At 35.0% G+C, this 72089-nt stretch overlaps 1 protein-coding gene across 1 annotated transcript; it reads left to right on the top strand.

Annotated features, from left to right (window-relative positions):
- The first annotated feature begins 43403 nt into the window (after positions 1-43403).
- Positions 43404-52679, top strand: LOC143339319 (G2/M phase-specific E3 ubiquitin-protein ligase-like). The gene is made up of 11 exons (XM_076760489.1): positions 43404-43440; positions 44611-44723; positions 45297-45606; positions 45926-46011; positions 46096-46148; positions 48351-48652; positions 48783-48961; positions 49221-49390; positions 50592-50836; positions 51527-51578; positions 52631-52679. The coding sequence occupies exons 1-11, from the start codon at positions 43404-43406 to the stop codon at positions 52677-52679; spliced, it is 1596 nt and encodes a 531-aa protein (XP_076616604.1).
- Positions 52680-72089: the final 19410 nt, after the last annotated feature.

Here is a 72089-nt window from a genome sequence, read left to right as displayed (position 1 = left end):
GCGAACATTCCATTATAGAATTGTCAAACATGTGATTTAGAATGTTGACGAACATCCCATTCTAGAATGTTGACAAACATTCCATTCTAGAATCGTCAAACATTGTTTTTAGAATGTTGGCGAACATTCCATTCGAGAATTGTCAGACAATGTGATTTAGAATGATCACGAACATTCCATTCTACAATTGTCAAAAATGTGATTTAGAATGTTGGCGAACATTCCATTCTAGAATTGTCAAACATGTGATTTAGAATGTTGACGAACATTCCATTCCAGAATGGTCAGACATTGCTATTAGAATGTTGGCGAACATTCCATTCTAGAATTGTCAAACATGTGATTTAGAATATTGACGAGCATTCCATTCAAGAATTGTCAAAAATGTGATTTAGAATGTTGACGAACATTACATTGTAGAACTGTCAAACGTGTTTTAGAAGGTTGACGAACATTCCTTTCTAGAATTGTCAGACAATGTGATTTAGAATGATCATGAACATTCCATTCTAGAATTGTCAAACATGTGATTTAGAATGTTGACGAGCATTCCATTCAAGAATTGTCAAACGTGATTTAGAATGTTGGCGAACATTACATTCTAGAATTTTCAAACATTCAAACTAAGTTCTGGAATTCTGACGAACATTCCATTCTAGAACTGTCAAGCATTGCTATTAGGATGTTGACGAACATTCCATTCTAGAATTGCCAAACATGTGATTTAGAATGTTGACGAACATTCCATTCCAGAATGGTCAGACATTGCTATTAGAATGTTGGTGAACATTCCATTCTAGAATTATCAAACATGTGATTTAGAATGTTGACGAACATTCCATTCTACAATGGTCAGACATTGCTTTTAGAAGGTTGGCGAACATTCCATTCCAGAATTGTCAAACATGTGATTTAGAATGTTGACGAACATTCCATTCTACAATGGTCAGACATTGCTTTTAGAATGTCGGCGAACATTCCATTCTAGAATTGTCAAACATGTGATTTAGAATGTTTACGAACATTCCATTCCAGAATGGTCAGACATTGCTATTAGAATGTTGGCGAACATTCCATTCTAGATTAGTCAAAAATGTGATTTAGAATGTTGATGAACATTACATTGTAGAACTGTCAAACGTGTTTTAAAAGGTTGACGAACATTCCATTCTAGAATTGTGAGACAATGTGATTTAGAATGATCATGAACATTCCATTCTAGAATTGTCAAACATGTGATTTAGAATGTCGGCGAACATTCCATTCTAGAACTGTCAAACATGTGATTTAGAATGTTGACGAACATTCCATTCCAGAATCGTCAGTCTTTGCTTTTAGAATGTTGACGAACATTCCATTCCAGAATCGTCAAATATTGCTTTTAGAATGTTGGCGAACATTCCATTCTAGAATTTTCAACCATTCAAACAACGTTATGGAATTCTGACTAACATTCCATACTAGAATTGTCAAACATTTGATTTAGAATGTTGACGAAAATTCCATTCCAGAATGGTCAGACATTGCTTTTAGGATGTCGGCGAACGTTCCATTCTAGAATTGTTGGACAATGTGATTTCGAATGTTGACGAACATTCCATTCCAGAATCGTCAGACATTGCTTTTAGAATCTCGGCGAACATTCCATTCTAGAATTGTCAAACATGTGCTTTTAAAATGTTGACGAACATTCCATTCCAGAATCGTCAGACATTGTTTTTAGAATGTTGGCGAACATTCAATTCTAGAATTGTCAGACAATGTCATTCAGAATGTTGACGAACATTCCATTCTAGAATTGTCAAACATGTGCTTTTAAAATGTTGACGAACATTCCATTCCAGAATCATCAGACATTGTTTTTAGAATGTTGGCGAACATTCAATTCTAGAATTGTCAGACAATGTCATTCAGAATGTTGACGAACATTCCATTCTAGAACGTTGACAAACATTCCATTCTAGAATCGTCAGACATTGATTTTAGAATGTTGGCGACCATTCCATTCTAGAATTGTCAAAAATGTGATTTAGAATGTTGGCGAACATTACATTCTAGAATTGTCAAAAATGTGATTTAGAATGCTGGCGAACATTCCATTATAGAATTGTCAAACATGTGATTTAGAATGTTGACGAACATCCCATTCTAGAATGTTGACAAACATTCCATTCTAGAATCGTCAAACATTGTTTTTAGAATGTTGGCGAACATTCCATTCGAGAATTGTCAGACAATGTGATTTAGAATGATCACGAACATTCCATTCTACAATTGTCAAAAATGTGATTTAGAATGTTGGCGAACATTCCATTCTAGAATTGTCAAACATGTGATTTAGAATGTTGACGAACATTCCATTCCAGAATGGTCAGACATTGCTATTAGAATGTTGGCGAACATTCCATTCTAGAATTGTCAAACATGTGATTTAGAATATTGACGAGCATTCCATTCAAGAATTGTCAAAAATGTGATTTAGAATGTTGACGAACATTACATTGTAGAACTGTCAAACGTGTTTTAGAAGGTTGACGAACATTCCTTTCTAGAATTGTCAGACAATGTGATTTAGAATGATCATGAACATTCCATTCTAGAATTGTCAAACATGTGATTTAGAATGTTGACGAGCATTCCATTCAAGAATTGTCAAACGTGATTTAGAATGTTGGCGAACATTACATTCTAGAATTTTCAAACATTCAAACTAAGTTCTGGAATTCTGACGAACATTCCATTCTAGAACTGTCAAGCATTGCTATTAGGATGTTGACGAACATTCCATTCTAGAATTGCCAAACATGTGATTTAGAATGTTGACGAACATTCCATTCCAGAATGGTCAGACATTGCTATTAGAATGTTGGTGAACATTCCATTCTAGAATTATCAAACATGTGATTTAGAATGTTGACGAACATTCCATTCTACAATGGTCAGACATTGCTTTTAGAAGGTTGGCGAACATTCCATTCCAGAATTGTCAAACATGTGATTTAGAATGTTGACGAACATTCCATTCTACAATGGTCAGACATTGCTTTTAGAATGTCGGCGAACATTCCATTCTAGAATTGTCAAACATGTGATTTAGAATGTTTACGAACATTCCATTCCAGAATGGTCAGACATTGCTATTAGAATGTTGGCGAACATTCCATTCTAGATTAGTCAAAAATGTGATTTAGAATGTTGATGAACATTACATTGTAGAACTGTCAAACGTGTTTTAAAAGGTTGACGAACATTCCATTCTAGAATTGTGAGACAATGTGATTTAGAATGATCATGAACATTCCATTCTAGAATTGTCAAACATGTGATTTAGAATGTCGGCGAACATTCCATTCTAGAACTGTCAAACATGTGATTTAGAATGTTGACGAACATTCCATTCCAGAATCGTCAGTCTTTGCTTTTAGAATGTTGACGAACATTCCATTCCAGAATCGTCAAATATTGCTTTTAGAATGTTGGCGAACATTCCATTCTAGAATTTTCAACCATTCAAACAACGTTATGGAATTCTGACTAACATTCCATACTAGAATTGTCAAACATTTGATTTAGAATGTTGACGAAAATTCCATTCCAGAATGGTCAGACATTGCTTTTAGGATGTCGGCGAACGTTCCATTCTAGAATTGTTGGACAATGTGATTTCGAATGTTGACGAACATTCCATTCCAGAATCGTCAGACATTGCTTTTAGAATCTCGGCGAACATTCCATTCTAGAATTGTCAAACATGTGCTTTTAAAATGTTGACGAACATTCCATTCCAGAATCGTCAGACATTGTTTTTAGAATGTTGGCGAACATTCAATTCTAGAATTGTCAGACAATGTCATTCAGAATGTTGACGAACATTCCATTCTAGAATTGTCAAACATGTGCTTTTAAAATGTTGACGAACATTCCATTCCAGAATCATCAGACATTGTTTTTAGAATGTTGGCGAACATTCAATTCTAGAATTGTCAGACAATGTCATTCAGAATGTTGACGAACATTCCATTCTAGAACGTTGACAAACATTCCATTCTAGAATCGTCAGACATTGATTTTAGAATGTTGGCGACCATTCCATTCTAGAATTGTCAAAAATGTGATTTAGAATGTTGGCGAACATTACATTCTAGAATTGTCAAAAATGTGATTTAGAATGCTGGCGAACATTCCATTATAGAATTGTCAAACATGTGATTTAGAATGTTGACGAACATCCCATTCTAGAATGTTGACAAACATTCCATTCTAGAATCGTCAAACATTGTTTTTAGAATGTTGGCGAACATTCCATTCGAGAATTGTCAGACAATGTGATTTAGAATGATCACGAACATTCCATTCTACAATTGTCAAAAATGTGATTTAGAATGTTGGCGAACATTCCATTCTAGAATTGTCAAACATGTGATTTAGAATGTTGACGAACATTCCATTCCAGAATGGTCAGACATTGCTATTAGAATGTTGGCGAACATTCCATTCTAGAATTGTCAAACATGTGATTTAGAATATTGACGAGCATTCCATTCAAGAATTGTCAAAAATGTGATTTAGAATGTTGACGAACATTACATTGTAGAACTGTCAAACGTGTTTTAGAAGGTTGACGAACATTCCTTTCTAGAATTGTCAGACAATGTGATTTAGAATGATCATGAACATTCCATTCTAGAATTGTCAAACATGTGATTTAGAATGTTGACGAGCATTCCATTCAAGAATTGTCAAACGTGATTTAGAATGTTGGCGAACATTACATTCTAGAATTTTCAAACATTCAAACTAAGTTCTGGAATTCTGACGAACATTCCATTCTAGAACTGTCAAGCATTGCTATTAGGATGTTGACGAGCATTCCATTCTAGAATTGTCAAACATGTGATTTAGAATGTCGGCAAACATTCCATTCTAGAATTGTCAAACATGTGATTTAGAATGTTGACGAACATTCCATTCCAGAATGGTCAGACATTGCTATTAGAATGTTGGCGAACATTCCATTCTAGAATTGTCGAACATGTGATTTAGAATGTCGGCGAACATTCCATTCTAGAACTGTCAAACATGTGATTTAGAATGTTGACGAACATTCCATTCTACAATGGTCAGACATTGCTTTTAGAATGTCGGCGAACATTCCATTCTAGAATTGTCAAACATGTGATTTAGAATGTTGACGAACATTCCATTCCAGAATGGTCAGACATTGCTATTAGAATGTTGGCGAACATTCCATTCTAGACTTGTCAAAAATGTGATTTAGAATGTTAGCGAACATTCCATTCTAGAACTGTCAAACATGTGATTTAGAATGTTGACGAACATTCCATTCTACAATGGTCAGACATTGCTTTTAGAATGTCGGCCACCATTCCATTCTAGAATTGTGAGACAATGTGATTTAGAATGTTGACGAACATTCCATTCCAGAATGGTCAGACATTGCTATTAGAATGTTGGCGAACATTCCATTCTAGAATTGTCAAACATGTGATTTAGAATGTCGGCGAACATTCCATTCTAGAATGGTCAGACATTGCTATTAGAATGTTGGCGAACATTCCATTCTAGAATTGTCAAACATGTGATTTAGAATATTGACGAGCATTCCATTCAAGAATTGTCAAAAATGTGATTTAGAATGTTGACGAACATTACATTGTAGAACTGTCAAACGTGTTTTAGAAGGTTGACGAACATTCCTTTCTAGAATTGTCAGACAATGTGATTTAGAATGATCATGAACATTCCATTCTAGAATTGTCAAACATGTGATTTAGAATGTTGACGAGCATTCCATTCAAGAATTGTCAAACGTGATTTAGAATGTTGGCGAACATTACATTCTAGAATTTTCAAACATTCAAACTAAGTTCTGGAATTCTGACGAACATTCCATTCTAGAACTGTCAAGCATTGCTATTAGGATGTTGACGAGCATTCCATTCTAGAATTGTCAAACATGTGATTTAGAATGTCGGCAAACATTCCATTCTAGAATTGTCAAACATGTGATTTAGAATGTTGACGAACATTCCATTCCAGAATGGTCAGACATTGCTATTAGAATGTTGGCGAACATTCCATTCTAGAATTGTCGAACATGTGATTTAGAATGTCGGCGAACATTCCATTCTAGAACTGTCAAACATGTGATTTAGAATGTTGACGAACATTCCATTCTACAATGGTCAGACATTGCTTTTAGAATGTCGGCGAACATTCCATTCTAGAATTGTCAAACATGTGATTTAGAATGTTGACGAACATTCCATTCCAGAATGGTCAGACATTGCTATTAGAATGTTGGCGAACATTCCATTCTAGATTAGTCAAAAATGTGATTTAGAATGTTGATGAACATTACATTGTAGAACTGTCAAACGTGTTTTAAAAGGTTGACGAACATTCCATTCTAGAATTGTGAGACAATGTGATTTAGAATGATCATGAACATTCCATTCTAGAATTGTCAAACATGTGATTTAGAATGTCGGCGAACATTCCATTCTAGAACTGTCAAACATGTGATTTAGAATGTTGACGAACATTCCATTCCAGAATCGTCAGTCTTTGCTTTTAGAATGTTGACGAACATTCCATTCCAGAATCGTCAAATATTGCTTTTAGAATGTTGGCGAACATTCCATTCTAGAATTTTCAAACATTCAAACAACGTTATGGAATTCTGACTAACATTCCATACTAGAATTGTCAAACATTTGATTTAGAATGTTGACGAAAATTCCATTCCAGAATGGTCAGACATTGCTTTTAGGATGTCGGCGAACGTTCCATTCTAGAATTGTTGGACAATGTGATTTCGAATGTTGACGAACATTCCATTCCAGAATCGTCAGACATTGCTTTTAGAATCTCGGCGAACATTCCATTCTAGAATTGTCAAACATGTGCTTTTAAAATGTTGACGAACATTCCATTCCAGAATCGTCAGACATTGTTTTTAGAATGTTGGCGAACATTCAATTCTAGAATTGTCAGACAATGTCATTCAGAATGTTGACGAACATTCCATTCTAGAATTGTCAAACATGTGCTTTTAAAATGTTGACGAACATTCCATTCCAGAATCATCAGACATTGTTTTTAGAATGTTGGCGAACATTCAATTCTAGAATTGTCAGACAATGTCATTCAGAATGTTGACGAACATTCCATTCTAGAACGTTGACAAACATTCCATTCTAGAATCGTCAGACATTGATTTTAGAATGTTGGCGACCATTCCATTCTAGAATTGTCAAAAATGTGATTTAGAATGTTGGCGAACATTACATTCTAGAATTGTCAAAAATGTGATTTAGAATGCTGGCGAACATTCCATTATAGAATTGTCAAACATGTGATTTAGAATGTTGACGAACATCCCATTCTAGAATGTTGACAAACATTCCATTCTAGAATCGTCAAACATTGTTTTTAGAATGTTGGCGAACATTCCATTCGAGAATTGTCAGACAATGTGATTTAGAATGATCACGAACATTCCATTCTACAATTGTCAAAAATGTGATTTAGAATGTTGGCGAACATTCCATTCTAGAATTGTCAAACATGTGATTTAGAATGTTGACGAACATTCCATTCCAGAATGGTCAGACATTGCTATTAGAATGTTGGCGAACATTCCATTCTAGAATTGTCAAACATGTGATTTAGAATATTGACGAGCATTCCATTCAAGAATTGTCAAAAATGTGATTTAGAATGTTGACGAACATTACATTGTAGAACTGTCAAACGTGTTTTAGAAGGTTGACGAACATTCCTTTCTAGAATTGTCAGACAATGTGATTTAGAATGATCATGAACATTCCATTCTAGAATTGTCAAACATGTGATTTAGAATGTTGACGAGCATTCCATTCAAGAATTGTCAAACGTGATTTAGAATGTTGGCGAACATTACATTCTAGAATTTTCAAACATTCAAACTAAGTTCTGGAATTCTGACGAACATTCCATTCTAGAACTGTCAAGCATTGCTATTAGGATGTTGACGAACATTCCATTCTAGAATTGCCAAACATGTGATTTAGAATGTTGACGAACATTCCATTCCAGAATGGTCAGACATTGCTATTAGAATGTTGGTGAACATTCCATTCTAGAATTATCAAACATGTGATTTAGAATGTTGACGAACATTCCATTCTACAATGGTCAGACATTGCTTTTAGAAGGTTGGCGAACATTCCATTCCAGAATTGTCAAACATGTGATTTAGAATGTTGACGAACATTCCATTCTACAATGGTCAGACATTGCTTTTAGAAGGTTGACGAGCATTCCATTCTAGAATTGTCAAACATGTGATTTAGAATGTCGGCAAACATTCCATTCTAGAATTGTCAAACATGTGATTTAGAATGTTGACGAACATTCCATTCCAGAATGGTCAGACATTGCTATTAGAATGTTGGCGAACATTCCATTCTAGAATTGTCGAACATGTGATTTAGAATGTCGGCGAACATTCCATTCTAGAACTGTCAAACATGTGATTTAGAATGTTGACGAACATTCCATTCTACAATGGTCAGACATTGCTTTTAGAATGTCGGCGAACATTCCATTCTAGAATTGTCAAACATGTGATTTAGAATGTTGACGAACATTCCATTCCAGAATGGTCAGACATTGCTATTAGAATGTTGGCGAACATTCCATTCTAGACTTGTCAAAAATGTGATTTAGAATGTTAGCGAACATTCCATTCTAGAACTGTCAAACATGTGATTTAGAATGTTGACGAACATTCCATTCTACAATGGTCAGACATTGCTTTTAGAATGTCGGCCACCATTCCATTCTAGAATTGTGAGACAATGTGATTTAGAATGTTGACGAACATTCCATTCCAGAATGGTCAGACATTGCTATTAGAATGTTGGCGAACATTCCATTCTAGAATTGTCAAACATGTGATTTAGAATGTCGGCGAACATTCCATTCTAGAATGGTCAGACATTGCTATTAGAATGTTGGCGAACATTCCATTCTAGAATTGTCAAACATGTGATTTAGAATATTGACGAGCATTCCATTCAAGAATTGTCAAAAATGTGATTTAGAATGTTGACGAACATTACATTGTAGAACTGTCAAACGTGTTTTAGAAGGTTGACGAACATTCCTTTCTAGAATTGTCAGACAATGTGATTTAGAATGATCATGAACATTCCATTCTAGAATTGTCAAACATGTGATTTAGAATGTTGACGAGCATTCCATTCAAGAATTGTCAAACGTGATTTAGAATGTTGGCGAACATTACATTCTAGAATTTTCAAACATTCAAACTAAGTTCTGGAATTCTGACGAACATTCCATTCTAGAACTGTCAAGCATTGCTATTAGGATGTTGACGAGCATTCCATTCTAGAATTGTCAAACATGTGATTTAGAATGTCGGCAAACATTCCATTCTAGAATTGTCAAACATGTGATTTAGAATGTTGACGAACATTCCATTCCAGAATGGTCAGACATTGCTATTAGAATGTTGGCGAACATTCCATTCTAGAATTGTCGAACATGTGATTTAGAATGTCGGCGAACATTCCATTCTAGAACTGTCAAACATGTGATTTAGAATGTTGACGAACATTCCATTCTACAATGGTCAGACATTGCTTTTAGAATGTCGGCGAACATTCCATTCTAGAATTGTCAAACATGTGATTTAGAATGTTGACGAACATTCCATTCCAGAATGGTCAGACATTGCTATTAGAATGTTGGCGAACATTCCATTCTAGATTAGTCAAAAATGTGATTTAGAATGTTGATGAACATTACATTGTAGAACTGTCAAACGTGTTTTAAAAGGTTGACGAACATTCCATTCTAGAATTGTGAGACAATGTGATTTAGAATGATCATGAACATTCCATTCTAGAATTGTCAAACATGTGATTTAGAATGTCGGCGAACATTCCATTCTAGAACTGTCAAACATGTGATTTAGAATGTTGACGAACATTCCATTCCAGAATCGTCAGTCTTTGCTTTTAGAATGTTGACGAACATTCCATTCCAGAATCGTCAAATATTGCTTTTAGAATGTTGGCGAACATTCCATTCTAGAATTTTCAAACATTCAAACAACGTTATGGAATTCTGACTAACATTCCATACTAGAATTGTCAAACATTTGATTTAGAATGTTGACGAAAATTCCATTCCAGAATGGTCAGACATTGCTTTTAGGATGTCGGCGAACGTTCCATTCTAGAATTGTTGGACAATGTGATTTCGAATGTTGACGAACATTCCATTCCAGAATCGTCAGACATTGCTTTTAGAATCTCGGCGAACATTCCATTCTAGAATTGTCAAACATGCGCTTTTAAAATGTTGACGACCATTCCATTCCAGAATCGTCAGACATTGTTTTTAGAATGTTGGCGAACATTCAATTCTAGAATTGTCAGACAATGTCATTCAGAATGTTGACGAACATTCCATTCTAGAATTGTCAAACATGTGCTTTTAAAATGTTGACGAACATTCCATTCCAGAATCATCAGACATTGTTTTTAGAATGTTGGCGAACATTCAATTCTAGAATTGTCAGACAATGTCATTCAGAATGTTGACGAACATTCCATTCTAGAACGTTGACAAACATTCCATTCTAGAATCGTCAGACATTGATTTTAGAATGTTGGCGACCATTCCATTCTAGAATTGTCAAAAATGTGATTTAGAATGTTGGCGAACATTACATTCTAGAATTGTCAAAAATGTGATTTAGAATGCTGGCGAACATTCCATTATAGAATTGTCAAACATGTGATTTAGAATGTTGACGAACATCCCATTCTAGAATGTTGACAAACATTCCATTCTAGAATCGTCAAACATTGTTTTTAGAATGTTGGCGAACATTCCATTCGAGAATTGTCAGACAATGTGATTTAGAATGATCACGAACATTCCATTCTACAATTGTCAAAAATGTGATTTAGAATGTTGGCGAACATTCCATTCTAGAATTGTCAAACATGTGATTTAGAATGTTGACGAACATTCCATTCCAGAATGGTCAGACATTGCTATTAGAATGTTGGCGAACATTCCATTCTAGAATTGTCAAACATGTGATTTAGAATATTGACGAGCATTCCATTCAAGAATTGTCAAAAATGTGATTTAGAATGTTGACGAACATTACATTGTAGAACTGTCAAACGTGTTTTAGAAGGTTGACGAACATTCCTTTCTAGAATTGTCAGACAATGTGATTTAGAATGATCATGAACATTCCATTCTAGAATTGTCAAACATGTGATTTAGAATGTTGACGAGCATTCCATTCAAGAATTGTCAAACGTGATTTAGAATGTTGGCGAACATTACATTCTAGAATTTTCAAACATTCAAACTAAGTTCTGGAATTCTGACGAACATTCCATTCTAGAACTGTCAAGCATTGCTATTAGGATGTTGACGAACATTCCATTCTAGAATTGCCAAACATGTGATTTAGAATGTTGACGAACATTCCATTCCAGAATGGTCAGACATTGCTATTAGAATGTTGGTGAACATTCCATTCTAGAATTATCAAACATGTGATTTAGAATGTTGACGAACATTCCATTCTACAATGGTCAGACATTGCTTTTAGAAGGTTGGCGAACATTCCATTCCAGAATTGTCAAACATGTGATTTAGAATGTTGACGAACATTCCATTCTACAATGGTCAGACATTGCTTTTAGAATGTCGGCGAACATTCCATTCTAGAATTGTCAAACATGTGATTTAGAATGTTTACGAACATTCCATTCCAGAATGGTCAGACATTGCTATTAGAATGTTGGCGAACATTCCATTCTAGATTAGTCAAAAATGTGATTTAGAATGTTGATGAACATTACATTGTAGAACTGTCAAACGTGTTTTAAAAGGTTGACGAACATTCCATTCTAGAATTGTGAGACAATGTGATTTAGAATGATCATGAACATTCCATTCTAGAATTGTCAAACATGTGATTTAGAATGTCGGCGAACATTCCATTCTAGAACTGTCAAACGTGATTTAGAATGTTGACGAACATTCCATTCCAGAATCGTCAGTCTTTGCTTTTAGAATGTTGACGAACATTCCATTCCAGAATCGTCAAATATTGCTTTTAGAATGTTGGCGAACATTCCATTCTAGAATTTTCAAACATTCAAACAACGTTATGGAATTCTGACTAACATTCCATACTAGAATTGTCAAACATTTGATTTAGAATGTTGACGAAAATTCCATTCCAGAATGGTCAGACATTGCTTTTAGGATGTCGGCGAACATTCCATTCTAGAATTGTTGGACAATGTGATTTCGAATGTTGACGAACATTCCATTCCAGAATCGTCAGACATTGCTTTTAGAATCTCGGCGAACATTCCATTCTAGAATTGTCAAACATGTGCTTTTAAAATGTTGACGAACATTCCATTCCAGAATCGTCAGACATTGTTTTTAGAATGTTGGCGAACATTCAATTCTAGAATTGTCAGACAATGTCATTCAGAATGTTGACGAACATTCCATTCTAGAATTGTCAAACATGTGCTTTTAAAATGTTGACGAACATTCCATTCCAGAATCATCAGACATTGTTTTTAGAATGTTGGCGAACATTCAATTCTAGAATTGTCAGACAATGTCATTCAGAATGTTGACGAACATTCCATTCTAGAACGTTGACAAACATTCCATTCTAGAATCGTCAGACATTGATTTTAGAATGTTGGCGACCATTCCATTCTAGAATTGTCAAAAATGTGATTTAGAATGTTGGCGAACATTACATTCTAGAATTGTCAAAAATGTGATTTAGAATGCTGGCGAACATTCCATTATAGAATTGTCAAACATGTGATTTAGAATGTTGACGAACATCCCATTCTAGAATGTTGACAAACATTCCATTCTAGAATCGTCAAACATTGTTTTTAGAATGTTGGCGAACATTCCATTCGAGAATTGTCAGACAATGTGATTTAGAATGATCACGAACATTCCATTCTACAATTGTCAAAAATGTGATTTAGAATGTTGGCGAACATTCCATTCTAGAATTGTCAAACATGTGATTTAGAATGTTGACGAACATTCCATTCCAGAATGGTCAGACATTGCTATTAGAATGTTGGCGAACATTCCATTCTAGAATTGTCAAACATGTGATTTAGAATATTGACGAGCATTCCATTCAAGAATTGTCAAAAATGTGATTTAGAATGTTGACGAACATTACATTGTAGAACTGTCAAACGTGTTTTAGAAGGTTGACGAACATTCCTTTCTAGAATTGTCAGACAATGTGATTTAGAATGATCATGAACATTCCATTCTAGAATTGTCAAACATGTGATTTAGAATGTTGACGAGCATTCCATTCAAGAATTGTCAAACGTGATTTAGAATGTTGGCGAACATTACATTCTAGAATTTTCAAACATTCAAACTAAGTTCTGGAATTCTGACGAACATTCCATTCTAGAACTGTCAAGCATTGCTATTAGGATGTTGACGAACATTCCATTCTAGAATTGCCAAACATGTGATTTAGAATGTTGACGAACATTCCATTCCAGAATGGTCAGACATTGCTATTAGAATGTTGGTGAACATTCCATTCTAGAATTATCAAACATGTGATTTAGAATGTTGACGAACATTCCATTCTACAATGGTCAGACATTGCTTTTAGAAGGTTGGCGAACATTCCATTCCAGAATTGTCAAACATGTGATTTAGAATGTTGACGAACATTCCATTCTACAATGGTCAGACATTGCTTTTAGAATGTCGGCGAACATTCCATTCTAGAATTGTCAAACATGTGATTTAGAATGTTGACGAACATTCCATTCCAGAATGGTCAGACATTGCTATTAGAATGTTGGCGAACATTCCATTCTAGATTAGTCAAAAATGTGATTTAGAATGTTGATGAACATTACATTGTAGAACTGTCAAACGTGTTTTAAAAGGTTGACGAACATTCCATTCTAGAATTGTGAGACAATGTGATTTAGAATGATCATGAACATTCCATTCTAGAATTGTCAAACATGTGATTTAGAATGTCGGCGAACATTCCATTCTAGAACTGTCAAACATGTGATTTAGAATGTTGACGAACATTCCATTCCAGAATCGTCAGTCTTTGCTTTTAGAATGTTGACGAACATTCCATTCCAGAATCGTCAAATATTGCTTTTAGAATGTTGGCGAACATTCCATTCTAGAATTTTCAAACATTCAAACAACGTTATGGAATTCTGACTAACATTCCATACTAGAATTGTCAAACATTTGATTTAGAATGTTGACGAAAATTCCATTCCAGAATGGTCAGACATTGCTTTTAGGATGTCGGCGAACATTCCATTCTAGAATTGTTGGACAATGTGATTTCGAATGTTGACGAACATTCCATTCCAGAATCGTCAGACATTGCTTTTAGAATCTCGGCGAACATTCCATTCTAGAATTGTCAAACATGTGCTTTTAAAATGTTGACGAACATTCCATTCCAGAATCGTCAGACATTGTTTTTAGAATGTTGGCGAACATTCAATTCTAGAATTGTCAGACAATGTCATTCAGAATGTTGACGAACATTCCATTCTAGAATTGTCAAACATGTGCTTTTAAAATGTTGACGAACATTCCATTCCAGAATCATCAGACGTTGTTTTTAGAATGTTGGCGAACATTCAATTCTAGAATTGTCAGACAATGTCATTCAGAATGTTGACGAACATTCCATTCTAGAACGTTGACAAACATTCCATTCTAGAATCGTCAGACATTGATTTTAGAATGTTGGCGACCATTCCATTCTAGAATTGTCAAAAATGTGATTTAGAATGTTGGCGAACATTACATTCTAGAATTGTCAAAAATGTGATTTAGAATGCTGGCGAACATTCCATTATAGAATTGTCAAACATGTGATTTAGAATGTTGACGAACATTCCATTCCAGAATGGTCAGACATTGCTATTAGAATGTTGGCGAACATTCCATTCTAGAATTGTCAAACATGTGATTTAGAATATTGACGAGCATTCCATTCAAGAATTGTCAAAAATGTGATTTAGAATGTTGACGAACATTACATTGTAGAACTGTCAAACGTGTTTTAGAAGGTTGACGAACATTCCTTTCTAGAATTGTCAGACAATGTGATTTAGAATGATCATGAACATTCCATTCTAGAATTGTCAAACGTGATTTAGAATGTTGACGAGCATTCCATTCAAGAATTGTCAAACGTGATTTAGAATGTTGGCGAACATTACATTCTAGAATTTTCAAACATTCAAACTAAGTTCTGGAATTCTGACGAACATTCCATTCTAGAACTGTCAAGCATTGCTATTAGGATGTTGACGAACATTCCATTCTAGAATTGCCAAACATGTGATTTAGAATGTTGACGAACATTCCATTCCAGAATGGTCAGACATTGCTATTAGAATGTTGGTGAACATTCCATTCTAGAATTATCAAACATGTGATTTAGAATGTTGACGAACATTCCATTCTACAATGGTCAGACATTGCTTTTAGAAGGTTGGCGAACATTCCATTCCAGAATTGTCAAACATGTGATTTAGAATGTTGACGAACATTCCATTCTACAATGGTCAGACATTGCTTTTAGAATGTCGGCGAACATTCCATTCTAGAATTGTCAAACATGTGATTTAGAATGTTGACGAACATTCCATTCCAGAATGGTCAGACATTGCTATTAGAATGTTGGCGAACATTCCATTCTAGATTAGTCAAAAATGTGATTTAGAATGTTGATGAACATTACATTGTAGAACTGTCAAACGTGTTTTAAAAGGTTGACGAACATTCCATTCTAGAATTGTGAGACAATGTGATTTAGAATGATCATGAACATTCCATTCTAGAATTGTCAAACATGTGATTTAGAATGTCGGCGAACATTCCATTCTAGAACTGTCAAACATGTGATTTAGAATGTTGACGAACATTCCATTCCAGAATCGTCAGTCTTTGCTTTTAGAATGTTGACGAACATTCCATTCCAGAATCGTCAAATATTGCTTTTAGAATGTTGGCGAACATTCCATTCTAGAATTTTCAAACATTCAAACAACGTTATGGAATTCTGACTAACATTCCATACTAGAATTGTCAAACATTTGATTTAGAATGTTGACGAAAATTCCATTCCAGAATGGTCAGACATTGCTTTTAGGATGTCGGCGAACATTCCATTCTAGAATTGTTGGACAATGTGATTTCGAATGTTGACGAACATTCCATTCCAGAATCGTCAGACATTGCTTTTAGAATCTCGGCGAACATTCCATTCTAGAATTGTCAAACATGTGCTTTTAAAATGTTGACGAACATTCCATTCCAGAATCGTCAGACATTGTTTTTAGAATGTTGGCGAACATTCAATTCTAGAATTGTCAGACAATGTCATTCAGAATGTTGACGAACATTCCATTCTAGAATTGTCAAACATGTGCTTTTAAAATGTTGACGAACATTCCATTCCAGAATCATCAGACGTTGTTTTTAGAATGTTGGCGAACATTCAATTCTAGAATTGTCAGACAATGTCATTCAGAATGTTGACGAACATTCCATTCTAGAACGTTGACAAACATTCCATTCTAGAATCGTCAGACATTGATTTTAGAATGTTGGCGACCATTCCATTCTAGAATTGTCAAAAATGTGATTTAGAATGTTGGCGAACATTACATTCTAGAATTGTCAAAAATGTGATTTAGAATGCTGGCGAACATTCCATTATAGAATTGTCAAACATGTGATTTAGAATGTTGACGAACATTCCATTCCAGAATGGTCAGACATTGCTATTAGAATGTTGGCGAACATTCCATTCTAGAATTGTCAAACATGTGATTTAGAATATTGACGAGCATTCCATTCAAGAATTGTCAAAAATGTGATTTAGAATGTTGACGAACATTACATTGTAGAACTGTCAAACGTGTTTTAGAAGGTTGACGAACATTCCTTTCTAGAATTGTCAGACAATGTGATTTAGAATGATCATGAACATTCCATTCTAGAATTGTCAAACGTGATTTAGAATGTTGACGAGCATTCCATTCAAGAATTGTCAAACGTGATTTAGAATGTTGGCGAACATTACATTCTAGAATTTTCAAACATTCAAACTAAGTTCTGGAATTCTGACGAACATTCCATTCTAGAACTGTCAAGCATTGCTATTAGGATGTTGACGAACATTCCATTCTAGAATTGCCAAACATGTGATTTAGAATGTTGACGAACATTCCATTCCAGAATGGTCAGACATTGCTATTAGAATGTTGGTGAACATTCCATTCTAGAATTATCAAACATGTGATTTAGAATGTTGACGAACATTCCATTCTACAATGGTCAGACATTGCTTTTAGAAGGTTGGCGAACATTCCATTCCAGAATTGTCAAACATGTGATTTAGAATGTTGACGAACATTCCATTCTACAATGGTCAGACATTGCTTTTAGAATGTCGGCGAACATTCCATTCTAGAATTGTCAAACATGTGATTTAGAATGTTGACGAACATTCCATTCCAGAATGGTCAGACATTGCTATTAGAATGTTGGCGAACATTCCATTCTAGATTAGTCAAAAATGTGATTTAGAATGTTGATGAACATTACATTGTAGAACTGTCAAACGTGTTTTAAAAGGTTGACGAACATTCCATTCTAGAATTGTGAGACAATGTGATTTAGAATGATCATGAACATTCCATTCTAGAATTGTCAAACATGTGATTTAGAATGTCGGCGAACATTCCATTCTAGAACTGTCAAACATGTGATTTAGAATGTTGACGAACATTCCATTCCAGAATCGTCAGTCTTTGCTTTTAGAATGTTGACGAACATTCCATTCCAGAATCGTCAAATATTGCTTTTAGAATGTTGGCGAACATTCCATTCTAGAATTTTCAAACATTCAAACAACGTTATGGAATTCTGACTAACATTCCATACTAGAATTGTCAAACATTTGATTTAGAATGTTGACGAAAATTCCATTCCAGAATGGTCAGACATTGCTTTTAGGATGTCGGCGAACATTCCATTCTAGAATTGTTGGACAATGTGATTTCGAATGTTGACGAACATTCCATTCCAGAATCGTCAGACATTGCTTTTAGAATCTCGGCGAACATTCCATTCTAGAATTGTCAAACATGTGCTTTTAAAATGTTGACGAACATTCCATTCCAGAATCGTCAGACATTGTTTTTAGAATGTTGGCGAACATTCAATTCTAGAATTGTCAGACAATGTCATTCAGAATGTTGACGAACATTCCATTCTAGAATTGTCAAACATGTGCTTTTAAAATGTTGACGAACATTCCATTCCAGAATCATCAGACATTGTTTTTAGAATGTTGGCGAACATTCAATTCTAGAATTGTCAGACAATGTCATTCAGAATGTTGACGAACATTCCATTCTAGAACGTTGACAAACATTCCATTCTAGAATCGTCAGACATTGATTTTAGAATGTTGGCGACCATTCCATTCTAGAATTGTCAAAAATGTGATTTAGAATGTTGGCGAACATTACATTCTAGAATTGTCAAAAATGTGATTTAGAATGCTGGCGAACATTCCATTATAGAATTGTCAAACATGTGATTTAGAATGTTGACGAACATCCCATTCTAGAATGTTGACAAACATTCCATTCTAGAATCGTCAAACATTGTTTTTAGAATGTTGGCGAACATTCCATTCCAGAATGGTCAGACATTGCTATTAGAATGTTGGCGAACATTCCATTCTAGAATTGTCAAACATGTGATTTAGAATATTGACGAGCATTCCATTCAAGAATTGTCAAAAATGTGATTTAGAATGTTGACGAACATTACATTGTAGAACTGTCAAACGTGTTTTAGAAGGTTGACGAACATTCCTTTCTAGAATTGTCAGACAATGTGATTTAGAATGATCATGAACATTCCATTCTAGAATTGTCAAACATGTGATTTAGAATGTTGACGAGCATTCCATTCAAGAATTGTCAAACGTGATTTAGAATGTTGGCGAACATTACATTCTAGAATTTTCAAACATTCAAACTAAGTTCTGGAATTCTGACGAACATTCCATTCTAGAACTGTCAAGCATTGCTATTAGGATGTTGACGAACATTCCATTCTAGAATTGCCAAACATGTGATTTAGAATGTTGACGAACATTCCATTCCAGAATGGTCAGACATTGCTATTAGAATGTTGGTGAACATTCCATTCTAGAATTATCAAACATGTGATTTAGAATGTTGACGAACATTCCATTCTACAATGGTCAGACATTGCTTTTAGAAGGTTGGCGAACATTCCATTCCAGAATTGTCAAACATGTGATTTAGAATGTTGACGAACATTCCATTCCAGAATGGTCAGACATTGCTATTAGAATGTTGGCGAACATTCCATTCTAGAATTGTCAAACATGTGATTTAGAATATTGACGAGCATTCCATTCTAGAATTGTCAAACATGTGATTTAGAATGTCGGCGAACATTCCATTCTAGAATTGTCAAACGTGATTTAGAATGTTGACGAGCATTCCATTCAAGAATTGTCAAACGTGATTTAGAATGTTGACGAGCATTCCATTCTAGAATTGTCAAACATGTGATTTAGAATGTTGACGAACATTCCATTCTAGAATTGTCAGACATTTCGTGTAGAATGTCGGCGAACATTAGTTTCTAGAATTGTCAAAAATGTAATTTAGAATGCTGGCGAACATTCCATTATAGAATTGTCAAACATGTGATTTAGAATGTTGACGAACATCCCATTCTAGAATGTTGACAAACATTCCATTCTAGAATCGTCAAACATTGTTTTTAGAATGTTGGCGAACATTCCATTCGAGAATTGTCAGACATTGCGTGTAGAATGTCGGCGAACATTACATTCTAGAATTGTCAAAAATGTGATTTAGAATGTTGGCGAACATTACATTCTAGAACTGTCAAATATGTGATTTAGAATGTTGACGAACATTCCATTCTAGAATGGTCAGACATTGCTTTTAGAATGTCGGCGAACATTCCAATCTAGAATTGTCAAACATTTGATTTAGAATGTTGACGAAAATTCCAATCCAGAATGGTCAGACATTGCTTTTAGAATGTTGGCGAACATTCCATTCCAGAATCGTCAGACATTGTTTTTAGAATGTTGGCGAACATTCAATTCTAGAATTGTCAGACAATGTCATTCAGAATGTTGACGAACATTCCATTCTAGAATTGTCAAACATGTGCTTTTAAAATGTTGACGAACATTCCATTCCAGAATCGTCAGACATTGTTTTTAGAACGTTGGCGAACATTACATTCTAGAACTGTCAGACATTGCTTTTAGAATGTCGGCGAACATTCCAATCTAGAATTGTCAAACATTTGATTTAGAATGTTGACGAAAATTCCAATCCAGAATGGTCAGACATTGCTTTTAGGATGTCGGCGAACATTCCATTCCAGAATCGTCAGAAATTGCTTTTAGACTCTTGGAGAACATTTCATTCTAGAATTTTCAAACATTCAAACAACGTTATGAAATTCTGACGAACATTCCATTCTAGAACTGTCAAGCATTGCTATTAAGATGTTGACGAATATTCCATTCTAGAATTGTCAAATATATGATTTAGAATGTTGACGAACATTCCATTCTAGAATGGTCAGACATTGCTTTTAGAATGTTGGCGAACATTCCATTCCAGAATCGTCAGACATTGTTTTTAGAATGTTGGCGAACATTCAATTCTAGAATTGTCAGACAATGTCATTCAGAATGTTGACGAACATTCCATTCTAGAATTGTCAAACATGTGCTTTTAAAATGTTGACGAACATTCCATTCCAGAATCGTCAGACATTGTTTTTAGAACGTTGGCGAACATTCAATTCTAGAATTGTCAGACAATGTCATTCAGAATGTTGACGAACATTCCATTCTAGAACGTTGACAAACATTCCATTCTAGAATCGTCAGACATTGATTTTAGAATGTTGGCGAACATTCCATTCTAGAATTGTCAAAAATGTGATTTAGAATGTTGGCGGACATTACATTCTAGAATTGTCAAAAATGTGATTTAGAATGCTGGCGAACATTCCATTCTGGAATTGTCAAACATGTGATTTAGAATGTTTACGAACATTCCATTCTAGAATGTTGACGAACATTCCATTCTAGAATGTTGACAAACATTCCATTCTAGAATTTTCAAACATTCAAACAACGTTATGGAATTCTGACGAACATTCCATTCTAGAATTGTCAAACATGTGATTTAGAATGTTGGCGAACATTCCATTCTAGAATTGTCAAAAATGTGATTTAGAATGTTGGCAAACATTCCATTCTAGAATTGTCAAAAATGTGATTTAGAATGTTGACGAACATTCCATTCCAGAATCGTCAGACATTGTTTTCAGAATGTTGGCGAACATTCCATTCTAGAATTGTCAAAAATGTGATTTAGAATGTTGACGAACATTCAATTCCAGAATCGTCAGACATTGTTTTCAGAATGTTGGCGAACAGTCCATTCTAGAATTTTCAAACATTCAAACAACGTTATGGAATTCTGACTAACATTCCATACTAGAATTGTCAAACATTTGATTTAGAATGTTGACGAAAATTCCATTCCAGAATGGTCAGACATTGCTTTTAGGATGTCGGCGAACATTCCATTCTAGAATTGTTGGACAATGTGATTTGGAATGTTGACGAACATTCCATTCCTGAATCGTCAGACATTGCTTTTAGAATCTCGGCGAACATTCCATTCTAGAATTGTCAAACATGTGCTTTTAAAATGTTGACGAACATTCCATTCCAGAATCGTCAGACATTGTTTTTAGAATGTTGGCGAACATTCAATTCTAGAATTGTCAGACAATGTCATTCAGAATGTTGACGAACATTCCATTCTAGAATTGTCAAACATGTGCTTTTAAAATGTTGACGAACATTCCATTCCAGAATCATCAGACATTGTTTTTAGAATGTTGGCGAACATTCAATTCTAGAATTGTCAGACAATGTCATTCAGAATGTTGACGAACATTCCATTCTAGAATTGTCAAACATGTGCTTTTAAAATGTTGACGAACATTCCATTCCAGAATCGTCAGACATTGTTTTTAGAACGTTGGCGAACATTACATTCTAGAACTGTCAGACATTGCTTTTAGAATGTCGGCGAACATTCCAATCTAGAATTGTCAAACATTTGATTTAGAATGTTGACGAAAATTCCAATCCAGAATGGTCAGACATTGCTTTTAGGATGTCGGCGAACATTCCATTCCAGAATCGTCAGAAATTGCTTTTAGACTCTTGGAGAACATTTCATTCTAGAATTTTCAAACATTCAAACAACGTTATGAAATTCTGACGAACATTCCATTCTAGAACTGTCAAGCATTGCTATTAAGATGTTGACGAATATTCCATTCTAGAATTGTCAAATATGTGATTTAGAATGTTGACGAACATTCCATTCTAGAATGGTCAGACATTGCTTTTAGAATGTTGGCGAACATTCCATTCCAGAATCGTCAGACATTGTTTTTAGAATGTTGGCGAACATTCAATTCTAGAATTGTCAGACAATGTCATTCAGAATGTTGACGAACATTCCATTCTAGAATTGTCAAACATGTGCTTTTAAAATGTTGACGAACATTCCATTCCAGAATCGTCAGACATTGTTTTTAGAACGTTGGCGAACATTCAATTCTAGAATTGTCAGACAATGTCATTCAGAATGTTGACGAACATTCCATTCTAGAACGTTGACAAACATTCCATTCTAGAATCGTCAGACATTGATTTTAGAATGTTGGCGAACATTCCATTCTAGAATTGTCAAAAATGTGATTTAGAATGTTGGCGGACATTACATTCTAGAATTGTCAAAAATGTGATTTAGAATGCTGGCGAACATTCCATTCTGGAATTGTCAAACATGTGATTTAGAATGTTTACGAACATTCCATTCTAGAATGTTGACGAACATTCCATTCTAGAATGTTGACAAACATTCCATTCTAGAATTTTCAAACATTCAAACAACGTTATGGAATTCTGACGAACATTCCATTCTAGAATTGTCAAACATGTGATTTAGAATGTTGGCGAACATTCCATTCTAGAATTGTCAAAAATGTGATTTAGAATGTTGGCGAACATTCCATTCTAGAATTGTCAAAAATGTGATTTAGAATGTTGACGAACATTCCATTCCAGAATCGTCAGACATTGTTTTCAGAATGTTGGCGAACATTCCATTCTAGAATTGTCAAAAATGTGATTTAGAATGTTGACGAACATTCAATTCCAGAATCGTCAGACATTGTTTTCAGAATGTTGGCGAACAGTCCATTCTAGAATTTTCAAACATTCAAACAACGTTATGGAATTCTGACTAACATTCCATACTAGAATTGTCAAACATTTGATTTAGAATGTTGACGAAAATTCCATTCCAGAATGGTCAGACATTGCTTTTAGGATGTCGGCGAACATTCCATTCTAGAATTGTTGGACAATGTGATTTGGAATGTTGACGAACATTCCATTCCTGAATCGTCAGACATTGCTTTTAGAATCTCGGCGAACATTCCATTCTAGAATTGTCAAACATGTGCTTTTAAAATGTTGACGAACATTCCATTCCAGAATCGTCAGACATTGTTTTTAGAATGTTGGCGAACATTCAATTCTAGAATTGTCAGACAATGTCATTCAGAATGTTGACGAACATTCCATTCTAGAACGTTGACAAACATTCCATTCTAGAATCGTCAGACATTGATTTTAGAATGTTGGCGACCATTCCATTCTAGAATTGTCAAAAATGTGATTTAGAATGTTGGCGAACATTACATTCTAGAATTGTCAAAAATGTGATTTAGAATGCTGGCGAACATTCCATTATAGAATTGTCAAACATGTGATTTAGAATGTTGACGAACATCCCATTCTAGAATGTTGACAAACATTCCATTCTAGAATCGTCAAACATTGTTTTTAGAATGTTGGCGAACATTCCATTCGAGAATTGTCAGACAATGTGATTTAGAATGATCACGAACATTCCATTCTACAATTGTCAAAAATGTGATTTAGAATGTTGGCGAACATTCCATTCTAGAATTGTCAAACATGTGATTTAGAATGTTGACGAACATTCCATTCCAGAATGGTCAGACATTGCTATTAGAATGTTGGCGAACATTCCATTCTAGAATTGTCAAACATGTGATTTAGAATATTGACGAGCATTCCATTCAAGAATTGTCAAAAATGTGATTTAGAATGTTGACGAACATTACATTGTAGAACTGTCAAACGTGTTTTAGAAGGTTGACGAACATTCCTTTCTAGAATTGTCAGACAATGTGATTTAGAATGATCATGAACATTCCATTCTAGAATTGTCAAACATGTGATTTAGAATGTTGACGAGCATTCCATTCAAGAATTGTCAAACGTGATTTAGAATGTTGGCGAACATTACATTCTAGAATTTTCAAACATTCAAACTAAGTTCTGGAATTCTGACGAACATTCCATTCTAGAACTGTCAAGCATTGCTATTAGGATGTTGACGAACATTCCATTCTAGAATTGCCAAACATGTGATTTAGAATGTTGACGAACATTCCATTCCAGAATGGTCAGACATTGCTATTAGAATGTTGGTGAACATTCCATTCTAGAATTATCAAACATGTGATTTAGAATGTTGACGAACATTCCATTCTACAATGGTCAGACATTGCTTTTAGAAGGTTGGCGAACATTCCATTCCAGAATTGTCAAACATGTGATTTAGAATGTTGACGAACATTCCATTCCAGAATGGTCAGACATTGCTATTAGAATGTTGGCGAACATTCCATTCTAGAATTGTCAAACATGTGATTTAGAATATTGACGAGCATTCCATTCTAGAATTGTCAAACATGTGATTTAGAATGTCGGCGAACATTCCATTCTAGAATTGTCAAACGTGATTTAGAATGTTGACGAGCATTCCATTCAAGAATTGTCAAACGTGATTTAGAATGTTGACGAGCATTCCATTCTAGAATTGTCAAACATGTGATTTAGAATGTTGACGAACATTCCATTCTAGAATTGTCAGACATTTCGTGTAGAATGTCGGCGAACATTAGTTTCTAGAATTGTCAAAAATGTAATTTAGAATGCTGGCGAACATTCCATTATAGAATTGTCAAACATGTGATTTAGAATGTTGACGAACATCCCATTCTAGAATGTTGACAAACATTCCATTCTAGAATCGTCAAACATTGTTTTTAGAATGTTGGCGAACATTCCATTCGAGAATTGTCAGACATTGCGTGTAGAATGTCGGCGAACATTACATTCTAGAATTGTCAAAAATGTGATTTAGAATGTTGGCGAACATTACATTCTAGAACTGTCAAATATGTGATTTAGAATGTTGACGAACATTCCATTCTAGAATGGTCAGACATTGCTTTTAGAATGTCGGCGAACATTCCAATCTAGAATTGTCAAACATTTGATTTAGAATGTTGACGAAAATTCCAATCCAGAATGGTCAGACATTGCTTTTAGAATGTTGGCGAACATTCCATTCCAGAATCGTCAGACATTGTTTTTAGAATGTTGGCGAACATTCAATTCTAGAATTGTCAGACAATGTCATTCAGAATGTTGACGAACATTCCATTCTAGAATTGTCAAACATGTGCTTTTAAAATGTTGACGAACATTCCATTCCAGAATCGTCAGACATTGTTTTTAGAACGTTGGCGAACATTACATTCTAGAACTGTCAGACATTGCTTTTAGAATGTCGGCGAACATTCCAATCTAGAATTGTCAAACATTTGATTTAGAATGTTGACGAAAATTCCAATCCAGAATGGTCAGACATTGCTTTTAGGATGTCGGCGAACATTCCATTCCAGAATCGTCAGAAATTGCTTTTAGACTCTTGGAGAACATTTCATTCTAGAATTTTCAAACATTCAAACAACGTTATGAAATTCTGACGAACATTCCATTCTAGAACTGTCAAGCATTGCTATTAAGATGTTGACGAATATTCCATTCTAGAATTGTCAAATATGTGATTTAGAATGTTGACGAACATTCCATTCTAGAATGGTCAGACATTGCTTTTAGAATGTTGGCGAACATTCCATTCCAGAATCGTCAGACATTGTTTTTAGAATGTTGGCGAACATTCAATTCTAGAATTGTCAGACAATGTCATTCAGAATGTTGACGAACATTCCATTCTAGAATTGTCAAACATGTGCTTTTAAAATGTTGACGAACATTCCATTCCAGAATCGTCAGACATTGTTTTTAGAACGTTGGCGAACATTCAATTCTAGAATTGTCAGACAATGTCATTCAGAATGTTGACGAACATTCCATTCTAGAACGTTGACAAACATTCCATTCTAGAATCGTCAGACATTGATTTTAGAATGTTGGCGAACATTCCATTCTAGAATTGTCAAAAATGTGATTTAGAATGTTGGCGGACATTACATTCTAGAATTGTCAAAAATGTGATTTAGAATGCTGGCGAACATTCCATTCTGGAATTGTCAAACATGTGATTTAGAATGTTTACGAACATTCCATTCTAGAATGTTGACGAACATTCCATTCTAGAATGTTGACAAACATTCCATTCTAGAATTTTCAAACATTCAAACAACGTTATGGAATTCTGACGAACATTCCATTCTAGAATTGTCAAACATGTGATTTAGAATGTTGGCGAACATTCCATTCTAGAATTGTCAAAAATGTGATTTAGAATGTTGGCAAACATTCCATTCTAGAATTGTCAAAAATGTGATTTAGAATGTTGACGAACATTCCATTCCAGAATCGTCAGACATTGTTTTCAGAATGTTGGCGAACATTCCATTCTAGAATTGTCAAAAATGTGATTTAGAATGTTGACGAACATTCAATTCCAGAATCGTCAGACATTGTTTTCAGAATGTTGGCGAACAGTCCATTCTAGAATTTTCAAACATTCAAACAACGTTATGGAATTCTGACTAACATTCCATACTAGAATTGTCAAACATTTGATTTAGAATGTTGACGAAAATTCCAATCCAGAATGGTCAGACATTGCTTTTAGGATGTCGGCGAACATTCCATTCTAGAATTGTTGGACAATGTGATTTGGAATGTTGACGAACATTCCATTCCTGAATCGTCAGACATTGCTTTTAGAATCTCGGCGAACATTCCATTCTAGAATTGTCAAACATGTGCTTTTAAAATGTTGACGAACATTCCATTCCAGAATCGTCAGACATTGTTTTTAGAATGTTGGCGAACATTCAATTCTAGAATTGTCAGACAATGTCATTCAGAATGTTGACGAACATTCCATTCTAGAACGTTGACAAACATTCCATTCTAGAATCGTCAGACATTGATTTTAGAATGTTGGCGACCATTCCATTCTAGAATTGTCAAAAATGTGATTTAGAATGTTGGCGAACATTACATTCTAGAATTGTCAAAAATGTGATTTAGAATGCTGGCGAACATTCCATTATAGAATTGTCAAACATGTGATTTAGAATGTTGACGAACATCCCATTCTAGAATGTTGACAAACATTCCATTCTAGAATCGTCAAACATTGTTTTTAGAATGTTGGCGAACATTCCATTCGAGAATTGTCAGACAATGTGATTTAGAATGATCACGAACATTCCATTCTACAATTGTCAAAAATGTGATTTAGAATGTTGGCGAACATTCCATTCTAGAATTGTCAAACATGTGATTTAGAATGTTGACGAACATTCCATTCCAGAATGGTCAGACATTGCTATTAGAATGTTGGCGAACATTCCATTCTAGAATTGTCAAACATGTGATTTAGAATATTGACGAGCATTCCATTCAAGAATTGTCAAAAATGTGATTTAGAATGTTGACGAACATTACATTGTAGAACTGTCAAACGTGTTTTAGAAGGTTGACGAACATTCCTTTCTAGAATTGTCAGACAATGTGATTTAGAATGATCATGAACATTCCATTCTAGAATTGTCAAACATGTGATTTAGAATGTTGACGAGCATTCCATTCAAGAATTGTCAAACGTGATTTAGAATGTTGGCGAACATTACATTCTAGAATTTTCAAACATTCAAACTAAGTTCTGGAATTCTGACGAACATTCCATTCTAGAACTGTCAAGCATTGCTATTAGGATGTTGACGAACATTCCATTCTAGAATTGCCAAACATGTGATTTAGAATGTTGACGAACATTCCATTCCAGAATGGTCAGACATTGCTATTAGAATGTTGGTGAACATTCCATTCTAGAATTATCAAACATGTGATTTAGAATGTTGACGAACATTCCATTCTACAATGGTCAGACATTGCTTTTAGAAGGTTGGCGAACATTCCATTCCAGAATTGTCAAACATGTGATTTAGAATGTTGACGAACATTCCATTCCAGAATGGTCAGACATTGCTATTAGAATGTTGGCGAACATTCCATTCTAGAATTGTCAAACATGTGATTTAGAATATTGACGAGCATTCCATTCTAGAATTGTCAAACATGTGATTTAGAATGTCGGCGAACATTCCATTCTAGAATTGTCAAACGTGATTTAGAATGTTGACGAGCATTCCATTCAAGAATTGTCAAACGTGATTTAGAATGTTGACGAGCATTCCATTCTAGAATTGTCAAACATGTGATTTAGAATGTTGACGAACATTCCATTCTAGAATTGTCAGACATTTCGTGTAGAATGTCGGCGAACATTAGTTTCTAGAATTGTCAAAAATGTAATTTAGAATGCTGGCGAACATTCCATTATAGAATTGTCAAACATGTGATTTAGAATGTTGACGAACATCCCATTCTAGAATGTTGACAAACATTCCATTCTAGAATCGTCAAACATTGTTTTTAGAATGTTGGCGAACATTCCATTCGAGAATTGTCAGACATTGCGTGTAGAATGTCGGCGAACATTACATTCTAGAATTGTCAAAAATGTGATTTAGAATGTTGGCGAACATTACATTCTAGAACTGTCAAATATGTGATTTAGAATGTTGACGAACATTCCATTCTAGAATGGTCAGACATTGCTTTTAGAATGTCGGCGAACATTCCAATCTAGAATTGTCAAACATTTGATTTAGAATGTTGACGAAAATTCCAATCCAGAATGGTCAGACATTGCTTTTAGAATGTTGGCGAACATTCCATTCCAGAATCGTCAGACATTGTTTTTAGAATGTTGGCGAACATTCAATTCTAGAATTGTCAGACAATGTCATTCAGAATGTTGACGAACATTCCATTCTAGAATTGTCAAACATGTGCTTTTAAAATGTTGACGAACATTCCATTCCAGAATCGTCAGACATTGTTTTTAGAACGTTGGCGAACATTACATTCTAGAACTGTCAGACATTGCTTTTAGAATGTCGGCGAACATTCCAATCTAGAATTGTCAAACATTTGATTTAGAATGTTGACGAAAATTCCAATCCAGAATGGTCAGACATTGCTTTTAGGATGTCGGCGAACATTCCATTCCAGAATCGTCAGAAATTGCTTTTAGACTCTTGGAGAACATTTCATTCTAGAATTTTCAAACATTCAAACAACGTTATGAAATTCTGACGAACATTCCATTCTAGAACTGTCAAGCATTGCTATTAAGATGTTGACGAATATTCCATTCTAGAATTGTCAAATATGTGATTTAGAATGTTGACGAACATTCCATTCTAGAATGGTCAGACATTGCTTTTAGAATGTTGGCGAACATTCCATTCCAGAATCGTCAGACATTGTTTTTAGAATGTTGGCGAACATTCAATTCTAGAATTGTCAGACAATGTCATTCAGAATGTTGACGAACATTCCATTCTAGAATTGTCAAACATGTGCTTTTAAAATGTTGACGAACATTCCATTCCAGAATCGTCAGACATTGTTTTTAGAACGTTGGCGAACATTCAATTCTAGAATTGTCAGACAATGTCATTCAGAATGTTGACGAACATTCCATTCTAGAACGTTGACAAACATTCCATTCTAGAATCGTCAGACATTGATTTTAGAATGTTGGCGAACATTCCATTCTAGAATTGTCAAAAATGTGATTTAGAATGTTGGCGGACATTACATTCTAGAATTGTCAAAAATGTGATTTAGAATGCTGGCGAACATTCCATTCTGGAATTGTCAAACATGTGATTTAGAATGTTTACGAACATTCCATTCTAGAATGTTGACGAACATTCCATTCTAGAATGTTGACAAACATTCCATTCTAGAATTTTCAAACATTCAAACAACGTTATGGAATTCTGACGAACATTCCATTCTAGAATTGTCAAACATGTGATTTAGAATGTTGGCGAACATTCCATTCTAGAATTGTCAAAAATGTGATTTAGAATGTTGGCAAACATTCCATTCTAGAATTGTCAAAAATGTGATTTAGAATGTTGACGAACATTCCATTCCAGAATCGTCAGACATTGTTTTCAGAATGTTGGCGAACATTCCATTCTAGAATTGTCAAAAATGTGATTTAGAATGTTGACGAACATTCAATTCCAGAATCGTCAGACATTGTTTTCAGAATGTTGGCGAACAGTCCATTCTAGAATTTTCAAACATTCAAACAACGTTATGGAATTCTGACTAACATTCCATACTAGAATTGTCAAACATTTGATTTAGAATGTTGACGAAAATTCCATTCCAGAATGGTCAGACATTGCTTTTAGGATGTCGGCGAACATTCCATTCTAGAATTGTTGGACAATGTGATTTGGAATGTTGACGAACATTCCATTCCTGAATCGTCAGACATTGCTTTTAGAATCTCGGCGAACATTCCATTCTAGAATTGTCAAACATGTGCTTTTAAAATGTTGACGAACATTCCATTCCAGAATCGTCAGACATTGTTTTTAGAATGTTGGCGAACATTCAATTCTAGAATTGTCAGACAATGTCATTCAGAATGTTGACGAACATTCCATTCTAGAATTGTCAAACATGTGCTTTTAAAATGTTGACGAACATTCCATTCCAGAATCATCAGACATTGTTTTTAGAATGTTGGCGAACATTCAATTCTAGAATTGTCAGACAATGTCATTCAGAATGTTGACGAACATTCCATTCTAGAACGTTGACAAACATTCCATTCTAGAATCGTCAGACATTGATTTTAGAATGTTGGCGAACATTCCATTCTAGAATTGTCAAAAATGTGATTTAGAATATTGGCGAACATTACATTCTAGAATTGTCAAAAATGTGATTTAGAATGCTGGCGAACATTCCATTATAGAATTGTCAAACATGTGATTTAGAATGTTGACGAACATCCCATTCTAGAATGTTGACAAACATTCCATTCTAGAATCGTCAAACATTGTTTTTAGAATGTTGGCGAACATTCCATTCGAGAATTGTCAGACAATGTGATTTAGAATGATCACGAACATTCCATTCTACAATTGTCAAAAATGTGATTTAGAATGTTGGCGAACATTCCATTCTAGAATTGTCAAACATGTGATTTAGAATGTTGACGAACATTCCATTCCAGAATGGTCAGACATTGCTATTAGAATGTTGGCGAACATTCCATTCTAGAATTGTCAAACATGTGATTTAGAATATTGACGAGCATTCCATTCAAGAATTGTCAAAAATGTGATTTAGAATGTTGACGAACATTACATTGTAGAACTGTCAAACGTGTTTTAGAAGGTTGACGAACATTCCTTTCTAGAATTGTCAGACAATGTGATTTAGAATGATCATGAACATTCCATTCTAGAATTGTCAAACATGTGATTTAGAATGTTGACGAGCATTCCATTCAAGAATTGTCAAACGTGATTTAGAATGTTGGCGAACATTACATTCTAGAATTTTCAAACATTCAAACTAAGTTCTGGAATTCTGACGAACATTCCATTCTAGAACTGTCAAGCATTGCTATTAGGATGTTGACGAACATTCCATTCTAGAATTGCCAAACATGTGATTTAGAATGTTGACGAACATTCCATTCCAGAATGGTCAGACATTGCTATTAGAATGTTGGTGAACATTCCATTCTAGAATTATCAAACATGTGATTTAGAATGTTGACGAACATTCCATTCTACAATGGTCAGACATTGCTTTTAGAAGGTTGGCGAACATTCCATTCCAGAATTGTCAAACATGTGATTTAGAATGTTGACGAACATTCCATTCCAGAATGGTCAGACATTGCTATTAGAATGTTGGCGAACATTCCATTCTAGAATTGTCAAACATGTGATTTAGAATATTGACGAGCATTCCATTCTAGAATTGTCAAACATGTGATTTAGAATGTCGGCGAACATTCCATTCTAGAATTGTCAAACGTGATTTAGAATGTTGACGAGCATTCCATTCAAGAATTGTCAAACGTGATTTAGAATGTTGACGAGCATTCCATTCTAGAATTGTCAAACATGTGATTTAGAATGTTGACGAACATTCCATTCTAGAATTGTCAGACATTTCGTGTAGAATGTCGGCGAACATTAGTTTCTAGAATTGTCAAAAATGTAATTTAGAATGCTGGCGAACATTCCATTATAGAATTGTCAAACATGTGATTTAGAATGTTGACGAACATCCCATTCTAGAATGTTGACAAACATTCCATTCTAGAATCGTCAAACATTGTTTTTAGAATGTTGGCGAACATTCCATTCGAGAATTGTCAGACATTGCGTGTAGAATGTCGGCGAACATTACATTCTAGAATTGTCAAAAATGTGATTTAGAATGTTGGCGAACATTACATTCTAGAACTGTCAAATATGTGATTTAGAATGTTGACGAACATTCCATTCTAGAATGGTCAGACATTGCTTTTAGAATGTCGGCGAACATTCCAATCTAGAATTGTCAAACATTTGATTTAGAATGTTGACGAAAATTCCAATCCAGAATGGTCAGACATTGCTTTTAGAATGTTGGCGAACATTCCATTCCAGAATCGTCAGACATTGTTTTTAGAATGTTGGCGAACATTCAATTCTAGAATTGTCAGACAATGTCATTCAGAATGTTGACGAACATTCCATTCTAGAATTGTCAAACATGTGCTTTTAAAATGTTGACGAACATTCCATTCCAGAATCGTCAGACATTGTTTTTAGAACGTTGGCGAACATTACATTCTAGAACTGTCAGACATTGCTTTTAGAATGTCGGCGAACATTCCAATCTAGAATTGTCAAACATTTGATTTAGAATGTTGACGAAAATTCCAATCCAGAATGGTCAGACATTGCTTTTAGGATGTCGGCGAACATTCCATTCCAGAATCGTCAGAAATTGCTTTTAGACTCTTGGAGAACATTTCATTCTAGAATTTTCAAACATTCAAACAACGTTATGAAATTCTGACGAACATTCCATTCTAGAACTGTCAAGCATTGCTATTAAGATGTTGACGAATATTCCATTCTAGAATTGTCAAATATGTGATTTAGAATGTTGACGAACATTCCATTCTAGAATGGTCAGACATTGCTTTTAGAATGTTGGCGAACATTCCATTCCAGAATCGTCAGACATTGTTTTTAGAATGTTGGCGAACATTCAATTCTAGAATTGTCAGACAATGTCATTCAGAATGTTGACGAACATTCCATTCTAGAATTGTCAAACATGTGCTTTTAAAATGTTGACGAACATTCCATTCCAGAATCGTCAGACATTGTTTTTAGAACGTTGGCGAACATTCAATTCTAGAATTGTCAGACAATGTCATTCAGAATGTTGACGAACATTCCATTCTAGAACGTTGACAAACATTCCATTCTAGAATCGTCAGACATTGATTTTAGAATGTTGGCGAACATTCCATTCTAGAATTGTCAAAAATGTGATTTAGAATGTTGGCGGACATTACATTCTAGAATTGTCAAAAATGTGATTTAGAATGCTGGCGAACATTCCATTCTGGAATTGTCAAACATGTGATTTAGAATGTTTACGAACATTCCATTCTAGAATGTTGACGAACATTCCATTCTAGAATGTTGACAAACATTCCATTCTAGAATTTTCAAACATTCAAACAACGTTATGGAATTCTGACGAACATTCCATTCTAGAATTGTCAAACATGTGATTTAGAATGTTGGCGAACATTCCATTCTAGAATTGTCAAAAATGTGATTTAGAATGTTGGCAAACATTCCATTCTAGAATTGTCAAAAATGTGATTTAGAATGTTGACGAACATTCCATTCCAGAATCGTCAGACATTGTTTTCAGAATGTTGGCGAACATTCCATTCTAGAATTGTCAAAAATGTGATTTAGAATGTTGACGAACATTCAATTCCAGAATCGTCAGACATTGTTTTCAGAATGTTGGCGAACAGTCCATTCTAGAATTTTCAAACATTCAAACAACGTTATGGAATTCTGACTAACATTCCATACTAGAATTGTCAAACATTTGATTTAGAATGTTGACGAAAATTCCATTCCAGAATGGTCAGACATTGCTTTTAGGATGTCGGCGAACATTCCATTCTAGAATTGTTGGACAATGTGATTTGGAATGTTGACGAACATTCCATTCCTGAATCGTCAGACATTGCTTTTAGAATCTCGGCGAACATTCCATTCTAGAATTGTCAAACATGTGCTTTTAAAATGTTGACGAACATTCCATTCCAGAATCGTCAGACATTGTTTTTAGAATGTTGGCGAACATTCAATTCTAGAATTGTCAGACAATGTCATTCAGAATGTTGACGAACATTCCATTCTAGAATTGTCAAACATGTGCTTTTAAAATGTTGACGAACATTCCATTCCAGAATCATCAGACATTGTTTTTAGAATGTTGGCGAACATTCAATTCTAGAATTGTCAGACAATGTCATTCAGAATGTTGACGAACATTCCATTCTAGAACGTTGACAAACATTCCATTCTAGAATCGTCAGACATTGATTTTAGAATGTTGGCGAACATTCCATTCTAGAATTGTCAAAAATGTGATTTAGAATATTGGCGAACATTACATTCTAGAATTGTCAAAAATGTGATTTAGAATGCTGGCGAACATTCCATTATAGAATTGTCAAACATGTGATTTAGAATGTTGACGAACATCCCATTCTAGAATGTTGACAAACATTCCATTCTAGAATCGTCAAACATTGTTTTTAGAATGTTGGCGAACATTCCATTCGAGAATTGTCAGACAATGTGATTTAGAATGATCACGAACATTCCATTCTACAATTGTCAAAAATGTGATTTAGAATGTTGGCGAACATTCCATTCTAGAATTGTCAAACATGTGATTTAGAATGTTGACGAACATTCCATTCCAGAATGGTCAGACATTGCTATTAGAATGTTGGCGAACATTCCATTCTAGAATTGTCAAACATGTGATTTAGAATATTGACGAGCATTCCATTCAAGAATTGTCAAAAATGTGATTTAGAATGTTGACGAACATTACATTGTAGAACTGTCAAACGTGTTTTAGAAGGTTGACGAACATTCCTTTCTAGAATTGTCAGACAATGTGATTTAGAATGATCATGAACATTCCATTCTAGAATTGTCAAACATGTGATTTAGAATGTTGACGAGCATTCCATTCAAGAATTGTCAAACGTGATTTAGAATGTTGGCGAACATTACATTCTAGAATTTTCAAACATTCAAACTAAGTTCTGGAATTCTGACGAACATTCCATTCTAGAACTGTCAAGCATTGCTATTAGGATGTTGACGAACATTCCATTCTAGAATTGCCAAACATGTGATTTAGAATGTTGACGAACATTCCATTCCAGAATGGTCAGACATTGCTATTAGAATGTTGGTGAACATTCCATTCTAGAATTATCAAACATGTGATTTAGAATGTTGACGAACATTCCATTCTACAATGGTCAGACATTGCTTTTAGAAGGTTGGCGAACATTCCATTCCAGAATTGTCAAACATGTGATTTAGAATGTTGACGAACATTCCATTCCAGAATGGTCAGACATTGCTATTAGAATGTTGGCGAACATTCCATTCTAGAATTGTCAAACATGTGATTTAGAATATTGACGAGCATTCCATTCTAGAATTGTCAAACATGTGATTTAGAATGTCGGCGAACATTCCATTCTAGAATTGTCAAACGTGATTTAGAATGTTGACGAGCATTCCATTCAAGAATTGTCAAACGTGATTTAGAATGTTGACGAGCATTCCATTCTAGAATTGTCAAACATGTGATTTAGAATGTTGACGAACATTCCATTCTAGAATTGTCAGACATTTCGTGTAGAATGTCGGCGAACATTAGTTTCTAGAATTGTCAAAAATGTAATTTAGAATGCTGGCGAACATTCCATTATAGAATTGTCAAACATGTGATTTAGAATGTTGACGAACATCCCATTCTAGAATGTTGACAAACATTCCATTCTAGAATCGTCAAACATTGTTTTTAGAATGTTGGCGAACATTCCATTCGAGAATTGTCAGACATTGCGTGTAGAATGTCGGCGAACATTACATTCTAGAATTGTCAAAAATGTGATTTAGAATGTTGGCGAACATTACATTCTAGAACTGTCAAATATGTGATTTAGAATGTTGACGAACATTCCATTCTAGAATGGTCAGACATTGCTTTTAGAATGTCGGCGAACATTCCAATCTAGAATTGTCAAACATTTGATTTAGAATGTTGACGAAAATTCCAATCCAGAATGGTCAGACATTGCTTTTAGAATGTTGGCGAACATTCCATTCCAGAATCGTCAGACATTGTTTTTAGAATGTTGGCGAACATTCAATTCTAGAATTGTCAGACAATGTCATTCAGAATGTTGACGAACATTCCATTCTAGAATTGTCAAACATGTGCTTTTAAAATGTTGACGAACATTCCATTCCAGAATCGTCAGACATTGTTTTTAGAACGTTGGCGAACATTACATTCTAGAACTGTCAGACATTGCTTTTAGAATGTCGGCGAACATTCCAATCTAGAATTGTCAAACATTTGATTTAGAATGTTGACGAAAATTCCAATCCAGAATGGTCAGACATTGCTTTTAGGATGTCGGCGAACATTCCATTCCAGAATCGTCAGAAATTGCTTTTAGACTCTTGGAGAACATTTCATTCTAGAATTTTCAAACATTCAAACAACGTTATGAAATTCTGACGAACATTCCATTCTAGAACTGTCAAGCATTGCTATTAAGATGTTGACGAATATTCCATTCTAGAATTGTCAAATATGTGATTTAGAATGTTGACGAACATTCCATTCTAGAATGGTCAGACATTGCTTTTAGAATGTTGGCGAACATTCCATTCCAGAATCGTCAGACATTGTTTTTAGAATGTTGGCGAACATTCAATTCTAGAATTGTCAGACAATGTCATTCAGAATGTTGACGAACATTCCATTCTAGAATTGTCAAACATGTGCTTTTAAAATGTTGACGAACATTCCATTCCAGAATCGTCAGACATTGTTTTTAGAACGTTGGCGAACATTCAATTCTAGAATTGTCAGACAATGTCATTCAGAATGTTGACGAACATTCCATTCTAGAACGTTGACAAACATTCCATTCTAGAATCGTCAGACATTGATTTTAGAATGTTGGCGAACATTCCATTCTAGAATTGTCAAAAATGTGATTTAGAATGTTGGCGGACATTACATTCTAGAATTGTCAAAAATGTGATTTAGAATGCTGGCGAACATTCCATTCTGGAATTGTCAAACATGTGATTTAGAATGTTTACGAACATTCCATTCTAGAATGTTGACGAACATTCCATTCTAGAATGTTGACAAACATTCCATTCTAGAATTTTCAAACATTCAAACAACGTTATGGAATTCTGACGAACATTCCATTCTAGAATTGTCAAACATGTGATTTAGAATGTTGGCGAACATTCCATTCTAGAATTGTCAAAAATGTGATTTAGAATGTTGGCAAACATTCCATTCTAGAATTGTCAAAAATGTGATTTAGAATGTTGACGAACATTCCATTCCAGAATCGTCAGACATTGTTTTCAGAATGTTGGCGAACATTCCATTCTAGAATTGTCAAAAATGTGATTTAGAATGTTGACGAACATTCAATTCCAGAATCGTCAGACATTGTTTTCAGAATGTTGGCGAACAGTCCATTCTAGAATTTTCAAACATTCAAACAACGTTATGGAATTCTGACTAACATTCCATACTAGAATTGTCAAACATTTGATTTAGAATGTTGACGAAAATTCCATTCCAGAATGGTCAGACATTGCTTTTAGGATGTCGGCGAACATTCCATTCTAGAATTGTTGGACAATGTGATTTGGAATGTTGACGAACATTCCATTCCTGAATCGTCAGACATTGCTTTTAGAATCTCGGCGAACATTCCATTCTAGAATTGTCAAACATGTGCTTTTAAAATGTTGACGAACATTCCATTCCAGAATCGTCAGACATTGTTTTTAGAATGTTGGCGAACATTCAATTCTAGAATTGTCAGACAATGTCATTCAGAATGTTGACGAACATTCCATTCTAGAATTGTCAAACATGTGCTTTTAAAATGTTGACGAACATTCCATTCCAGAATCATCAGACATTGTTTTTAGAATGTTGGCGAACATTCAATTCTAGAATTGTCAGACAATGTCATTCAGAATGTTGACGAACATTCCATTCTAGAACGTTGACAAACATTCCATTCTAGAATCGTCAGACATTGATTTTAGAATGTTGGCGAACATTCCATTCTAGAATTGTCAAAAATGTGATTTAGAATATTGGCGAACATTACATTCTAGAATTGTCAAAAATGTGATTTAGAATGCTGGCGAACATTCCATTATAGAATTGTCAAACATGTGATTTAGAATGTTGACGAACATCCCATTCTAGAATGTTGACAAACATTCCATTCTAGAACGTTGACAAACATTCCATTCTAGAATCGTCAGACATTGATTTAGAATGTTGACGAAAATTCCAATTCAGAATGGTCAGACATTGCTTTTAGAATGTTGGCGAACATTCCATTCTAGAATTGTCGAACATGTGATTTAGAATGTCGGCGAACATTCCATTCTAGAACTGTCAAACATGTGATTTAGAATGTTGACGAACATTCCATTCTACAATGGGCAGACATTGCTTTTAGAATGTCGGCGAACATTCCATTCTAGAATTGTCAAACATGTGATTTAGAATGTTGACGAACATTCCATTCCAGAATGGTCAGACATTGCTATTAGAATGTTGGCGAACATTCCATTCTAGATTAGTCAAAAATGTGATTTAGAATGTTGATGAACATTACATTGTAGAACTGTCAAACGTGTTTTAAAAGGTTGACGAACATTCCATTCTAGAATTGTGAGACAATGTGATTTAGAATGATCATGAACATTCCATTCTAGAATTGTCAAACATGTGATTTAGAATGTCGGCGAACATTCCATTCTAGAATTGTCAAACATGTGATTTAGAATGTTGACGAACATTCCATTCCAGAATCGTCAGTCTTTGCTTTTAGAATGTTGGCGAACATTCCATTCCAGAATCGTCAGATATTGCTTTTAGAATGTTGGCGAACATTCCATTCTAGAATTATCAAACATGTGATTTAGAATGTTGACGAACATTCCATTCTAGAATGTTGACGAACATTCCATTCTAGAATTTTCAAACATTCAAACAACGTTATGGAATTCTGACGAACATTCCATTCTAGAATTGTCAAGCATGTGATTTAGAATGTTGATAAACATTCTATTCTAGAATGGTCAGACAGTGCTTTTAGAATGTCGGCGAACATTCCATTCTAGAATTGTCAAACATGTGATTTAGAATGTTGGCGAACATTCCATTCTAGAATTGTCAAACATGTGATTTAGAATGTTGACGAACATTCCATTCCAGAATCGTCAAACTTTGCTTTTAGAATGTTGGCGAACATTCCATTCTAGAATCGTCAGACATTGCTTTTAGAATGTTGGCGAACATTCCATTCTAGAATTATCAAACATGTGATTTCGAATGTTGACGAACATTCCATTCTAGAATGTTGACAAACATTCCATTCTAGAATTGTCAAACATTCAAACAACGTTATGGAATTCTAACGAACATTCCATTCTAGAACTGTCAAATATGTGATTTGGAATGTTGACGAACATTCCATTCTAGAATGGTCAGACATTGCTTTTAGAATGTTGGCGAACATTACATTCTAGAACTGTCAAACGTGATTTACAATGTTGACGAACATTCCATTCTAGAATGGTCAGACATTGCTTTTAGAATGTTGGCGAACATTCCATTCTAGAATTATCAAACATGTGATTTAGAATATTGATGAACATTCCATTCTAGAATGGTCAGACATTCCATTAGAATGTTGACGAACATTCCAATCCAGAATGGTCAGACATTGCTTTTAGAATGTTGGCGAACATTCCATTCTAGAATTGTCAAACGTGATTTAGAATGTTGACGAACATTCCATTCTAGAATTGTCAGACAATGTGATTTAGAATGATTGTGAACATTCCATTCTAGAATGTTGACAAACATTCCATTCTAGAATTTTCAAACATTCAAACAACGTTATGGAATTCTGAAGAACATTCCATTCTAGAATTGTCAAGCATGTGATTTAGAATGTTGATAAACATTCCATTCTAGAATGGTCAGACATTGCTTTTAGAATGTCTGCGAACATTCCATTCTAGAATTGTCAAAAATGTGATTTAGAATGTTGACGAACATTCCATTCCAGAATCGTCAGACATTGTTTTCAGAATGTTGGCGAACATTCCATTCTAGAATTTTCAAACATTCAAACAACGTTATGGAATTCTGACTAACATTCCATACTAGAATTGTCAAACATTTGATTTAGAATGTTGACGAAAATTCCATTCCAGAATGGTCAGACATTGCTTTTAGGATGTCGGCGAACATTCCATTCTAGAATTGTTAGACAATGTGATTTGGAATGTTGGCGAACATTCCATTCCAGAATCGTCAGACATTGCTTTTAGAATCTCGGCGAACATTCCATTCTAGAATTGTCAAACATGTGCTTTTAAAATGTTGACGAACATTCCATTCCAGAATCGTCAGACATTGTTTTTAGAATGTTGGCGAACATTCAATTCTAGAATTGTCAGACAATGTCATTCAGAATGTTGACGAACATTCCATTCTAGAATTGTCAAACATGTGCTTTTAAAATGTTGACGAACATTCCATTCCAGAATCGTCAGACATTGTTTTTATAATGTTGGCGAATATTCCATTCTAGAATTGTCATACAATGTGATTTAGAATGATCATCAACATTCCATTCTAGAATTGTCAAAAATGTGATTTAGAATGTTGAAGGATATTCCATTCTAGAATGGTCAGACATTGCTTTTAGAATGTTGGTGAACATTCCATTCTAGAAATGTCAGAGAATGTGATGTAGAATGATCATGAAAATTCCATTCTTACGGTGGCCCTGAGGTGCAAATCACAGCGGCAAAAGAGAAAACACAACGGCAAAAGAGAAAACACGACGGCAAATCAGAAAACACAATGGCAAAAAAGAAAACACAACGGCAAATCAGAAAACACAACCGCAAAAGAGAAAACACGGCAAATCACAAAACACAACGGCAAAAGAGAAAACACAACGGCAAATCACAAAACACAACGGCAAATCACAAAACACAACGGCAAAAGAGAAAACACAACGGCAAATCACAAAACACAACGGCAAAAGAGAAAACACAACGGCAAAAGAGAAAACACAACGACATTAACCAAAACGGAAAAGGTAGGTACCCTCGGGGGACAAGAATCGTCGCTGATTGGACGAAACAACTGGTCCGTCCTTTGAACCGGAGAGACAACACCGACAGACAAGCGGCAATACAGAGGAACATGCTGCTATGTTTTGCCAAAATTCCAGAATCGTCAGACATTGTTTTTAGAATGTTGGCGAACATTCCATTCTAGAAATGTCAAAAATGTGATTTAGAATGTCGGCGAACATTCCATTCCAGAATCGTCAGACATTGTTTTTATAATTTTGGCGAATATTCCATTCTAGAATTGTCAGACAATGTGATTTAGAATGATCACGAACATTCCATTCTAGAATTGTCAAAAATGTGATTTAGAATGTTGAAGGATATTCCATTCTAGAATGGTCAGACATTGCTTTTAGAATGTTGGTGAACATTCCATTCTAGAAATGTCAGAGAATGTGATTTAGAATGATCATGAACATTCCATTCTTACGGTGGCCCTGAGGTGCAAATCACAACAGCAAATCAGAAAACGCAACGGCAAAAGAGAAAACACAACGGCAAAAGAGAAAACACGACGGCAAATCAGAAAACACAACAGCAAAAGAGAAAACACAACAGCAAATCAGAAAACACAACGGCAAAAGAGAAAACATGACGGCAAAAGAGAAAACACGACGGCAAATCAGAAAACACAACAGCAAAAGAGAAAACACAACAGCAAATCAGAAAACGCAACGGCAAAAGAGAAAACACAACGGCAAAAGAGAAAACACGACGGCAAATCAGAAAACACAACAGCAAAAGAGAAAACACAACAGCAAATCAGAAAACGCAACGGCAAAAGAGAAAACACAACGGCAAAAGAGAAAACACGACGGCAAATCAGAAAACACAACAGCAAAAGAGAAAACACAACAGCAAATCAGAAAACACGACGGCAAAAGAGAAAACACGACGGCAAAAGAGAAAAAACGACGGCAAATCAGAAAACACAACGGCTAAAGAGAAAACACAACTGCAAAAGGGAAAACACGACGGCAAATCAGAAAACACAACGGCAAAAGATAAAACACAACCGCAAATCAGAAAACACAATGGCAAAAGAGAAAACACAACGGCAAATCAGAAAACACAACCGCAAAAGAGAAAACACAACGGCAAATCACAAAACACAACGGCAAAAGAGAAAACACAACGGCAAATCACAAAACACAACGGCAAAAGAGAAAACACAACTGCAAATCACAAAACACAACGGCAAAAGAGAAAACACAACGGCAAAAGAGAAAACACAACGGCAAATGAGAAAACACAACGACATTAACCAAAACGGAAAAGGTAGGTACCCTCGGGGGACAAGAATCGTCGCTGATTGGACAAAACAACTGGTCCGTCCTTTGAACCGGAGAGACAACACCGACAGACAAGCGGCAATACAGAGGAACATGCTGCTATGTTTTGCCAAAATTGTGGCAAAGAGTTTGAAAAAAGTCCTAACTTCTGCAGTGAATGTGGGAAAAAGCTGCAGGAAGACGGTGGCGACGCTCACGCGCGACCTTCAAGTAAGTAAACGGATGCAACGTTAATGCAACTTTAATGTTTATGTTAGGCTACTTTTGGATGGTGTAACGTTAGCTTACCAGAGCAAGTTAGCTAACTCGACAATTCCTTTGCGGATGTTACAGTACATACACATACAAGTGTAATACGGTTATGGTCGACTTGTGAAAGGGAAACTATGCAAGTCTGGTCGCTTTTCCGTCTATGTGCATTTATTTACAACGAAGCCGGCAAAAAATCAATTCATGTTGCGGTGGATAATTTTTTTTGCGTAACATATACTATGATACCACGTGTGTATCTGTGTAACGTTAGTCTTAACAATCATATACCAAAGATTGCGTGTTACGGACTGCGTTTGTGTCGCAGTCCTACACTGATGTTGACAGGTTGGTTTTCAGCCATGAGACGCCAGGTGGAAGGCAGAGAGCCTCTAGTCTCACTGTAACAAGTCACACGTTAACTACCGGTATCACAACTGCTCTGGAGCTTTTAATTAAGGTAAAATTTATAGCATAGCCATGGGAAAAATCCTGCACAGTTTCTCTTTGACGGGACAGTCTGTGTTTGTGCATATAAATAAAAGACATGATAAGACACGTTTTGTCACCTAGGGGTGGGGGGGCAACAGGTGTTTCTTGAATCTTGCCGTTCGGAGTGAAAGATGTATTGATGCAGATTATACAGTAGGCAGTGAAACTGAAGACAGATGAAGCATCTTCAGGGTTTAGTTTAGAAATTTGCAGGCCAGAAAGAAAAGATTGTTTGTGTTGTTTTTAGATTTGTTCACTTTTTTGCTTCAGTTTGTCTGTCACCAAAACTGCACCCCTATTTTACAAAAGATAATGTGTTGTCAAAATGTGTTTCTTGTGTGCTTTAAAACATTAGACTACTGCTGTATTTATGTGTCTGTCTAATGTAACATATTTTTCCTTTGCTACCATGTAGAATCACAGACTAAAACCCCTACTCTAGAGACCTTTCTAGAGTACAGAAAGAGAAAAGCAGAAGAGAGGCAAAACTTTTCATGTGGGAAAATGAAGGCAAAGAAAATATGTAAAGTCCCGGTAAGTTGGTTATAGCTCAGAGTGAGAATGAACAACTGTTAACTAGCTGTTGACATTATTCCATCATCTCAGTCCTCTAAAAGTAAGCCTGATGATAGGGTCATTTTTATGGTGACCAGTATATTTTTGCATAATGGGCTTCTGTGCCACAACCATATTACTCAGATAATGATACTGTCATGTTTACACTTTTGTGCATATTTGCTAGTTTCTTATTATGATGAATATGCAACTGTGTCATGCAAATCATTGTATTACCAATTACCTGTATCGAAAAGTAATCTGCTGTTGACTGGGTTTTTGACATGCTTGATGGGCACTTAAAATTATGTTTGCCCACAGCAGCTTACGACTAACCCTCCATTCTAACCTCATAATTCAGTTGTACAATTCACTGTATAATGACTGAAGGGTGGGTCACTCTGTTTTGAGTGATATTTTGAGTTAATAATTGTCCATTTTGTATCCAAGTGTGACATGTAACATAGCATTATTGACCATTTTAAGTAAACATTGATCTTTAAACATTACCCACTTACAGTCCATTTTTATTTATTTATTTTGCAGATAAATATCGGTTTGATGACCATTGGGAAGGGTGGTGTTCTCAAGCCACAGCGTGGGAAAACTGTTTGCCTTTCTACACATCCTGACATCACTGCCCTAGATCTGCTTACTGAGGCAGTGAGGAAAATGAGGGACTTCAACAAAGACCTGGATGAAGGACCTTTCCTCCTTCTTTATCCAGATGGCTCTGAAGTTATTAATATCCCTGGGACACAAAGACCATTTACTCTAAAAGCATACAAGGAGGCAATTGGCAAGTCATATCAGCGGATCACCATTTTTATCTGCCAGAAAAAAGACTTTGGGGAAGGTAAACTGTGTTGTTATGACCTGGCTGTGTCCAGTGCAAAGATGCCTTGACTTGCTATAATGCTATATGTTGGTCAGTCATCACTCCTACAGAATTATACTACACATTTTTTGCTTCACAGTTTTAACAAAACACTACACCTAGTATTATGTAAAATGCCAAACAATCCTCTAGATTAGACTCAAAGCCTGTGTAGTTTGACTTAAGACCTTATTTAGAGTAATGTTGAGAGAACACAGCAACCACAAAAAAAGAACTGTTTACATAAGAGAACGTTGGGAAAGATTAATTGAGGTGAGCTTATTTTCATGTTTTTCAGTTGGAGAATTGCCAGCCACATCTGACTCCGACCCTGAGATTGTGATAAAAACAACATCAAGAGAGTTTGATCTTGCTGATACATTGGTGAGTGTAATTTAAAACATATTTGAGTGATAATTTTTGTGATTAACCTGCCCCTGTGTGAATTAAATTATGTCTTTACTACAGCCATTTGAACCTCATCACAAAAGCACTCCTGTACACAAAGAACCTGACAAGGTGTAAGTAGTTGGTGTGTGTGCGCTTGCCATTGAAAATTTAGATTTTACTGCATTTGCATACATATTTATTCGCTATTGACATAGCTTTGTAATTTGTTGTTCTTGTAATGTTTATTATATGCAAATGCATTGCTACTTCAATAAATCAATGTTTGTCTGGTTTTGCAATGTCACCAATATATTTTGGATTACACTGTGATTTATGCTTTTTTGACCTCTCAGGAATGGTGCTGGGGGGTTGTCACTCTCTACTGAAGTACATCAGGTAATGGAGTATTAGTTACATAGAATCTCTATCTTCCTCACTGTTCCATGACTTTAGGTATGAAACAAAACAATAGCTAAATGTTTACATAGACACCATAAATGTAACTATTATATGGTCTAATAAGGTAACAATAACTTAATTGATCCTCTATGGGAAATTCACTTCTGGCAGCTCATCTACCATTCAGTGAAGAATTACAAAGTCTGATGGCTGTGGGTACAAAATATCCTCTATATCTCTCCATCCTGCAGTAAAGAGAGAGGAGCCATCGTCCACCATCTGTTTTTGATGTTATGATTACATTTAGACCTTTAGGCCACAGTCTATTGAAGTAAACTCATAATCATATTGTTATGTTTATTGCAGTTGTGTGTTTCTAAGCTTTGCTTTTCATTCAGGGGGAATATAAAGCCACTTCAGATTGACTGTTAACTACAAGCCTTTTGTGAATGTGCCAGACTTAAGAAATCGAAAAGGTATATGGAGAGTTAGATGATCGTAGATGCATCAAAGATCGCTTCAGATATCCTCTTCAAAGAACACAGAAGCACATATGACAAAGATAAACTCAGTACTTTAGCATGTTGATTTTTTTTTCTTTCTTGTCAATTGTGTAAATCATGCCATATGTTTGCATCATGCAGTTTTTTGAATTGGCAATTGTACCACATTTCACTTAAATTAGCAAGAATAAAAGTAAACAGGGAAATGTGAATGTGAAAGTGTGTCCACTGAACATCATCTCCTGTTTTTCATTATCTCACCTCCTTAAAGGGATAGTTGAATATTTTGGCAATTTTGCTTATCGCATTAATCATCATTAGTCATATAAGCAGGTACATTCCCTGTAAATATCAGTGCCTTTTGTTTTGAGAGCCTGGAGGCAGAGATGCACAGTGCTTTGTGAACACACCTTGTCCATAAGAGCATTTTGGAATCATATGATTGTGTATTTGATTAGTTTAGAGTGACCTATACTGTACAACTCCATTGTATTCACTGAGCAGCTCGCATCTGTGCTTCATGACTCTCAAAACAACAGGCACTGGTAATATACCTACTCATTATTATTGCAATAGACAACTTTGCCAAAATGTTGAACTATCCCCTTTAAGTAATCCATAGAGTTTGTCACATAATTATGTTGTCATTTTATTGAATATCCTGTTTCTACATTTCTTAACGTTCAGACTATACACTTGGATGAGGAGCATACTTATCCAAGAACCTCCAGATGTCTTGACGGCGAGAGCTCCTGTTACAGGTGTGTTTTGTGTAATTATATATAGATTGGTAGACAAAATATCAGAAACATTATTGAGGGGTAAACACATTTCTCTCCTGACAAAGGTTAGATATTGAGTTTAAACTGGAAGAGCTTGTCAACAATTTGATTGGTTTGATTTGATTGGATATGCATTTGTGTGTCTATAATTACATTATGTGCACATAATGTCTTTCTTTTGCAGGAAGTACACCGACCTCTTTGCACCTATCGTCATTGACGATGATGAAGATGAAGTTGTCGCTCTTGAGGAAACAAAGGACATGCCCTCAAAAGAATCAGAGTGAGTCACATAGACACAAGTAGAAAATTAACGAGCTCTCTACTCTGTCCAAAATTGAATTATACAAATGTGAGGACTCATTAAAACGAAAACCAATCTGACATTCTCTGCCTGTAACTACTTGAATCAGGTCCAAATGTTGAGATGTGTGTTTGAAGAGAGTCCATTGGAATTAAGATAATAAGAATAAAAAACTTGCTCATTCTTTTAGAGATTGACTTATCAGTGTCTCTCGTGTCAATTACATGTCAGGATATAGTCTGTGAATATGGAATGAAAGATTTTTGTTTAGTAAAGTAGCTACTGTACTTTGAATCTATTTTTTATGTCTAAAATATGTTTCTCGCTTTTTTCTAGACCCACGAGTGTGCAGGCCTCTGAAATAATTGCAAATTTGGCACTTGCAATTGACCACAAGAAAGTCAGCAGGTTCAATATATCGAGATCTGATGTATGGGATGGAGCCGTAAGAGGCTTTCGACGCAGCTCATACTCCGAAAACAGTGACATCTTTGTGAAGTTCACAGATGATGCAGGGTCCTTTGAAGAAGGGTTGGACACAGGTGGGCCGAGGCGGGAATTCCTCACACTTCTAATAAATCACCTGAGAAATCATCCCATCTTTGATGGACCTCCAGAAAGACGCTATCTTGTGTACAATCCCACAGGTGGGTTTTTTGTCATTATTTTAAAATGATAAGTTTTAGATAATTTTTTTCTTCTTTTTTTTTTTTTTAAATCCTCCACTGATATAGATGCTATGTATTATGTATGATAATTCTGTACTCTCTATAACAGCTGTCAGGGAAGATGAGTACTATCTTGCAGGCAAGATGATTGCTGTATCCATCGTACATGGAGGGCCAGCACCACATTTCCTCTCAAAGGACCTTGTCAACCACATAATAGGGAAGCCAAGTTTCAGCGCCACTGTGGAAGATGTAAAAGATGAGGAAATAGGGAGAGCTCTACATCAGGTAGAAAATTATTTGGACTCAAGGAAGGAAGGACACCTTAAAATCATATCTTTAATTTAAAGTAAGACTAGACTCAAGAGATGATAAGTTGTACTTATGTAAAGGGACAGATTTCCACTTCCGCTGATTTCCACTTTCAACGAGATGTAAAAGTCATTTCATCTTTTTTTTTTAATGCTAGATTTGTATTCATCAAGGAGAAGAGTAAACAAGCATGGATGTTTTGGGGTTGGCCTTATAATTAATGTCTTTTAAACAGGTCCAGGAAGCAGAATCGGAGGAGTCTTTGCAAAATCTAATTTTGCAAAACAGCACAATGTTCCAAACAGCTGGATGCTTCCGACATGTCAAAGTTTGTGAGAAGCATACACTCGTGGAGGAGTACCTCAAATGGTACATTATAGACCGCAACCACTTTGCCATTCAACGGTAATATTTAAAACCCTTTTTTTTTTTGGCAACAATCATCCAAAAATGCAACAGTTTAGTTTTTAACTAATCAAACATTCAATCAGTATTACCAATTGCATATCACTGGAGCCACTGACACATTGTGAGACAGTGCCACCAGGTATTTCTGAAATAGCAGGATTGAGGAGCATTATTACTGGATTAGATTGTAAAAGGGCAATCTTCTGTTGGAATGTCCTCTTTTTGTCCCCTTCAGGGAAATGCTGGACAAAACATTTTAATGTATTGAACAATACTATCTAATTTTAGGTTTCATCACTTTTATGATCCACAAAGTACATGTGTGTAAATCATGAAGTACAGTCTGACACTGACTAAACTTTGTTAAAGACAAATATTTAACTTTTAAATGAGCATGTCCATGAGATTCAATTGAAAGTTCTGTCTTATGTACCTTTTGACATGGCGAAACATATTTGAGCTCCCCTGGTTTATTTCTATTCATTATACATAATTACCTAGAGTAACCAGCTAGTACTAATGAAACTAATCAGCTGTTTGAAACCATAAAGGTTCAGTAATTATCAGCTCAGGTTATGCTCCCTTTGACCCTCAAATACCATCCGGCTTATCTGTCCATTTTTCCTTTGTGTACTTAGTGCTCAAATAAATGATTGTGCTTTGTTTAGCACATTTCTGTTTCTTACAATGTGAAAGCAAGATTTTTAGGGGAGAAGTCCAAATCATGATGATCTCTCCTTTTTTGACATCACAACTAATTTCTGTACACTATGAAATGTTGTCTGTATGATCCCATATAAACAATCTACTTTACCTATAGGCATGAGATTATACAATCTGAATTTATGTCAAAATATATTCAATTGTGAAAAAAAGCCACCGCTCATCTCTGGGCAAGATTCTTCTGAGCTGAACTTTGACATTAAAAAAACAAAAACAGCAACCACACACTCAGTGCTGTGCAATCATTAATTTATTTGTGCAAGCTTTCGGTCTGTGACCTCCTTCAGGCATACTCAACAAGTGTACAGCATTGTGAGTATGCAGTTTCTGTTTTTGTTTTTTAAAAATATATTCAATTAAAAGTCTTATCTGTAAGTATATTTGCATACATTGTTGCTATATGTTTGGTAGTATTGTTTTCTGTCAGACCTGATAAACCCCACCTATGTCTTAACACAATAATTGTCCTTAATAGATTCAAAGATGGACTGGCTAGTCTGCAGTTTTCTGCAGATGGACTGGCTAGTCTGCAGTTTTTGGCTTCACTCCAGCAGCATCCTGGTGTGCTTGCTCCTCTCCTGTGCTATTCTGCCAAGACCCTGACTGCTGCAGAAATAGAAGACCTGTTCAGACCAGACTTCAGCACAAAGGGAAGCAACAGGTGGCTGAGAGAGACCAAAGTAATCGGATTTTGGGCTGATTTTCTGCTGGACTGTGAAGGTTTGTCATGGCTGTTTTGTTAGATATACAGTGGCGGAAAACATTTAAGAGACCACTTTTACTAATGTTTCTTTAAAAGCATCTCTACATGTACGGTACTCATTTCATTCTAGTTTTTTTTAAAATACCAACACAAACACAAAGCATTCTACTTAATAAGACACTGATTAGGTGATCGCCTGAAACACATCTGGTTTTATAGGAAGATCATAAAAACCACTGCTGGGATTAAACATCATCCCACTAAAGTTGATGTATAAACCCCTAAGTTAAAATATTTATGTTGTGTTGTTTAGGAATGAATATGAATATGTTGTCTTTGCCTTATTCGAGGTCTGAAAAGACTTAATATTTTTGGTTATTTTGACTAGTTGTCATTTTCTGCCAATAAATGCTCTAAATGACAGTATTTTCATTTAAATTTTGGGTGAAATGTTGTCAGTAGTTAATAGAATAAAACAAATGTTCATTTCACTCAAACACCTACCTATAAATTGTAAAACCAGAGAAACTCATCGTTTTCAAGTGGTCTCTTATTTTTTTCCACGACTGTACAGTATATGATTTGTATAGTGCAGTCATATTTGTAAGTTTTAGTTTATTAATGAAATATAGAGCTAATGAGTCACTTTATGTTTTTGGATAATGCAGTGTCAATGCACTACTACAATGTTGACTTTCTCTTTTTAGATAAAGTGATGGCTGTGTCCCTCCCAGATGTGCTGATGTTTGCCACTGGATTGTCAGCACTGCCACCAGTGGGAATAACACCCCCTCCAAGTATAGAGTTTTTAAGTGATTCGCCGTTTCCAATGGCAACCACATGTTCAAACACACTCAAGCTCCCACTACTCGACTCCTACAGTGTCTTTAAGACGAATATGGAGTTCAGCATCCAAAATGCGCCAGGCTTTGGGTGTTTTTAGTTGCCAAAGGGACTTGGATGTATAATCACTTTATTAAAAGTGGTTTGAGCTATGGCTTGATTTAGGCTCCGTTTTATTTATTTTTTGTCTTTTATTTTTCTCAACTCTCTGGTCAGAATAATACCTTACAAGGCCATGTTTGCCTGTTAGTATCAGTTACTGTACTGCCTCTCTTGTTAAAAGGCCATTTGGGACGTGTCATGTATTAAAGTAATTGTTCACCCGTGTGAGTTCTTCTGTACGTTGTTCAAATCTGTGCAGTTAGCTACTTGCATAGCTACTTGGATATCTTATCAATAAATATCTCAGAGCGGTGTCCTGATTTTTATTTATTTTTGCTGTTTCCTGTTTTTTACAGCTCTGCATATATTTAAAAAAACAATGTAAAATCAGAACAAATGCTTTTGTAAGTAACTGATGTTTACATGAACATTGAATCAGAATAAAATTAAAAAAAACAAAAAAATAACCACTTGTGGGATATTATCCTGTAATTTATCGCTTGAAGCAATTTGTAAATGTCGGATCACATTTATGAATGGGATGTGTTTTTCAAAACTCAGGCTTGTATAGTCCACCAGTCATTTACTGATAAGCATTAAGATGCATTAAAGCAGAACACTAAATAAGGAAAAAAGGAAAATATTGTCTTAATATGTCCATGTTAATGTGGGATACCTAAGAAAGGTAGAAACAGGGGTTCCAATAGTCCATATCTATAGCCCAGCTATTTCCTTCAGAGTGATGTACAGTTCTGAGGCTGTCTTCCAGTCTTGTGGCTGTTGTAGTCCGTGTTGTTCCACTGCCTGTTGTAGGTATTCCTCGATTTCTGGATCACCGCTTAAATCAATCACTTGCCTTGCCTCAGGAAACACATCCAGTTCCCTGTCTTCAACGGCGAATCCACAGTCCCTTGAACCAAATCTGCAAAATTAGATGATACAATGATATAAAGGACAAGGTTTGAAATGATCATTGTTAGATTTGTTTGCTTGTTGATGAACAGAAATTTGTAAACGATGGTCGAGACAGATAGCATCTAAATTCAAGAATGGATTATACCAACATGTACAATTGTCCAAATGTATCCCAGTTTAGGCTATGCCACAACACCATGCATTTTTTGTAATGTATATGATAATTACTACCTGTGAGGCAAGAGATACAGTTCATTCGGAATCCCTCCTGGACATGATGCATGTCTGCTTGGTCGAATCCGGTGCTTGTTCCATAGGTCGATACATTCATCCAGGTCTTGCTGCAGAACATTACTGAAGCAAAATCTCAGTAAGCACTGGTGTTCGTGGCTGCCATTGAAGAGTCCGGAGTCTCTTAGGTCTCCAAACAAGTCCATCCAAAACTGAGACCTGGGGATGCATTATAATAAATAATAATTCATTTTTATTTATAATGCGCTTTTACAAGTGCTCAAAGAGGCTTACAAACAAACAACACCGTTTAAATGTGGATACGGCTTAACAAAAGCATCACAGAGAAATAATGTATACCATATGATTATCACAACAATAGTGCTTCAATAACCTTGGGAAAGATATGGTTTCCTATGTTTATTATTAGGCTATCACTTAGTGTTGAAGTGGCCTGAGTTAAACAAGAACATTAATAATAATCACAATGACAAATACGGAGATTTTAATAATAAACACTGATCAGTGTAATAGAAACAAAGGTAATCACTACACAGCTTCCACTGTACTTTTGATCCATCAAACAACACAGATGTACTAACCTCCCTCTTCTGAAAAAAGACCACCATGACTCGATGATTCGAGTTTTTAGAATGCTAGCGAACATTTCATTCTAGAATTGTCAAAAATGTGATTTAGAATGTTGGCGAACATTACATTCTAGAATTGTCAAACATATGATTTAGAATGTTGAAGAACATTCCATTCTAGAATGGTCAGACATTGCTTTTAGAATGTTGGCGAACATTCCATTCTATAAATGCCAGACAATGTGATTTAGAATGTTGACGAACATTCCATTCTAGAATTGTCAAAAATGTGATTTAGAATGTTGGCGAACATTACATTCTAGAACTGTCAAACATGTGATTTAGAACGTTGACGAACATTCCATTCTAGAATGGTCAGACATTGCTTATAGAATGTTGGCGAACATTCCATTCTAGAACTGTCAAACATGTGATTTAGAATGTTGACGAACATTCCATTCTAGAATGGTCAGACATTGCTTTTAGAATGTTGGCGAACATTCCATTCTAGAAATGTCAGACAATGTGATTTAGAATGATCACGAACAATCCATTCTAGAATTGTCAAACATGTGATTTAGAATGTTGGCGAACATTCCATTCTAGAACTGTCAGACATTGTTTTTAGAATGTTGAAGAACATTCCATTCTAGAATGGTCAGACATTGCTTTTAGAATGTCGGAGAACATTCCATTCCAGAAATGTCAGACAATGTGATTTAGAATGATCACGAACATTCCATTCTAGAATTGTCAAAAATGTGATTTAGAATGTTGGTGAACATTACATTCTAGAATTGTCAAACATATGATTTAGAATGTTGACGAACATTCCCTTCTAGAATGTTGGCGAACATTCCATTCTAGAATTGTCAAACATGTGATTTAGAATGTTGAAGAACATTCCATTCTAGAATGGTCAGACATTGCTTTTAGAATGTTGGCAAACATTACATTCCAGAATCGTCAAACATTGCTTTTGGAATGCTTTTGGAATGTCAGCGAACATTTCATTCTACAATTGTCAAACATGTGATTTAGAATGTTGAAGAACATTACATTCCAGAATCGTCAGACTTTGCTTTTAGAATGTCAGTGAACATTTCATTCTAGAATTGTCAAACATGTGATTTAGAATGTTGACAAACATTCCATTCTAGAATGTTGACAAACATTCCATTCTAGAATTTTCACAAATGTGATTTAGAATGTTGGCGAACATTACATTCTAGAATTGTCAAACATGTGATTTAGAACGTTGACGAACATTCCATTCTAGAATTGTCAGACATTGTTTTTAGAATGTTGGCGAACATTAAATTCCAGAATCGTCAAACATTGCTTTTGGAATGCTTTTGGAATGTCAGCGAATATTTCATTCTAGAATTGTCAAACATGTGATTTAGAATGTTGAAGAATATTCCATTCCAGAATGTTGACGAACATTCCATTCTAGAATTTTGAAACATTCAAACAACGTTCGGGGATTCTGACGAACATTCCATTCTAGAACTGTCAAGCATTGCTATTAGGATGTTGACGAACATTCCATTCTAGAATTGTCAAAGATGTGATTTAGAATGTTGACGAACATTCCATTAGAATGTTGGCGAACATTCTATTCCAGAATCGTCAGACATTGTTTTTAGAATGTTGGAGAACATTCCATTCTAGAATTATCAGACAATGTAATTTAGAATGTTGACGAACATTCCATTATAGAATGGTCAGACAATGCTTTCAGAATGTTGACGAACATTCCATTCCAGAATCGTCAGAAAATGTGATTTAGAATGATCACGAACATTCCATTCTAGAATTGTCAAAAATGTGATTTAGAATGTTGACGAACATTCCATTCCAGAATCGCCAGACATTGTTTTTAGAATGTTGGCGAACATTTCATTCTAGAATTGTCAAACATGTGATTTAGAATGTTGACGAACATTCCATTCCAGAATTGTCAGACATTGTTTTTAGAATGTTGGCAAACATTCCATTCTAGAATTGTCAAAAATGTGATTTAGAATGTTGGTGAACATTACATTCTAGAACTGTCAAATATGTGATTTAGAATGTTGACGAACATTCCATTCCAGAATGGTCAGACATTGCTTTTAGAATGTTGGCGAACATTCCATTCTAGAATTGTCAACATGTGATTTTAAATTTTGACGAACATTCCATTCCAGAATCGTCAGACATTGTTTTTAGAATGATAGCGAACATTCCATTCTAGAATTGTCAAACATGTGATTTAGAATGTTGACGAACATTCCATTCCAAAATGGTCAAACATTGTTTATAGAATGTTGGCGAACATTCCATTCCCGAATCGTCAGACATTGTTTTTAGAATGTTGGCGAACATTCCATTCTAGAATTGTCAGAGAATGTAATTTAGAATTATCACGAACATTCCACTCAAGAATTGTCAGAGAATGTAATTTAGAATGATCACGAACATTCCATTCTAGAATTGTCAACAATGTGATTTAGAATGTTGGCGAACATTACATTCTAGAACTGTCAAACATGTGATTTAGAATGTTGACGAACATTACATTCTAGAATGGTCAGACATTGCTTTTAGAATGTTGGCGAACATTACATTCCAGAATCGTCAGACATTGCTTTTAGAATGTCAGCGAACATTTGATTCTAGAATTGTCAAACATGTGATTTAGAATGTTGAAGAACATTACATTCCAGAATCGTCAGACAATGTGATTTAGAATGTCAGCGAACATTTAATTCTAGAATGTTCACAATCATTCCATTTTAGAATTTTCAAACATTCAAACAATGTTCTGGAATTCTGACAAACATTCCATTCTAGAACTGTCAAGCATTGCTGTTCGGATGTTGACGAACATTCCATTCTAGAATTGTCACACATGTGATTTGGAATGTTGACGAACATTCCATTCCAGAATGGTCACACATGTGATTTGGAATGTTGACGAACATTCCATTCCAGAATGGTCAGACATTGTTCTTAGAATGTTGGCAAACATTCCATTCTAGAATTGTCAAAGATGTGATTTAGAATGTTGACGAACATTCCATTAGAATGTTGACGAACATTCTATTCCAGAATCGTCAGACATTGTTTTTAGAATGTTGGCGAACATTCCATTCTAGAATTATAAGACAATGTAATTTAGAATGTTGATGAACATTCCATTCTAGAATGGTGAGACAATGCTTTTAGAATGTTGACGAACATTCCATTCCAGAATCGTCAGACATTGTTTTTAGAATGTTGGCGAACATTCCATTCTAGAATTGTCAAACATGCGATTTAGAACGTTGACAAACATTCCATTAGAATGTTGAAGAACATTCCATTCTAGAATCGTCAGACATTGGTTTTAGAATGTTGGCTAACATTCCATTCTAGAATTTTAGACAATGTGATTGAGAATGAACACTAACATTCCATTCCAGAATTGTCAAAAATGTGATTTAGAATGTTGGCGAACATTTCATTCTAGAACTGTCAAGCATTGCTATTAGGATGTTGACGAACATTCCATTCTAGAATTGTCAAACATGTGATTGAGAATGTTGATGAACATTCCATTCCAGAATGGTCAGACATTGCTAATAGAATGTTGGCGAACATTCTTTTCTAGAATTATCAAACATGTGATCTAGAATATTGACAAACATTCCATTCTAGAATGTTGGCGAACATTCCATTCTAGAATTGTCAGACAATGTGAATTAGAATGATCACGAACATTCCATTCTAGAATTGTCAAATATGTGATTTAGAGTGGTAACGAACATTCCATTCCAGAATCGTCAGACATTGTTTTAAGAATGTTGGCGAACATTTCATTCTAGACCTGTCAAACATGTGATTGAGAATGTTGACGAATATTCCATTCTAGAATGTTCAAAAACATTCCATTCTAGAATGTTCAAAAACATTCCATTCTAGAATTTTCAAACATTCAAACAACGTTCTGGAATTCTGACGACCATTCCATTCTAGAACTATCAAGCATTGCTATTAGGGTGTTGACGAACATTCCATTCCAGAATCGTCAGACATTGCTATTAGAATGTTGGTGAACATTCCATTAGAATGTTGACCAAGATTCCATTCCAGAATCGTCAGACATTGCTATTAGAATGTTGACGAACATTCCATTAGAATGTTGACCAAGATTCCATTCCAGAATCGTCAGACATCGTGTTTAGAATGTTGTTGAACATTCCATTCTAGAATTTTCAAACATTCAAACAACGTTCGCCAACGTTCTAATAGCAATGTCTGACCATTCTGGAATGGAATGTTCGTCAACATTCTAATGGAATGTTCGTCAACATACTAAATCACATGTTTGACAATTCTAGAATGGAATTTTCGACAACATCCTAAAAACAATGTCTGACGATTCTGGAATGGAATGTTTGTCACCAATCTGAAACACATGTTTGACAATTCTAGAATGGAATGTTCGCCGACATTCTAAAAACAATTTCTGACGATTCTAGAATGGCATGTTCGTCAGAATTCCAGAACGTTGTTTGAATGAAAATTGTAGAACGGAACTTTCCTGAACACCATAAAATGAGACGTTTGAAAATTCTAGAATGGAATGTTCGCCAACATTCTAAAAACAATGTCTGATGATTCTGGAATGGAATGTTCGTCACCATTCTAAATCACGTTTGACAATTCTAGAATGGAATGTTCGCCGACAATCTAAAAGCAATGTCTGACCATTCTGGAATGGAATGTTTGTCAACATTCTAAATCACATGTTTGACAATTCTAGAATGGAATGGTCGCCGACATTCTAAAAGCAATGTCTGACAATTCTAGAATGGAATGTTCACCAACGTTCTAATAGCAATGTCTGACCATTCTGGAATGGAATTTTTGTCAACATTCGAAATCACATGTTTGACAATACTAGAATGGAATGTTCGTCAACATCCTAATAGCAATGCTTGACAGTTCTAGAATGGAATGTTCGTCAACATTCTAAATCACATGTTTGATAATTCTAGAATGGAATGTTCGCCAACATTCTAAAAACAATGTTTGACCATTCTGGAATGGAATGTTCGTGATAATTCTAAATCACATTTTATGACCATTCTGGTATGGAATGTTTGTCAACATTCTAAATCACTTGTTTAACAATTCTAGAATGTAATGTTCGCCAACATTCTGAATCACATTTTTGACAGTTCTAGAATGGAATGTTCGTCAGAATTCCAGAAGGTTGTTTGAATGTTTGAAAATTCTAGAATGGAATGTTTGTCAACATTTTAGAATGGAATGTTAGTCAACATTCTAAATCACACGTTTGACAATTCTAGAATGGAAAGTTTGTGATCATTCTAAATCACATTGTCTGACAATTCTAGAATGGAATGTTAGCCGACATTCTAAAAGCAATGTCTGACCATTATAGAATGGAATGTTCGTCAAATTCTAAATCACATGTTTGACAATTCTAGAATGGAATGTTTGTCAACATTCTAGAATGGAAAGTTCGTCAGAATTCCAGGACGTTGTTTGAATGTTTGAAAATTCTAGAATGGAATATTTGTCAACATTCTAGAATGGAATGTTCGTCAACCTTCTAAATCACATGTCTGACCATTCTAGAATGGAATGTTCGTCAACATTCTAAATCACATGTTTGACAATTCTAGAATGTAATGTTCGCTGACATTCTAATAACAATGTCTGACCATTCTGGAATGGAATGTTTGTCAACATTCTAAATCACATGTTTGACAATTCTAGAATGGAATGTTCGTCAACATTCGAAATCACATGTCTGACCTTTCTAGAATGGAATGTTCGTCAACATTCTAAATCACATGTTTGACAGTTCTGGAATGTAATGTTCGCCAACATTCTAATTCACATTTGTGACAGTTCTAGAATGGAATGTTTGTCAGAATTCCAGAACGTTGTTTGAATGAAAATTCTAGAATGGAACTTTCCTGAACACCATAAAATGAAACGTTTGAAAATTCTAGAATGGAATGTTCGTGATTATTCTAGAATGGAATGTTCTTCAACATTCTAAATCACATGTTGGACAATTCTAGAATGTAATGTTCGCCAATATTCTAATAGCAATGTCTGATCATTTTGGAATGGAATGTTCGTCAACATTCTAAATCACATGTTTGACAATTCTAGAACGGAATGTTAGCCGACATTCTAAAAGCAATGTCTGTCCATTCTAGAATGGAATGTTCGTCAACATTCTAAATCACGTTTGACAATTCTAGAATGTAATGTTCGCCGACATTCTAATAGCAATGTCTGAACATTCTGGAATGGAATGTTTGTCAACATTCTAAATCACATGTTTGACAATTCTAGAATGGAATGGTCGCCGACATTCTAAAAGCAATGTCTGACAATTCTAGAATGGAATGTTCACCAACGTTCTAATAGCAATGTCTGACCATTCTGGAATGGAATTTTTGTCAACATTCGAAATCACATGTTTGACAATACTAGAATGGAATGTTCGTCAACATCCTAATAGCAATGCTTGACAGTTCTAGGATGGAATGTTCGTCAACATTCTAAATCACATGTTTAACAATTCTAGAATGGAATGTTCGCCAACATTCTCAAAACAATGTTTGACCATTCTGAAATGGAATGTTCGTCAACATTCTTTATTACATGTTTGACAATTCTAGAATGGAATGTTAGCTGACATTCTAAAAGCAATGTCTGACCATTCTGGAATGGAATGTTCGTCAACATTCTAAATCACGTTTGACAATTCTAGAATGGAATGTTCGCCGACATTCTAAAAGCAATGTTTGACCATTCTGGAATGGAATGTTCGTCACCATTCTAAATCACATTTTTGACAATTCTAGAATGGAATGTTCGCCGACATTCTGAAAATAATATCTGATGATTCTGGAATAGAATGTTCGTTAACATTCTAAATCACATGTTTGATAGTTCTAGAATGGCATGTTCTTCAACATTCTAAATCACATGTTGGACAATTCTAGAATGGAATGTTCGCCAATATTCTAATAGCAATGTCTGATCATTTTGGAATGGAATATTCGTCAACATTCTAAATTACATGTTTGACAATTCTAGAACGGAATGTTAGCCGACATTATAAAAGCAATGTCTGACCATTCTAGAATGGAATGTTCGTCAACATTCTAAATCACATGTTTGACAATTCTAGAATGGAATGTTCGCCGACATTCTAAAAGCAATGTCTGACCATTTTAGAATGGAATGTTCGTCAACATTCTAAATCACATTTTGACAATTCTAGAATGTAATGTTCACCGACATTCTAATAGCAATGTCTGACCATTCTGGAATGGAATGTTTGTCAACAATCTAAATCACATGTTTGACAATTCTAGAATGGAATGGTCGCCGACATTCTAAAAGCAATGTCTGACAATTCTAGAATGGAATGTTCGTGATCATTCTAGAATGGAATGTTCTTCAACATTCTAAATCACATGTTGGACAATTCTAGAATGGAATGTTCGCCAATATTCTAATAGCAATGTCTGATCATTTTGGAATGGAATGTTGGTCAACATTCTAAATCACATGTTTGACAATTCTAGAACGGAATGTTAGCCGACATTCTAAAAGCAATGTCTGACCATTCTAGAATGGAATGTTCGTCAACATTCTAAATCACGTTTGACAATTCTAGAATGTAATGTTCGCCGACATTCTAATAGCAATGTCTGACCATTCTGGAATGGAATGTTTGTCAAAATTCTAAATCACATGTTTGACAATTCTAGAATGGAATGGTCGCCGACATTCTAAAAGCAATGTCTGACCATTTTAGAATGGAATGTTCGCTAACATTCTAAATCACATTTTTGACAATTCTAGAATGGAATGTTCGTGATCATTCTAAATCACATTGTCTGAATATTCTAGAATGGAATGTTCGCCGACATTCTAAAAATAATGTCTGACTATTATAGAATGGAATGTTCGCCAACATTCTAAATCACATGTTTGACAGTTCTAGAATATAATGTTCGCCAGCCTTCTGAATCACATGTTTGACAATACTAGAATGGAATGTTCGTCAACATCCTAATAGCAATGCTTGACAGTTCTAGGATGGAATGTTCGTCAACATTCTAAATCACATGTTTAACAATTCTAGAATGGAATGTTCGCCAACATTCTCAAAACAATGTTTGACCATTCTGAAATGGAATGTTCGTCAACATTCTTTATTACATGTTTGACAATTCTAGAATGGAATGTTAGCTGACATTCTAAAAGCAATGTCTGACCATTCTGGAATGGAATGTTCGTCAACATTCTAAATCACGTTTGACAATTCTAGAACGGAATGTTAGCCGACATTCTAAAAGCAATGTCTGTCCATTCTAGAATGGAATGTTCGTCAACATTCTAAATCACGTTTGACAATTCTAGAACGTAATGTTCGCCGACATTCTAATAGCAATGTCTGACCATTCTGGAATGGAATTTTTGTCAACATTCGAAATCACATGTTTGACAATACTAGAATGGAATGTTCGTCAACATCCTAATAGCAATGCTTGACAGTTCTAGAATGGAATGTTCGTCAACATTCTAAATCACATGTTTGATAATTCTAGAATGGAATGTTCGCCAACATTCTAAAAACAATGTTTGACCATTCTGGAATGGAATGTTCGTGATAATTCTAAATCACATTTTATGACCATTCTGGTATGGAATGTTTGTCAACATTCTAAATCACTTGTTTAACAATTCTAGAATGTAATGTTCGCCAACATTCTGAATCACATTTTTGACAGTTCTAGAATGGAATGTTCGTCAGAATTCCAGAAGGTTGTTTGAATGTTTGAAAATTCTAGAATGGAATGTTTGTCAACATTTTAGAATGGAATGTTAGTCAACATTCTAAATCACACGTTTGACAATTCTAGAATGGAAAGTTTGTGATCATTCTAAATCACATTGTCTGACAATTCTAGAATGGAATGTTAGCCGACATTCTAAAAGCAATGTCTGACCATTATAGAATGGAATGTTCGTCAAATTCTAAATCACATGTTTGACAATTCTAGAATGGAATGTTTGTCAACATTCTAGAATGGAAAGTTCGTCAGAATTCCAGGACGTTGTTTGAATGTTTGAAAATTCTAGAATGGAATATTTGTCAACGTTCTAGAATGGAATGTTCGTCAACCTTCTAAATCACATGTCTGACCATTCTAGAATGGAATGTTCGTCAACATTCTAAATCACATGTTTGACAATTCTAGAATGTAATGTTCGCTGACATTCTAATAACAATGTCTGACCATTCTGGAATGGAATGTTTGTCAACATTCTAAATCACATGTTTGACAATTCTAGAATGGAATGTTCGTCAACATTCGAAATCACATGTCTGACCATTCTAAAATGGAATGTTCGTCAACATTCTAAATCACATGTTTGACAGTTCTGGAATGTAATGTTCGCCAACATTCTAATTCACATTTTTGACAGTTCTAGAATGGAATGTTTGTCAGAATTCCAGAACGTTGTTTGAATGAAAATTCTAGAATGGAACTTTCCTGAACACCATAAAATGAAACGTTTGAAAATTCTAGAATGGAATGTTCGTGATTATTCTAGAATGGAATGTTCTTCAACATTCTAAATCACATGTTGGACAATTCTAGAATGGAATGTTCGCCAATATTCTAATAGCAATGTCTGATCATTTTGGAATGGAATGTTCGTCAACATTCTAAATCACATGTTTGACAATTCTAGAACGGAATGTTAGCCGACATTCTAAAAGCAATGTCTGTCCATTCTAGAATGGAATGTTCGTCAACATTCTAAATCACGTTTGACAATTCTAGAATGTAATGTTCGCCGACATTCTAATAGCAATGTCTGAACATTCTGGAATGGAATGTTTGTCAACATTCTAAATCACATGTTTGACAATTCTAGAATGGAATGGTCGCCGACATTCTAAAAGCAATGTCTGACCATTTTAGAATGGAATGTTCGCTAACATTCTAAATCACATTTTTGACAATTCTAGAATGGAATGTTCGTGATCATTCTAAATCACATTGTCTGAATATTCTAGAATGGAATGTTCGTCAACATTCTAAATCACATTTTGACAATTCTAGAATGTAATGTTCACCGACATTCTAATAGCAATGTCTGACCATTCTGGAATGGAATGTTTGTCAACAATCTAAATCACATGTTTGACAATTCTAGAATGGAATGGTCGCCGACATTCTAAAAGCAATGTCTGACAATTCTAGAATGGAATGTTCGTGATCATTCTAGAATGGAATGTTCTTCAACATTCTAAATCACATGTTGGACAATTCTAGAATGGAATGTTCGCCAATATTCTAATAGCAATGTCTGATCATTTTGGAATGGAATGTTGGTCAACATTCTAAATCACATGTTTGACAATTCTAGAACGGAATGTTAGCCGACATTCTAAAAGCAATGTCTGACCATTCTAGAATGGAATGTTCGTCAACATTCTAAATCACGTTTGACAATTCTAGAATGTAATGTTCGCCGACATTCTAATAGCAATGTCTGACCATTCTGGAATGGAATGTTTGTCAAAATTCTAAATCACATGTTTGACAATTCTAGAATGGAATGGTCGCCGACATTCTAAAAGCAATGTCTGACCATTTTAGAATGGAATGTTCGCTAACATTCTAAATCACATTTTTGACAATTCTAGAATGGAATGTTCGTGATCATTCTAAATCACATTGTCTGAATATTCTAGAATGGAATGTTCGCCGACATTCTAAAAATAATGTCTGACTATTATAGAATGGAATGTTCGCCAACATTCTAAATCACATGTTTGACAGTTCTAGAATATAATGTTCGCCAGCCTTCTGAATCACATGTTTGACAATACTAGAATGGAATGTTCGTCAACATCCTAATAGCAATGCTTGACAGTTCTAGGATGGAATGTTCGTCAACATTCTAAATCACATGTTTAACAATTCTAGAATGGAATGTTCGCCAACATTCTCAAAACAATGTTTGACCATTCTGAAATGGAATGTTCGTCAACATTCTAAATCACGTTTGACAATTCTAGAACGGAATGTTAGCCGACATTCTAAAAGCAATGTCTGTCCATTCTAGAATGGAATGTTCGTCAACATTCTAAATCACGTTTGACAATTCTAGAACGTAATGTTCGCCGACATTCTAATAGCAATGTCTGACCATTCTGGAATGGAAATTTTGTCAACATTCGAAATCACATGTTTGACAATACTAGAATGGAATGTTCGTCAACATCCTAATAGCAATGCTTGACAGTTCTAGAATGGAATGTTCGTCAACATTCTAAATCACATGTTTGATAATTCTAGAATGGAATGTTCGCCAACATTCTAAAAACAATGTTTGACCATTCTGGAATGGAATGTTCGTGATAATTCTAAATCACATTTGATGACCATTCTGGTATGGAATGTTTGTCAACATTCTAAATCACTTGTTTAACAATTCTAGAATGTAATGTTCGCCAACATTCTGAATCACATTTTTGACAGTTCTAGAATGGAATGTTCGTCAGAATTCCAGAAGGTTGTTTGAATGTTTGAAAATTCTAGAATGGAATGTTTGTCAACATTTTAGAATGGAATGTTAGTCAACATTCTAAATCACACGTTTGACAATTCTAGAATGGAAAGTTTGTGATCATTCTAAATCACATTGTCTGACAATTCTAGAATGGAATGTTAGCCGACATTCTAAAAGCAATGTCTGACCATTATAGAATGGAATGTTCGTCAAATTCTAAATCACATGTTTGACAATTCTAGAATGGAATGTTTGTCAACATTCTAGAATGGAAAGTTCGTCAGAATTCCAGGACGTTGTTTGAATGTTTGAAAATTCTAGAATGGAATATTTGTCAACATTCTAGAATGGAATGTTCGTCAACCTTCTAAATCACATGTCTGACCATTCTAGAATGGAATGTTCGTCAACATTCTAAATCACATGTTTGACAATTCTAGAATGTAATGTTCGCTGACATTCTAATAACAATGTCTGACCATTCTGGAATGGAATGTTTGTCAACATTCTAAATCACATGTTTGACAATTCTAGAATGGAATGTTCGTCAACATTCGAAATCACATGTCTGACCATTCTAAAATGGAATGTTCGTCAACATTCTAAATCACATGTTTGACAGTTCTGGAATGTAATGTTCGCCAACATTCTAATTCACATTTTTGAAAATTCTAGAATGGAATGTTCGTGATTATTCTAGAATGGAATGTTCTTCAACATTCTAAATCACATGTTGGACAATTCTAGAATGGAATGTTCGCCAATATTCTAATAGCAATGTCTGATCATTTTGGAATGGAATGTTCGTCAACATTCTAAATCACATGTTTGACAATTCTAGAACGGAATGTTAGCCGACATTCTAAAAGCAATGTCTGTCCATTCTAGAATGGAATGTTCGTCAACATTCTAAATCACGTTTGACAATTCTAGAATGTAATGTTCGCCGACATTCTAATAGCAATGTCTGAACATTCTGGAATGGAATGTTTGTCAACATTCTAAATCACATGTTTGACAATTCTAGAATGGAATGGTCGCCGACATTCTAAAAGCAATGTCTGACAATTCTAGAATGGAATGTTCACCAACGTTCTAATAGCAATGTCTGACCATTCTGGAATGGAATTTTTGTCAACATTCGAAATCACATGTTTGACAATACTAGAATGGAATGTTCGTCAACATCCTAATAGCAATGCTTGACAGTTCTAGGATGGAATGTTCGTCAACATTCTAAATCACATGTTTAACAATTCTAGAATGGAATGTTCGCCAACATTCTCAAAACAATGTTTGACCATTCTGAAATGGAATGTTCGTCAACATTCTTTATTACATGTTTGACAATTCTAGAATGGAATTTTAGCTGACAGTCTAAAAGCAATGTCTGACCATTCTGGAATGGAATGTTCGTCAACATTCTAAATCACGTTTGACAATTCTAGAATGGAATGTTCGCCGACATTCTAAAAGCAATGTTTGACCATTCTGGAATGGAATGTTCGTCACCATTCTAAATCACATTTTTGACAATTCTAGAATGGAATGTTCGCCGACATTCTGAAAATAATATCTGATGATTCTGGAATAGAATGTTCGTTAACATTCTAAATCACATGTTTGATAGTTCTAGAATGGCATGTTCTTCAACATTCTAAATCACATGTTGGACAATTCTAGAATGGAATGTTCGCCAATATTCTAATAGCAATGTCTGATCATTTTGGAATGGAATATTCGTCAACATTCTAAATTACATGTTTGACAATTCTAGAACGGAATGTTAGCCGACATTATAAAAGCAATGTCTGACCATTCTAGAATGGAATGTTCGTCAACATTCTAAATCACATGTTTGACAATTCTAGAATGGAATGTTCGCCGACATTCTAAAAGCAATGTCTGACCATTTTAGAATGGAATGTTCGTCAACATACTAAATCACATTTTGACAATTCTAGAATGTAATGTTCACCGACATTCTAATAGCAATGTCTGACCATTCTGGAATGGAATGTTTGTCAACAATCTAAATCACATGTTTGACAATTCTAGAATGGAATGGTCGCCGACATTCTAAAAGCAATGTCTGACAATTCTAGAATGGAATGTTCGTGATCATTCTAGAATGGAATGTTCTTCAACATTCTAAATCACATGTTGGACAATTCTAGAATGGAATGTTCGCCAATATTCTAATAGCAATGTCTGATCATTTTGGAATGGAATGTTCGTCAACATTCTAAATCACATGTTTGACAATTCTAGAACGGAATGTTAGCCGACATTCTAAAAGCAATGTCTGACCATTCTAGAATGGAATGTTCGTCAACATTCTAAATCACGTTTGACAATTCTAGAATGTAATGTTCGCCGACATTCTAATAGCAATGTCTGACCATTCTGGAATGGAATGTTTGTCAAAATTCTAAATCACATGTTTGACAATTCTAGAATGGAATGGTCGCCGACATTCTAAAAGCAATGTCTGACAATACTAGAATGGAATGTTCACCAACGTTCTAATAGCAATGTCTGACCATTCTGGAATGGAATGTTTGTCAACAATCTAAATCACATGTTTGACAATTCTAGAATGGAATGGTCGCCGACATTCTAAAAGCAATGTCTGACAATTCTAGAATGGAATGTTCGTGATCATTCTAGAATGAAATGTTCTTCAACATTCTAAATCACATGTTGGACAATTCTAGAATGGAATGTTCGCCAATATTCTAATAGCAATGTCTGATCATTTTGGAATGGAATGTTCGTCAACATTCTAAATTACATGTTTGACAATTCTAGAACGGAATGTTAGCCGACATTCTAAAAGCAATGTCTGACCATTCTAGAATGGAATGTTCGTCAACATTCTAAATCACATGTTTGACAATTCTAGAATGGAATGTTCGCCGACATTCTAAAAGCAATGTCTGACCATTTTAGAATGGAATGTTCGTCAACATTCTAAATCACATTTTGACAATTCTAGAATGTAATTGTTCACCGACATTCTAATAGCAATGTCTGACCATTCTGGAATGGAATGTTTGTCAACAATCTAAATCACATGTTTGACAATTCTAGAATGGAATGGTCGCCGACATTCTAAAAGCAATGTCTGACAATTCTAGAATGGAATGTTCGTGATCATTCTAGAATGGAATGTTCTTCAACATTCTAAATCACATGTTGGACAATTCTAGAATGGAATGTTCGCCAATATTCTAATAGCAATGTCTGATCATTTTGGAATGGAATGTTGGTCAACATTCTAAATCACATGTTTGACAATTCTAGAACGGAATGTTAGCCGACATTCTAAAAGCAATGTCTGACCATTCTAGAATGGAATGTTCGTCAACATTCTAAATCACGTTTGACAATTCTAGAATGTAATGTTCGCCGACATTCTAATAGCAATGTCTGACCATTCTGGAATGGAATGTTTGTCAAAATTCTAAATCACATGTTTGACAATTCTAGAATGGAATGGTCGCCGACATTCTAAAAGCAATGTCTGACCATTTTAGAATGGAATGTTCGCTAACATTCTAAATCACATTTTTGACAATTCTAGAATGGAATGTTCGTGATCATTCTAAATCACATTGTCTGAATATTCTAGAATGGAATGTTCGCCGACATTCTAAAAACAATGTCTGACTATTATAGAATGGAATGTTCGCCAACATTCTAAATCACGTTTGACAATTCTAGAATGTAATGTTCGCCGACATTCTAATAGCAATGTCTGACCATTCTGGAATGGAATGTTTGTCAAAATTCTAAATCACATGTTTGACAATTCTAGAATGGAATGGTCGCCGACATTCTAAAAGCAATGTCTGACAATACTAGAATGGAATGTTCACCAACGTTCTAATAGCAATGTCTGACCATTCTGGAATGGAATGTTTGTCAACAATCTAAATCACATGTTTGACAATTCTAGAATGGAATGGTCGCCGACATTCTAAAAGCAATGTCTGACAATTCTAGAATGGAATGTTCGTGATCATTCTAGAATGAAATGTTCTTCAACATTCTAAATCACATGTTGGACAATTCTAGAATGGAATGTTCGCCAATATTCTAATAGCAATGTCTGATCATTTTGGAATGGAATGTTCGTCAACATTCTAAATTACATGTTTGACAATTCTAGAACGGAATGTTAGCCGACATTCTAAAAGCAATGTCTGACCATTCTAGAATGGAATGTTCGTCAACATTCTAAATCACATGTTTGACAATTCTAGAATGGAATGATCGCCGACATTCTAAAAGCAATGTCTGACCATTTTAGAATGGAATGTTCGTCAACATTCTAAATCACATTTTGACAATTCTAGAATGTAATTGTTCACCGACATTCTAATAGCAATGTCTGACCATTCTGGAATGGAATGTTTGTCAACAATCTAAATCACATGTTTGACAATTCTAGAATGGAATGGTCGCCGACATTCTAAAAGCAATGTCTGACAATTCTAGAATGGAATGTTCGTGATCATTCTAGAATGGAATGTTCTTCAACATTCTAAATCACATGTTGGACAATTCTAGAATGGAATGTTCGCCAATATTCTAATAGCAATGTCTGATCATTTTGGAATGGAATGTTGGTCAACATTCTAAATCACATGTTTGACAATTCTAGAACGGAATGTTAGCCGACATTCTAAAAGCAATGTCTGACCATTCTAGAATGGAATGTTCGTCAACATTCTAAATCACGTTTGACAATTCTAGAATGTAATGTTCGCCGACATTCTAATAGCAATGTCTGACCATTCTGGAATGGAATGTTTGTCAAAATTCTAAATCACATGTTTGACAATTCTAGAATGGAATGGTCGCCGACATTCTAAAAGCAATGTCTGACCATTTTAGAATGGAATGTTCGCTAACATTCTAAATCACATTTTTGACAATTCTAGAATGGAATGTTCGTGATCATTCTAAATCACATTGTCTGAATATTCTAGAATGGAATGTTCGCCGACATTCTAAAAACAATGTCTGACTATTATAGAATGGAATGTTCGCCAACATTCTAAATCACATGTTTGACAGTTCTAGAATATAATGTTCGCCAGCCTTCTGAATCACATTTTTGACAATTCTAGAATGGAATGCTCGCCAACATTCTAATAGCAATGTCTGACCATTCTTGAATGGAATGTTCGGCAACATTCTAAATGTTCTAGAATGTAATGTTCGTCAGAATTCCAGAACGTTGTTTGAATGTTTGAAAATTCTAGAATGGAATGCTTGTCAACATTCTAGAATGGAATGTTCATCAAGATTCTAAATCACATGTTTGACAATTCTAGAATGGAATTTTCGTCTACATTCTAAAAGCAATGTCTGACCATTCTAGAATGGAATGTTAGTCAACATTCTAAATCACATGTTTGACAATTCTAGAATGTAATGTTCGCCGACATTCTAATAACAATGTCTGACCATTCTGGAATGGAATGTTTGTCAACATTCTAAATCACATGTCTGACAATTCTAGAATGGAATGTTCGTCAACATTCTAAATCACATGTCTGACCATTCTAGAAAGGAATGTTTGTCAACATTCTAAATCACATGTTGGACAATTCTAGAATGGAATGTTCGCCAACATTCTAAAAACAATGTTTGACCATTCTGGATTGGAATGTTCGTCAACATTCTAAATCACATGTTTGACAATTCTAGAATGGAATGTTCGCCGACATTCTGAAAGCAATGTCTGACCATTCTGGAATGGAATGTTCGTCAACATTCTAAATCACGTTTGACAATTCTAGAATGTAATGTTCGCCGACATTCTAATAGCAATGTCTGACCATTCTGGAATGGAATGTTTGTCAAAATTCTAAATCACATGTTTGACAATTCTAGAATGGAATGATCGCCGACATTCTAAAAGCAATGTCTGACAATTCTAGAATGGAATGTTCACCAACGTTCTAATAGCAATGTCTGACCATTCTGGAATGGAATGTTTGTCAACAATCTAAATCACATGTTTGACAATTCTAGAATGGAATGGTCGCCGACATTCTAAAAGCAATGTCTGACAATTCTAGAATGGAATGTTCGTGATCATTCTAGAATGGAATGTTCTTCAACATTCTAAATCACATGTTGGACAATTCTAGAATGGAATGTTCGCCAATATTCTAATAGCAATGTCTGATCATTTTGGAATGGAATGTTCGTCAACATTCTAAATCACATGTTTGACAATTCTAGAACGGAATGTTAGCCGACATTCTAAAAGCAATGTCTGACCATTCTAGAATGGAATGTTCGTCAACATTCTAAATCACGTTTGACAATTCTAGAATGTAATGTTCGCCGACATTCTAATAGCAATGTCTGACCATTCTGGAATGGAATGTTTGTCAAAATTCTAAATCACATGTTTGACAATTCTAGAATGGAATGGTCGCCGACATTCTAAAAGCAATGTCTGACAATTCTAGAATGGAATGTTCACCAACGTTCTAATAGCAATGTCTGACCATTCTGGAATGGAATTTTTGTCAACATTCGAAATCACATGTTTGACAATACTAAAATGGAATGTTCGTCAACATCCTAATAGCAATGCTTGACAGTTCTAGAATGGAATGTTCGTCAACATTCTAAATCTCATGTTTGACAATTCTAGAATGGAATGTTAGCTGACATTCTAAAAGCAATGTCTGACCATTCTGGAATGGAATGTTCGTCAACATTCTAAATCACGTTTGATAATTCTAGAATGGAATGTTCGCCGACATTCTAAAAGCAATGTTTGACCATTCTGGAATGGAATGTTCGTCACCATTCTAAATCACATTTTTGACAATTCTAGAATGGAATGTTCGCCGACATTCTGAAAACATTGATGATTCTGGAATAGAATGTTCGTTAACATTCTAAATCACATGTTTGACCGTTCTAGAATGGAATG

The sequence above is a fragment of the Chaetodon auriga genome, chromosome 20, assembly GCF_051107435.1.
Source record: "Chaetodon auriga isolate fChaAug3 chromosome 20, fChaAug3.hap1, whole genome shotgun sequence".
NCBI classification, from domain to species: domain Eukaryota; kingdom Metazoa; phylum Chordata; class Actinopteri; order Chaetodontiformes; family Chaetodontidae; genus Chaetodon; species Chaetodon auriga.
This window is presented reverse-complemented; position numbering and strand designations above follow the sequence as displayed.

What these genes read in the sequence shown, in the direction of transcription:
- LOC143339319 (XM_076760489.1), top strand. Translation starts at nt 43,404, where the DNA reads ATGAGAAAACACAACGACATTAACCAAAACGGAAAAG. An exon ending in CACAAAGAACCTGACAAGGT is followed by an intron (nt 46,149 to 48,350) that starts GTAAGTAGTTGG and finishes TAGACCCACGAG; the next exon opens with TGTGCAGGCCTCTGAAATAA. An exon ending in TTTTCTGCTGGACTGTGAAG is followed by an intron (nt 50,837 to 51,526) that starts GTTTGTCATGGC and finishes TTCTCTTTTTAG; the next exon opens with ATAAAGTGATGGCTGTGTCC.